Source organism: Labrus bergylta, chromosome 5, assembly GCF_963930695.1.
Source record: "Labrus bergylta chromosome 5, fLabBer1.1, whole genome shotgun sequence".
Taxonomy (NCBI): domain Eukaryota; kingdom Metazoa; phylum Chordata; class Actinopteri; order Labriformes; family Labridae; genus Labrus; species Labrus bergylta.
This window is the reverse complement of record NC_089199.1, coordinates 30,083,289-30,137,319: the sequence shown is the minus strand read 5'-3', so window position 1 is coordinate 30,137,319 and position 54,031 is coordinate 30,083,289. Positions and strand designations below refer to the sequence as shown.

The 54,031-nt window shown below is 42.3% G+C and overlaps 4 protein-coding genes across 6 annotated transcripts in view; 2 read left to right on the top strand and 2 right to left on the bottom strand.

Annotated features, from left to right (window-relative positions):
• Nucleotides 1-492: 492 nt before the first annotated feature.
• LOC109994907 (G0/G1 switch protein 2-like) lies at nucleotides 493-2,061 on the top strand. Its single transcript, XM_020648416.3, has 2 exons — nucleotides 493-557; nucleotides 852-2,061. The coding sequence occupies exon 2, from the start codon at nucleotides 901-903 to the stop codon at nucleotides 1,270-1,272; it is 372 nt and encodes a 123-aa protein (XP_020504072.2). The 5' UTR covers nucleotides 493-557; nucleotides 852-900; the 3' UTR covers nucleotides 1,273-2,061.
• A 6,535-nt stretch (nucleotides 2,062-8,596) lies between these two features.
• On the bottom strand, nucleotides 8,597-18,796 carry ldlrad2 (low density lipoprotein receptor class A domain containing 2). The gene is made up of 5 exons (XM_020648409.3): nucleotides 18,642-18,796; nucleotides 14,841-15,326; nucleotides 14,509-14,658; nucleotides 13,891-14,031; nucleotides 8,597-11,303 (listed from the first exon to the last, which is right to left on the bottom strand). Exons 1-5 carry the CDS (start codon nucleotides 18,670-18,672, stop codon nucleotides 10,999-11,001), a joined length of 1,113 nt encoding a protein of 370 aa, XP_020504065.2. The 5' UTR covers nucleotides 18,673-18,796; the 3' UTR covers nucleotides 8,597-10,998.
• A 2,417-nt stretch (nucleotides 18,797-21,213) lies between these two features.
• nampt2 (nicotinamide phosphoribosyltransferase 2) lies at nucleotides 21,214-39,629 on the bottom strand. Its single transcript, XM_065955388.1, has 11 exons — nucleotides 39,384-39,629; nucleotides 32,028-32,163; nucleotides 29,966-30,069; nucleotides 29,736-29,864; nucleotides 29,444-29,602; nucleotides 27,854-27,984; nucleotides 27,077-27,302; nucleotides 26,685-26,804; nucleotides 25,687-25,827; nucleotides 24,591-24,716; nucleotides 21,214-23,672 (listed from the first exon to the last, which is right to left on the bottom strand). The coding sequence occupies exons 1-11, from the start codon at nucleotides 39,429-39,431 to the stop codon at nucleotides 23,511-23,513; spliced, it is 1,482 nt and encodes a 493-aa protein (XP_065811460.1). The 5' UTR covers nucleotides 39,432-39,629; the 3' UTR covers nucleotides 21,214-23,510.
• A 5,936-nt stretch (nucleotides 39,630-45,565) lies between these two features.
• The window catches only part of cadpsa (Ca2+-dependent activator protein for secretion a), a 160,498-nt gene continuing 152,032 nt past the window's right edge, over nucleotides 45,566-54,031 (top strand). For 2 of the 3 annotated variants that reach the window (XM_065955387.1, XM_065955386.1), the window contains exon 1: nucleotides 45,568-46,257. In XM_065955387.1, coding sequence (XP_065811459.1) covers nucleotides 45,880-46,257 — 378 coding nt within the window. In that variant the 5' untranslated portion in view covers nucleotides 45,568-45,879. Of the gene's footprint in view, nucleotides 46,258-54,031 lie in introns of all 3 variants that reach the window. The other variant, XM_065955385.1, reaches the window with a different exon arrangement.

Sequence of the window (54,031 nt, the reverse complement as noted above, 5' to 3'; positions counted from 1 at the left end):
GCTTCATTTTTCAACACTGGAGGTTGCTGCTTGTGATTAAGTGACATGAGGAAGGAATGAGAGAAAAAAATAAAGATGAAAACAAATCTAAACACTGAAAAATCCTCAAACATGTCAGTTAATGATTAGTTCTGTGTTTTGCGCGCCTTCAGTGTCATCGTGCTCTGAGTCTTATCGACCTGATTCGTCTTCTCTAAAGGTTTTAATTCAGTCAGTAAATACAGAAAGTGAACATTCAGACTCACAATAATCATCAGCCATCGGTACAAACTGACTTTTGATTGCTACACATCCCTGAATGGAGTTTCACTAAGAACATCAGCGACAGAGTTGACTGTGCAACGAGCACGAACACAACTGGGTGAAAGTTTCTGGCTCCCAGCCGGATGTTCTTGGGTGCTTCCAAAGACTGGCCTCCGTGCTGCATGAATATTCAACGTGTGGGAGGAGAGAGTGGGTATATAAGTGACCACCACAGCTCCCAGTAAGAGTGTGATCTGCCACATACAGGAACATATGAGTAAAGAGAACCTTTGAAAGGAACAAACTACTTCACAGTAAGTTATTTTTATACTTTTTCAAATGCTGACATTTCAAACTACGCTAGTTCTTTAAAGTGTTTTTTTTAGTAGCCGTAAGTTGCATATAGCCGAGTATAACACCAGACAATTCTCAGAGCTGATTGGCCGAATAGTCAAACAGCTGCAACTTCAATAACCAGAATGTAAAACCTATAGTCATGACTTAAATTAACATCTGTTGTTTGCACCTTTTAAATGATTTCTTCCTGAAATGTCTCTTTTTCTTTTAAGACTTATTTCTAATTTATGTGTTTTTTTTTCTTTCTAAAGGTCTTTCTAGGCCACCATAGCGTCTGAGCTGAAGCAGAGCTGTGTGGAAATGGACAACCTGCAGGAGTTGATCCCCTTTGCCAAAGAGATGCTGAGTCAGAAACCCAGCCGGGGTCTGCTGAAGGTCTACCTGGTGGGCTCTGTGTTTGCCGTGCTGGGGACGGCCATCGGCCTGGTGGAGACCGTGTGTCACCCTTTCTGCTCTGACGAGCCGCTGGACGCTGAGATGCTCCTCATGTTAGCCAAGGAGAGGAGAACTGTTGAGGCCGATGTGCAGCACAAAGTGGAGGGAAAGAAGGAGGAGGAGGAGGAGGAGGAGGAGAAGGAGCAGACTTTGGAAAACGGTGCAACAACCCTGACTTTCTCCAAGACTCACAAAGTCAGCCAAAGGAGCATCTCCAACAGACTGCACGCCTCCTAAAGCCAGCGGGGTCGACCCCCCCGAAAGACTCCATATATTTATTAGGGAACTGCTGCTGGGGAATGCCTTCTATGATGCACAATTCACAGTGCACATTGTTCCTCAGGTTAAAAAAAACAGATGTCTTTAGAGCACTGAAATCACTCAGACAACATCTAATATGTTAGAACTGTGTTGTTCTTTTTACTCAAAATGTTTTTGCAGCTGCACAAAGATCCTACAAATGAGTCCTGAGCACACAGTCCGATTGGAAAATGGAAAAATTAAAGTCTTGGACGTTGTGTAGCTGTAGACATATTTAAAAAAAAAAAGGCAACAGACAAATGTGTCCCATATTCATCCATGGAGAAGACTTTCCATTTAACAAACATTGCTGTATGTTTGATATGACAGAAGAAACCTTAAATCAGCCCTAAAACAGATCGACCGCACATTATTTATCAAAATAAAACCAACTTTTTTTTTTCTTTCTGCTGCTCGACAGAAAAGTGGGAAACAGCAGAGAGCCACACTGACCGTCCACAGGGTCAAGTTTATTTACATTTTCTGTTAAGTTTGGACTTGAAACCTTTAAGTCTGGAGTTATTGAGGGGTACCTGAAAGTAGCAGGGTGTTAAAGAGTCTGCCAGGTGGAGGGTAGCTGCTGTGTAGCGCCCCCTTGTGTCTGCAGTATGAATCTGACGTGTGAAAGCAGAGGAAGGTTGTTGTAAATATATTATGTTGTTTATGATGAGCAGATGTTGTAAATATTCACTTTTTCATACCAATAAAGATCCATTTATGTATAAAGTGTGGTTTCCACGTTGATTGACGTAAATGAGCTGCAAAGTTTTATATAAAATAATACACAATAAGCAAACGTTATATTCAAGTAGTTGTCTTCGTAAAATCTTATTTGGAGACAGGACAGTCGATAGAGTCACAAATTAGGCACAGAGAGAGGGGGGGGGGGGGGGGGGGGGTGACAGAGGGAAAGGAGCCACAGGTCGGATTCGACCCCAGAATGCTCTAAGAGGACTATAACCACTAGGCCCGTGTAGGTTTTTTATTGTGTGGTAAAAAATAACTTTTGGGGGTCTTTATGATGCACAGGGGCACACACATCATTCAGACTAAGATGTCCAAAAAGATCCAGCCACTCTCAGCTGATTGGATTGTGTGTTTGCCTGAATTACAATAGTTTTGGGATTTTTCATTAGTTTTAATTTGTATTTCTTTTTGACTTTTTCAATTTCAGTTTAAAGAGTTTATTGCTGTCAAGATATTTTAAGATTCTCCTTCTAAGGGCACAGATGGCCTAGTGGTTAGGATGCGCCCCAGGAACAGAGACCAAAGTCCTTAAAGCGAATGGCCCGTGGTTCTTTTCCTGCATGTCATAACCCTCTCTCTCTCTCCTGATTTCCTACTCTGTCCACTCTCCTATCCAATAAAGGCACACTAAAAAGATTTCCCAGATGAGTGTTGTATAGTTTCTTTATTTATAAATTCATACCTTTATGAATATTTTACTCCACTTGTTCCCAATGACTCCATGCCACACTATTTTTAATTTTTTTTTGCTTTGGATCCTGATTTAAAGAATCACACAGGGGGCGGGTTCATGGCTCAGTGGAAGAGGGGTTGTTCACCGACTGGATCCCCGACTCCTGCAGTCAACATGCTTTAGAAAAGATACTGAATCCTTTTTTTATTTGATCCCAACACGTGCATGTGTGTGTGAGCGACCTGGTCAGAAGACTAGAAAATATATAAGTACAGTCCAATAACATGATCAGAGGGGGGAGGGGGCGGGCATGTTAAATCCTCCCTGAGTGTTAAATATGTTGATTGGAGGAGGCTTATATCTTCACATTGTTCTCTAGTCATTGTAAAAGATGCTTTGTCTTGCATGTAGGAACACTAAATTGCAATCTGTACACTGCAAGAGAGCACTTCTGCCCCCTAGTGGAGATTGATGTGAATTTTTCCCCCTCAATCTATCATTTGGATTGTTAAATCAGCTGTAGTGAGAATGCACTTTCAAATACATTATACTTCCTTGAGTAAACAGTGAAGTTTGCACAGTTTACCTGACATCCTCCTAAGACACTCTTTGCCCGGAGCCTCCTGGTGTTTTGATGGATAACTGCAGGATTTATGGAGTTCAGCTGAGTCACCCACAGATCCTGCAGCATGGCTCAGTGAGATAGTGACAGTGGGACAATGCAGCCAGACGTGTGAACACCAATATAACCCTGAGTCAACATGATACTTTTTGGTCTAATAATAGTTTGATAGATGGGCTATGTGAAGGCTGAATTGTTTAACCCTTATCCGTATCGACACTGATGCCCCCGACTGGCCGAGGTAACTATGAGTGATCCAGCAGGAGAATTAAACCGTGACCCTTCAGCTGGTCAAATCATGACTCACAGATCCTTGCAGGAATCTGGACCTGGTCCTATCTGAGAGGCATGTTCTTTTTTATTAATGTTTTTTGTTTGTTATACTGGAATTACTTGTTATATCAATGAAGCAGATCTTATATATCATATATCACTAAAACACATAAAAAAGAATCCGCCGTCATTCACACAACTGAAGGGTCGCCTTTTGACGAAACTTCGACAAAATTATGAACCCTCCAGGCTTCACTCGGGTCAAAAAGTCACTAACAGAACGAAAAACCAAGAGTGACAAAAGGCCTGGCAAAGTGTTTTTCTCTCTCAAAGAAACTGGGATTTGACTTGAAAGGTTGCTAGTGGAGACTAGAGGCAACACACACAGTGTGAAGCTACGGACTCTCTGCCAAATCCTCCACAGAGTCAACCAACCATCCAGTGCAGCCGGCTTTAGAACAACAGGCTGCACTGAGCTGCAGACATGGATGTGATTACATCCTGGTCTGAGCTGTGAGCTTTAGAAGCAACATGTGTCACTAAAGAGACATTTAGTTGTTTTTTCAGCCAGTAAAAGCACGAGAAACTGATGTGAGAAACGTTTTGATCAAGCTTCATAAACTTTACAATAAAGTGTTATAAGTGTAAATATTCTGGTAACAATTTAAATTAAAGACACATTTTCATAGACTATGGTGCATTATATTTATTTTCATCCATGATTAACAAATACTACCAGTCCAGGGTGTGCTCCACCTCTTGACCAATGACAGCGGAGATTGGCTCCAATTCCCCTGTGACCCTGGAGAGGATGGATGGATGAATGGATGGATAGATGGATGGATGAAGGGATGGATAGATGGATGGATGAAGGGATGGATAGATGGAAGGATGGAAGGATGGATGGATGAAGGGATGGATGGATGGAAGGAGGGACGGAGGGACGGATGGATGGATGGCTAGATGGATGAAGGGATGATGGATGGATAGATGGAAGGATAGATGGATGGATGAAGGGATGGATAGATGGAAGGATGGAAGGAAGGAGGGGTGGATGAAGGGATGGATGGATGGAAGGAGGGACGGAGGGACGGATGGATGGAAGGAGGGGTGCATGAATAGATGGATGAAGGGATGATGGATGGATAGATGGAAGGATCGATGGATGGATGGATGGATGGAAGATGGAAGGAGGGGTGGATGGATGGAAGATGGAAGGAGGGGTGGATGGATGGAAGGAGGGTTGCATGAATAGATGGATGAAGGGATGATAGATGAAGGGATGGATGGATGGAAGGAGGGACGGAGGGACGGATGGATGGAAGGAGGGGTGCATGAATAGATGGATGAAGGGATGATGGATGGATAGATGGAAGGATCGATGGATGGATGGATGGATGGAAGATGGAAGGAGGGGTGGATGGATGGAAGATGGAAGGAGGGGTGGATGGATGGAAGGAGGGGTGCATGAATAGATGGATGAAGGGATGATAGATGAAGGGATGGATGGATGGAAGGATGGATGGATGGATGGATGGAAGGATGGATGATAGATGGAAGGATGGATAGATGGATAGATGGAAGGATGGAAGGATGGATAGATGGATGGATGGATGGATGGAAGGACAGAAGGAAGGATGGAGGAATGGATGGAAGATGGAAGGAGGGGCGGATGGATGGAAGGAGGGGTGCATGAATAGATGGGTGAAGGGATGGATAGATGGATAGATGGATAGATGGATGAAGGGATGGATAGATTTTTATTAAATACCCATCCAAACAGTGAGACTCATCAAAATGTTCATCATATGTAAGCTAACAGTTAAACGTCTAGCTGGCAGGAGCATCTGACCTTCTCCACACATTGACGCACATGCCTGTCTCCGTGCGTGTAGGTTGATTAAACGTATACAGACATGCTGTGTGTGTGTGATGGGTGTTCAGCTGCACGCGTATTCCTGTACAGTCCGGGGCAGGAAGCAGGACAGATTAAGTAGTCTGCATGCTTTTAAAGCGCTGCAGCCTGGCAACCTGCCGGTCAGAAACACATGGTTTGTTTAAGCATATGGCCTTGTTTCCTATCAAAGACACAGACTGGGGAAAGGTTATATAGCTACTTCATCCAGATGATGTCAAAAAGAAAGTTTGCCTGGTGGACACATGGAACACAGGTTGCCCCTCACATCGAGCATCAATCTGAGTGAAAGAAGAAGACAGGGGGATTGAATCTACTGTACTGTCTGTATGAAGCCTGGGAAAGCAGGCAGAGGATTCTACTGCAAAGATGAAAAATACTTGATTCATGGCAGAGATTTGCAATAATTCCATCACAGTTAGTCCATCCTTGTCTAAAATATATTTTTGCATAAACAATAATATTAATCCCAACAAATATATGTGTGCAGACCCACCTTCAAATATGAGTAGGCAATTTATTTTGCATGCATTTTTTGTTCTATTATTTGAAAGTATCTTAACATCTTGCAAGAAATCAATAAATCGATGGCTTTGAGATTTAAAAATCAATACCTGGATGTCAAACAATTTCCTTAAACCTCAGGAAGGTTGGAGATCTGTCCTACTGGATGTAGACGGTGGCTCCATCTGTCCATCCTCCGAGGTCCACAACCTAGGCGTCATCATAGCCTCAAACATCTCATTCCACTCCCAAATCAAATCTGTAGCTCCTTAATTAAAAAAAAATAACATTCTCGACTCTGTGGCAGAAATCCCAACTCACGCCTTCATAACCTCCTGTCTTCATTACTGCAATGGAGTCCTGTCTGGGGTACCCAGCAAAGCCCTGGACAGGCTCTAGTACGTACAAAATTCCAACCCTCATCCATCTCCACTGGCTCCCAATCCAATAAATCCTCTTTGCCCCGCAGTACCTCGAAGCCCTCTTAAACCCGAACACTACTTCCTGGAACCTCCAGTCCTAGGACACCAGCTGCTTTCCATCCCCAACACCAGACTCCTGATGGAGCCTTCAGCATCATAGCCCCCACCCACTAGAAAGCGCTCCCTTTAGTAACTTGCCATGCTCCATCTTTGGACACATTTTAAAAACTCCAGAAGCACCATCTGTTCACCACCGCCTACAACCTCTCATAACTCTGCCTCCCCATTGGACTCCCATCCTTTGTTACTTGTCTTAGCCTTGTTCTTGGTTTTTTGTCCCAGCTGTAAAGCATGCTTGGGTCCCTTGAAAGGAGCTATATAAATTAAATCTATCATTATTGCTGTTATTGTAATTTATTTGGTTTTTATGGCAGTTGCAGGTGGGTTATAAATCTGTCCAATCATTTTATTGGGGTGTATTCAAATGAGAGGAAACCTTCCAAAGAGACAGACTCAAGTTCTAAAACAATCAAACAAAAAGACCCATGTGAAAAAAACAGACTTTACATCCAGTTAACTGGATACGTTGAGCTTTAGAATCAGACAAACTTTACACAGAGATGGTAACCTACAGGTTGCAGTACATTTGAGACTTTAAGAGTTCAGGAGGCAACCACTTCAGTCTGTCTTCTAGTCAAGTTCTCTTTTTCTCCTCTGTTAGAAATGAAAAATTCAGCACAGGAATCTTGCTCTCTAAAGTTTTCTCGGAGGGATATAAAGCTGTTTCTAAGCCAGTCTGATGACGTGAGAATCCCCTGAAACACTTGCTGCTCCTTAGATCCACTGATGTAGACAGGGTTGTGTGACTTTGTTTTTAAAATCAACAATGACTTCCTTTCTTTTTTTAGTGTAAAGCAGTAGGTTACACCTCTCTGCCCACTCTTCAAGATTGTTGATCTACTCCAGATATAAAGTCTCATTATTATTGTATGAAGTTTGGTAGAACAAGGTGTTATCTGCATACATCAATACAAAGCCACACAGTCTTATCAGGGATTGCAGTTGACGGTGTGAAGGGTTAATAAGAAGGGGCCGAGCATGCTGCCCTGCGGTACTCCAATATTCAACACATGAAAGAACATCTGTGACCATGGAAAACTGTCTGGGAAGATTATTATTTAAAAATGACCTTAAAAAGTTATTTATTTGTATATGTATTTTTCTTGTATTGTCTTTTATTTACACACCCAATGTTTTTTGTTTTATTTTGACAGCAAAAAAAGGGCAATTTTTCTGAGTTTTAGTTTTAAAAGCATACCCAGTGCCTGTACATATGAAACATGAAGTGCTCCAGTGTGAAATTGAAAGATATGCAATTTAAAAACTGAAAAGCCATGTTTTAAAGGAGATACTAATGGCTGCCTCGTAAGTCTCTCTATCAGTTCAGTTTCATTTCCAATGTTTTATTTTACTTTAATTTCTTTACCCTCTTTTAAAATTAACTACAAATCATCACTTTAAAGCCCCTTTTATGTATTATTGGTCTGCCAATGTTAAATGGGAAATTTACAGGAATATCTCTTATTTTTGTTTGTTTGAGATTTTTCGGGGGGCCTTTGCCTTTATTTAGACAGCACAGGGGATAGAGTAGGAAATCAGGAGAAGGAGCCACAGGTTGTACTCGAATCCAGGCTGCCTGCTTTGAGGGCAACACATGGGGCGGCGACCTAGCTGCTAGGCTATCAGCGCCACGAACATCTCTAGTAATTTGTTAAATATTAACTTTGTTCAGTTTGATACATGTATAGAGGTCATTACTTTACAGTTTATCTCAATCACTAAGACCTTTTTAGGCTATCTGTCGTCACATTTTTTTTTAACTCTAATCACGTTTGGCAGAAGACCCCTCTGATTTGGACCACTGAGACAATAAATAATGTTTAAGGCAGTCAATAAAGGCAGTCTTACTAATTCACAATGCCAAAACTATGAAACATCTGCATGTCTCCTTTACAAATGCTCGCACACAGCACGCCAAGAATGGAAACTAAATATTTAAATATGGTATAAAGCCTCTACTGCGACAATATCAGCAGCTACAAAGCTGTATTTATACATTGTTTAATGAGCTGTTCATTGAAACATAAAGAAATCGCTGATTTACAATAAACTCTTTGAAAAAATGATAATTATGTATTCCATGGTTACACATTTAGAGAAAAGAATAGTGTTGTAGTCAAAACCACACTAACTGAGACCAAAACACACCCGAGACCAGAGTGCTCCAAGACTGAGACAAGACCAAGACCTTTAGGGATCGAGACCGAATCAAGACCTAGACCTTTAGGGATCGAGACCGAGACAAGACCAAGACCTTTAGGGATCGAGACCGAGACAAGACCAAGACCTTAAGGGATCGAGACCGAGTCAAGACCAAGACCTTTAGGGATCGAGACCGAGACAAGACCAAGACCTTAAGGGATTGAGACCGAGTCAAGACCAAGACCTTTGGGGATCGAGACAGAGACAAGACCAAGACCTTTAGGGATCGAAAACGAGTCAAGACCAAGGCAGGGCGAGACCAAGACAAAACCAAGACCATAAATACCACTGAACAATCATCAACTTGTGTTTAGGGGTGTGTCACTCAATTAGGCCGCAAGACGGGAAGGTTGTGGCCGTAACCGGGGGATACAAATCAAAACACAAATAAATTGAAGTCATTGGTTGTTTTAGAAAGAGGCGTTTTCCTTGTAATCTCAGTAGTGATGTAGCCTACCAGTGGTGGTCTTGAACGGTCTTGATTTAAAATCTGGAGTCTGAGACTGAAACAAGACCGAGTTAAAATGCTTTCAATTCCAGACTGGTCTTTAAACCAAGACCAATCTGAGTACTACAACATCAGCCAAGAACCATATGCTGGGGTGTTTACATCAAATTGGACAAAACACTAGTGAAGGGACGTTCCCACTTGACCTGACTCTGGCTACCCATTAGTCTGAGTTGTGGGGGGATAGGCTAGCTGGCTAAACAGAGCCTGGGTCTGTTGAAGGAGGCCATATTGTTTTGTTGCTGTTGGAACTAAGGGCCATAAGGTTATGTAACTTATCAGTAGGGTGTAGGGGCCTAACAGGGTTGAGGGGTCTTCTTCACTGAGTGCATGACTGTCCTCTGTTTGTTTCAAAAGCAGCAATTATGTCAATCATTACTTCTGTACAATCCTCCTTTTGAACTCAACATTTACAGAAATACAGTGAAAAAACATGCGCTTTGTGTGCATGATGAATTAAAACACAGTTTTTGTAATACTGTTCCTCCTGGACAAATGATCTCATCTTGAGTCTGAACTAGCTAAAGGTAGAAAAAAATGCTTGTGTAATTGAAGGCTTGTAGGCAACTGTAAGGGAAAATAAAGAAAACATAATAAGCACAACGTTTTTAACGAGAAACCTCAAGCCTTTGTGCCTCATCGTCCAAACTTCACATTGGTTTATATTTGGAACAACAGAGACCGCTGAGAGGAGAGTGGACAAGTTGAAGAAGGAATTTCTCACACAGAGAGCAGCTGCTGTCACCAGGTGGGTGACTCTGAGCCCCGTCGGCTCAGCACGTCGCCAAGGAATACTTTTGGTCAAAGCTGAAGACCTGGAGTGTTCTGCACTCGACTGCATGGCTGAACGGTTACTTTTAAGATAGGAAAGTTAAATGATGTTTTACGAACATAAATGATTAAAAACACTTCTCAAACTAACAAATTGTTATTGTTTCTTTTTTAAAACTTGCAGAGTATTAAAGGCTGCACTATTCACACTTGAAGAGCAGTCTCTTTATAGATGTATTGTTGGGCTTTTTATGCCTTTATTCAGAGACAGGACAGTGGATAGAGGCAGAAATCATGGAGAGAGAGAGAGAGAGAGAGAGAGAGAGAGGGTTATGACAGGAGCTACAGGTTGGATTCAGACCCAGGCCGCCCTCACCATGAGCGGTCTCTTTAATCTATAACTGATAGGACTTTCACTGTTGCAGAAAAACTCCTGATATTTGCCGGAGGAGCTGTATGTGTGAACGTAAACAGCCAAATTTTTCGTTCTGACTTCCCCCGGTGTTTCTCCTGCCAGACCCCCTAGTGTTTTTTCCACAGCAAGTCCGAGTGAGCTGATGGGAGAAAGCAGCAGGATATTATCAGGAGAATTAACCTCGGGCCAATGGGAGTAGTTGGTGAGCAGTGCATGTGTGAAAACGGCTTAAATGTGCCGCCATCAGACATCATGAGCTGAACTTCCAATGTGACAATCCATAGTCACATTATACCCTCCTTCTCCTTCAACAAATAAGAAAAGAGCAGTCTTTCTCCTGCGTCATATTTAAAGCAAAGAAAACACCCACACCAAAGGAATTGAAGATTCTTCGTTTAGTCAGCTGTTCCTCTGATCCCAGCTTAGCATCAGTTTGATAAACCCCAAGTCTCTGTGTGCAGAAACAGACCGACCTGTCAGAACTTCCTCCTCTAAACTGGCGCCACGGTAACATTTTCTTCAGCACTGTTGGCGTTTGCTGCCGTGCCAGCCGGGGCCCCGTTGACCGGCGTGTGTGGTGTGACTTTTGCCAGTCGGTGCTCCTTGCCGTGCGTGCAGCTTTGAGCGCAGAGCTGGCAGGAGGAGCAGGGCACGTTGCAGCAGGGTAAGAAGCGACAGATGCTGATACGCCACAGGAACCAGCCGGGCGACCAGCAGCACCAACAGAGCACCACGCAGCCTGCCACCACGCCGAGGAGGATGTAGAGGACCAGCAGGGCCAGCGAGGCAGGAGAGTCTAGGGATATAAAGGGGGCAAAATGCAATTCTCTTAAAACACCTAAGTAACACCAGCTGCTTCATTCAGCCCCCATGAATCTTTGTTTGCAGAATCTATAGACTGATGATCACACTATTTGTGATGTATGAAACATTCTGCTTTTCATTAATAGTCTCTGTTCGTCGGTTTCATGCACAATAATTTGGTGAGCAAAATAGTCCGAACAGATCTGCAGCAGTGCAATAAGGGACCATTTCGGCGACTATTAGCTTCTGTCTTGAAACATGTTTGCATTTAGGATGTGCAGGATTATAAGATTAAAAGATTGAAAGTCAGCTCTAGAATTACTAGTTGGTTAAATTAATTGTAAGTATTTTTTTTATAAATGTCGGCCCACAATGTCCGTTAAATGTTGTGTCTAAGCTGTCATGCAGCCACCAGCCACTAGATGGGGCTGTAGCTTTCAGTTAAAGGGCCTGCTCTCCCCGCTCTACTGCCTGGATGTAAACAAGCACAGTGGAAGGGTGGCATCTCGGAGAAGCTGTGCAGGCAAACTGGCATATAAACCACTCGAACGGAGCAATGTGTAACCACATTCAGAGCAGGCATGCAGATGTTAACCTGCAAGGAGGACCAACGCCTGGTGGAAGTAGCATTGCTAACATTAGCCACACTGTACCAACCAATTTGACATTGTTTACCCTCTTAGTAATGCATATTGCAGAGTGCCATTTACAATATGGTTAATAAATTATTTTTTCATATAACTAAAAGAAGTTTAAAGGCTTTATATGCGACTTTTTGTTCCAGCAGATGTCGCCATGAAACCAAAACAACTTGCGGTATATTGTTGTGTTAGCATGCTAATGCTAGCGATCTTTATTATGCTCGTATCTTCACACTGCATGTAAATTTACCTGAAATGAGCGTGATCTAGAAACACAGTTAAGCAGTGAGTACAGTATGTTATTCTTCTTTTCTATAGTCCCTCAATTAAACAACTTTTATACGTGAGGGGAGGAGTCAGCTGGCCGTCCCGGCGATGTAAACAAAGTGAAGATAGGACTCGGAAAACTTGGAAAGCATCACAGACAGTGGGACTTGGGTGTCACACCCATTGTAGACAGTCATGATTCACAGAGTTATTTTCAGAGGATATACTTGATTTATATTATATTTAAGAGTGAAAAATCACATATAAAGCTTATAAGGGATTAAACTATTTAATTCATCCCCATGACATGTCTCCTACTGGTATAGCTTTGCTGTCCTACCTCCTCCAGTGTGCCTAATCATTAGATTGCAAAGTTATAGTTACAGGTGGATTTCTAAAGATTAGTTCAGAGCAAGTAAGACAGAGTGCATTACTTTCCTATGGATCTGTTTTATGAAATATATGTGCAAAGTCTTAATAACAATTTAAAGCACAAACAAGACACAATATGAATAAAAAATACAGACAGCCTTTGCAAAAAAAGACCTGATAGTTGGTTTTAGCATCCTCAGCCACCTCAGTTTGGGATTTTTGGGCTGGCACCTGGGGTGGCCAACCAGATTTGAAGGGGGGCCCATTCCACCCCTCTGGGCACGCCCCTGGTCTGCCTGATTTTAAATCTTATCGGGACATTGCCTCCGCTTAGTTTGCTTTACCTGGCGCCCTCGCTGCTTTGCCTTTCTACTGTCCAAATAAGAGCAAGTGCTTCACTCGTAATATTTTACAACATCCTACTCTCACGAGCTGTGGCTCTGGTCTGAGTGTGAGCAGGGGTGCTCGTTAACTTCCAACAAAAAGACACAGTCTGGATGATGGAATCCACAAATCTTAAAAAATGAGAGTCCCTCAAAAGTTCCTCTTCAATGTTAACTCTCTCCTGCTTGACTGAGTAGGTGCACAGAGGAAAGGATAAAGATCCACGGTGGTGTTAGTGTCCTTTTACACCACAAAGTGAGAAAGTGAAATTATGATTTATTTGCTTAATGACGCTTGACATATGGTCATGCACTTACTGCATGTGGAAATGCTATTACATATTTACACCTCAAGAAAAAATGTTTCCCTCTGAAGTTGTCGGTTCATCCAGCCTGAGGCGCCTCACTCTCTCCGGACAGATCAGGCGTCATTCAAATTGATCTCTTCTAATAAACATTTGGCACTTTGTACAGCAGATAGATGTGAATCCCCTTCTTCCACTCTGAGCTGAACGGTCAGAACAGAAGAATAGCTGTTTTCTTAGAGGAAAACTTGGCCGGCTGTTAAAAGCAATCAGACTCTGACACTCTGGCTCGGTCAGTCTCTGTTTGCAGCTCTGACACCGGAATAGAGACGGATCACTCAAAGGGCTGAACTCCGCCGTGAGAATCCATCAACTTTTATTGGTTTACGAGTCTTTAGCTGAAATTAACAACTCAATGGTCCCCCCCTCATTTAGTTTTACGTCTGCTCATCAGGACACTCTGAACCCAAAATGGGCACTTAGTTAACCTGTTTAACAAGCGAGCGACTGCAGGGTGAGAGCGCCGTGTTTCACACATGGATGGATGGATTCCTGCAGCTGCTTTCACACAAGCTGCATCAGAACAGTTTGATTTCAAAGCGAGGACTCACCTGTTACCGACTCGTGACTCGGAGCGCTGTCTGGCATGCCGCAGTTCATATGCGACGCAATCGGCACCGTGGGCGGAGTCACGACAGGTGGGTGAGGGGTCGCTACCGCTGGTGGAGGTTCAGGAGGTAGAAGCTGACCTGCTAGATTAAGAACACAAATTTGGGTCAAATGATAGGAGATTAAACTTCACTCCACTTAGAGGACTTTTTTTCCCATCCAGGTTTTCCTTCTAAGTTTGAACAAAGATTCAAACTTTAGGAAAACTAGAGAGAGCCGGTATGAACTAAGGGGAACAGGTATGTATAAAAAAAACAAAGGTAAGGACAAACATAAAGAACAGGTGTATTTGGGTAAAAGGGGTTGTTTGTTTCATTTGTTTTTTTTTTTAAAGAAATTCTTGGAACAAATTCTGATTCTGATATGTTTTGTTTTTGTAACCAAACTAGTGAGTGTCTTAAATAATAAGATTTGTAACAAGGGTAGGTGTAATAAGCTGAAGCTTCAGCCAACACCTTTTCGGTCAAAATGTTTTAGTTTTTTTCTTGTGACCGAAATAAATGATTACTACTCCTACTAAAAGGAACACATCTTTATATCAGCATTGAAACCTAACTGACCTTTACAGCCCGTCGTTAGGTTCTCCTCCAGGTCACTTCCATCCCCGCAGTTGTCGATGCCTTTTTCATCACACACCAGGCCGAGAGGGATACACTTCCCGTTCCTGCAAGTGAAATAAGGCTCACTGCTGCACTCTGATTGGTTGAAACCTGCAAAGAATCACAAATGAATTATGGGACAGCAGAATAAGAAGACTGTAGGTCAGCTGTTAAAACTTTTTCAGAGTTTTCTGTACACAAAAGCATAAAAAAGTATTGTACTCCAATAATCTGTTACACATTATATCCATCACATTCTTACAGTTGTTGTTACATGTTAATATTTTTCTTACCCAGTCTGAAGGAGGTAAAGTCCCCCACAAAGTCCACTCTGGGCTGAGTCCCCCGGGTAACCAGTCTCAGGGTCAGGTAGTTTCCTGTGGACAGGACGGGTCGGGGCGGGCTCTTCCCGCACAGAGGAGGCCCGAGGGGGGGCGAGTTCCTGTCCCGTCCGTCGTAGAACTGAACATACGAGCCGGCGTGACACGGATCCCCCGAGCTCTCCCCCGAGGTGGGCTCAAGTCTGGGGTTTAAAGGGGCGGAGCCACGGGGGGACTCTGGGAAGACGGGGGCGGGGCTCATAGGGGCGACGCGTAGCAAGCTGTAGACCAGGAAGAAGCGGAAGTGGAACTGGACCTTGTCTTTGGGCGAGCTGGCCTGCATGGTGAGGTGACAGTCGGTCCCCATGGTAACAAAGTAGTACTTCTTAGACTCCTGGTGCGAGTTGACGATCATGCCGTCACCTCGGATCGTCTGACCACAGAAGTCCACCACGTTCACTGATAAGGGGAAAACACATCAGAGACAGAATCCTCAGAGACAAACTGATGTTGGAGAACATCTGTATGAAAACAGTTGAACTGTATATGACAGGATTTTTGAGGGGACCCACTGCCCTGCATGTTATATATCCTCCACTTTCCAACACGCCTGATTCAAACGATCAGCTCATCAGGAAGCCTGATAATGACTAAATAATTTCAATCACGTCTGGTGTGTTGAAAGAGGGACACATCTAAGACATGCGGGGCAGTGGGTCACCCAGGACCAGGATTAAGAAACACTTCTTTAGGGAACGGGCTGAAGGATTTCTGATAACACTTTAAATCAAGATACCAATATGTACCATGAACTAGCTGCGTATTAGCATGCTAATTAGTAGCATTCTGGCTTCTTATTAGTCATTATTAAAGGCAGGGTTTGGTAATTTTTAAAAACTAGCATGATTTTGAAAGTAGCATTCCCTCAGTGCTCCGTCTGCACCCACCCCCCCCTCCCCTCTGTGCTCCCGCAAAAGCCCCGCCCCCTCACTTACATGCACAAGCTTCATTGGTCCAGAAGCGGACCTCAGCTCATGCTTTGAGTGCAGGCTAGTGCACGCAAGAGGCAGCGAGCGAGCAGGGAGACAGGGAGGCGTGTGATTGGTTCATCAGATTGGTACCTCGTGGCAGACATTGGTCGAAGTTTTTACAGGTTTACAAACTGATCCAGATGACGGATTTTCTTTGTTCCTTTTTCAGAGAACATGAGTTATTAATTTCTGTCAGGACCTAAAGACAATTTACACCAAAATCTTAAAAAGTCTAAAATCCTACAAATGACACCACGAGGCACAAAAACCCTCGTTTTAAAAATCGATGATTCGTGTGATTTCAACTCCACCAGAAACTTTCTCTGCGTGTTTCCTAATGACCTGGGTCACATCTGTGTAAACCTGCACTGCCCAAACCAGCCGCGATGAGCACGATGAATGTTTGAGAAGGAGCCGAAACCCGTCCACAGCAGGATCCCGGACAGATGGGTGGGCAGATCCGGCATTAGCATCCCCCCGCTCGGGCCGCCCACCAAACCCCCTGCCTCCGGGCCGCAGGCCAAATAATGAGAAAATTTATGACCACCCCTGGGGTTTATTAGCTCGGTTTCCATGGGAGACAACCAGATCCTCCCGCTCTGACCTCCAGGAATGTCCTTAAGCCCCGGAGCCCCTGTTGGTGGGAAACTGGTTCGGCCCCTCTGCACCGAGTCAGAAGATACAAAAAACCTCAGGGGACACCATCCAAAACACGGGTGACCAGAGGACACCGAGTCCCCCTGTAAAGATTACTGCAGGCCGAGAAGTCAACTCCTTTTAAACAGGATCGCTGTAAAAGAGGAGTTTTATATGAAAGAGGAGAGTCAGAGAGGAGTGAGGGTGAGGGTCCGGGGGTGACACACTGCAGTGAGAGATGTCTGTGAGACGGTATTGTGTGGAAAAGGGCGGCAGCCTCACTGTACATCCATATGTTCTCCTCACACGCTTCCATTATATCACTGTACACCTCAGCTGTGCAGACATGCTTTATGTGCTGTATCAACACAACAGATAACTCCTGCAGGACGGCTGCCTCAGAGCCGGGACATGAGGGAGGAATGTTGTATCAGACTCAAACGCTAAATGGACTTGTCTTCTCGTCTTCTGACTACTCAAAGAACTTTGACACCGCAGGTCACACCTACTCATTCACTCACTGATGGAAGCGTCTGCTGTGTAAAGAGTCCATCAGAAATAACTAATCCCATTTATACGTCGCCGCCGAAGCAGTGGGAACAGCTTTGAGCCCAAAAACACATCGTACATGTGGCTACAGGAACCGGGGATGTAACACTACCTTCGGATTGAGAGACGTCGAAATATATCCTCTGAAAATAACTCTGTGAGTCATGACTGTCTACAATGGGTGTAACACCCGAGTCCCACTGTCTGTGATGTTTTCAGAGTTTTCAGAGTCCTATCTTCACTTTGTTTACATCGCCCGGACGGCCGGCTGACTCCTCCCCTCGTGTATAAAAGTTGTTTAATTGAGGGACTAGAGAAAAGAAGAATAACATACTGTACTCACTGCTTAACTGTGTTTCTAGATCACGCTCATTTCAGGTAAATTTACATGCAGTGTGAAGATACCAGCATAATAAAGATCGCTAGCATTAGCATGCTAACACAACAATGCAGCACGAGTTGTTTTGGTTTCATGCTGGTGCTCAAGGGCGACATCTGCTGGATCAAAAAATCACATATAAAGCCTTTAAAATAGACGTCTTGTTCTTTTCTGTATAGCTTTGTTTAACTCTTTACAAAAACAACAACAACAAAACAAAACAAAAACAACAACAACAGCAGCTAGCTAAGTTTTGGCAGATGAAATGTCCTCCACTTTCATCTCCTAACATTTTACACAAGTTGATGATGTCATTAAAGATAGAGTTAGTCCTAAATAAATAAATACAGACTGATGCAAATGTAAAGCTGCTGAGTCATCACTTCTGGGCCTCCTTCCACGGTGCTGACAGTGTCTGCAGAGACCCTGTCCTCTGCTCCTCCTTTGGTTTGTCTCCATGGACTCTGGATGTTTTTTTGGGGTTGGGAGTTGGTGTATTTCCCCAGTTATGACAGCACGCAGGTGAGTTTGGGAGAGGAAAAGAATTCAGCGATTTGGCGCTATTTTATGATATAGCTGCTGCTGTTGTTTTAAGAAAGACTTAAAGAAACCTACACTACAACAACAAAAAGAAATCTGTTTTAATGCTTTAAAGCTGCTGCATCAATGAGGACGTTTGTCAACTTTTGGTTTTTCAACTTTGATTGAGGGTTTGTTTGTGTTCATATGAGGGCATCTGTGGCTCAGTGGTAGAGTCGGCCAACTGTAAGGTCTAGGGTTCGATCCCCAGCTCCTGCAGCCACATGTCCGCTGTATCTTCGGGTAAGACGCTTAACCTCAAGTTGCTCCCGCTGCTTCAGGACAATCATTTTATTTCATTTTCACAGCCCAAAACAGTTTGTACTGTCATGATTATTAACTCGTTATTTAACTTCAGAAGGGTAAGAAATGAGTTGAATACCAACCAGCATGTAGATGTAGTTACACAGCTCGTCTAATTAATGAGGCTTAACTGACTTCTTTCAAACACTGGGTGCAATTATTCTACAACATGCTGCAGCTTCATCTGAAAAAATACAACTCAGACTGAGAATTGTTTCCAGTGTGTGTGTGTGTGTGTGTGTGTGTGTGTGTGTGTGTGTGTGTGTGTGTGTGTGTGTGTGTGGGGGGGGGTCTTACCAGTATCAATGGCCGAGCTGTGGAGAATCATGAAGCAGAGCAGGAGAAGCAGCACCTCCACTCCATCATCCAGACTGAGAGGCACGCGCTCGGGACAGAGAGAGAGAGAGAGAGAGAGAGGGAGTGAGAGAGAGAGGAGAGAGAGAGAGAGAGAGAGAGGGAGAAAGAGAGTGAGAGGGAGAGAGAGAGAGAGAGAGAGAGTGAGAGAGAGAGAAGAGAGAAGAGAGAGAGAGATGAGAGAGAGAGAGAGAGAGAGAGAAAGAGAGAGAGAGAGAGAGAGAGTGAGAGAAAGAGAGAGCGAGAGAGAGAGAGAGAGAGAGAGAGAGAGAGAGAGAGAGAAAGAGAGAGAGAGAGAGAGGGAGAGAGAGAGAGAGAGAGAGTGAGAGAGAGAGAGAAAGAGAGAGCGAGAGAGAGAGAGAGAAGGAGAGAGAGAGAGAGAGAGTGAGAGAAAGAGAGAGAGAGAGAGAGAGAGAGAGAGAGAGAGAGAGAGAGAGTCCGGTCCAGCTCACAGAGGAGACATCAGAGTGTTTCTAAAGTCACAACGAGGAATCATTTCTTGTCATGAAAGTAGAGAAAAGTGGAGCACAGAGTCATGAAGGAGAGTGAGCGCAGCCGCTCTGCTCTCCATCATAAAAAAACACACTCTCTTTCTTCTTCTCTACTCCTCTCCGTCCCCGTCCGTTCACGTGTCCTGTCGTCTCCATGGCAACACCCAACCAATCAGCGAGGGGGAAAAAAAAGAAGAAGAAAGAAAAGAAACACAAAGCTTCCTCAGCTGATTTTCACTTTCTGATGCTGAAACTGGTTAAAGTGTATAACAAAAAGGTAATCGATCACAGATGAAATATGATGTCTTTTCATTTCCCTCTGACATGAGAAAGTAAAAAAAAGTCTTAATATGCTTAATTTGTCATTAAATATAAAATAACGTTATAAAAAACATCTAATAAAACTTTGTTCTATTTCTTCTATTCGTTTTTGAATCTCTATTCTGAAGTGGTTAAATATTATTTTTCTAAAAGGGGAAAAGTTCATCCAAAACATGTCGTAACTTCCTACTTTTTTTGTTTGTTTATGATCTCAAAGCTTTATTTCCTCTCGGAGTGTCTCACTAAATCTCTACGAGGAAACATTTCCTGATCTGAAGGCTTGATGTCGAAACGCCTGTAAGTGTGTTTTTCTTTTAATGTCCGAATGACCATGCCGTTGAAAAAAAGGCATTTCAATCGTTTAAAGAGAGAGAGAGAGAGAGAGAGAGAGAGAGAGAGACAAGAGAGAGAGAGAGAGTGAGAGAGAGAGAGCCCTGGAGTTGTCCTTGGGTTTTTTTCTAGGACTGCTTGCATTCATAAAGAGCTCCTCAAACCTTCGTCCCTTTTGAGTCCGTGTTTCACTCCTCTCTACATTTTTTAGGACCAATTTTTGTCCAATTTGCTGATTTATCTTTTGCTCATTTTTTTCAAGTTGTGTATTCTGTTTTTTGTTTCTTCCTCGTGTGTCTGTCCCCCTCTTGTGGCTGTTGTAGAAATTGCCCGTGTTTTTGTTGTTGGTTCAACAGGTGATAATGATTGTTTGCTGATTGCCTCACTTTAGAAAAGACTGTTTGACTCCTCCCACATTTACCTGAAGAAGATCCTTTGGATGGAAACGTTTCTCACTGGGACCTGAACATCTCTCTCTCTCTCTCTCTCTCTCTCTCTTTCCTGCAGTTCATTCTTCTTCTGCCCTGTCATGTATTTCTGCATCTTGATGTGCACACACTAGTTTCTTTCTCTAAAAAATATTTCCAGACTTATGAGTCATGCAACATTGTGCAGCAGAGTAAAAGTTAAATCAGTATTGCAATGCATTGTGGTCTAACAGTGTGACAGAACTGCCTTTCAGATCAAATGAATACTTTCAGTTTGATTCCCACAGCCAGATTCAACCGATCCATCCATCCTGTAGTTCGAGCAGTGACCGGCTCCTCTTCCTCTTTTGTACCTCCAACACGTTTCTGGAAACATTACACTCAGCTTGTCCTGAAAGCTCTGCTTCACAATGTTTTATACTTTAGTCTCTGTGCTCTCCATATGACTCGAGCTGTTTGCTGCTGCCCTCTTTTGGCTGAATTAAGAATTGCAGCTGTAATGTACTATAGTCCCTGAACTTAACATTCTGCTTTTACTCCATTACTTCTTTAAACACTTCAAGACAAATAAAAAGGTCACAGTACAACAAAACTGTTGAGAAAAGGAAGGATACCAGGGGGTCTCAGTGGCAGGTTACTGAACTCCAGAGAGAGAATCTCCCCGGAAAGAAAAGACTAGATCCTGGTGAAGAGCAAAGTTATTTATGAAGCGTGTTTGCTCTTAAGGGAGCACCTGAGGTGAGAAGCTGCTGAGGAGGAGTTCTAACAAGAAGAGTTTCTCAAGTTGTGGAAAAAACACTGAATGAAGAATATTTCTTCAAACTAAGGCACGCATGGGGAGACCCTCTGAATCTGTTTCCTGGTCACTTGGGGTTTGAACCTCAGTGTCTTAATGTATTTAGATGTTCACCTAAAAAAAATAAAAAAATCACCCAGTACAAAATGTTCAAAGCTTTTTTTTTTTTTTAATCTTACAAAAAGTCTGTTTTTGAAAACAAATCAAAGTCAGAGAACATTTAAAGGATACAGATCGGTTAGAAGCAGAATCACTCTGAGAGGAATATGTACAAATATAGTTACATACATGATTAGTGCCTGTACTGTACAGAAGGAGGACCAGGTGGTCTAGTGTTGATGGGGTACTACAATCATCTGTACAAATACTGCTCATCAGCATTCATGTCAACGCAGACAGGATGCAAACAACGGGCATGAAAAACATTAACACTGAAACTGAACCAAAACAAAATCAGCAGCTTTGGAGTCATTCCATCGAAAACAAACAAAAAAAACAGTCGAGTATGTACGTAGAAGGTGAGCGTGTTCTTTGAATATTAAAAACCCCTTTAAAACCAGCTGCTGTTTCATTCATCAGATTAAATGTGGTCGTCTGCATCGATTGGGATCAACAGACCTGAATCTGCAGCGCGTCCTGTTATATTTAACACACCGCCAAAATAAAAGAAAGACTAAAATATTTAACATTTTGTGAAAGGTTTGAAGTCAGATAATGGTGCGTTCCATTTAATCTCGGAAGTCGGACATCCTGAGTTACCCGTCTGATACGTCATCAGGTTGGAGGGGACTCTAGGTACCCAGGTGTTAGCTAACAAAACAAAAGGTCCTCCTGGAGGCGTCCATGTTGCTTGTCCGACCTGCAACTGGAACGCAGTTAACTCCGGTGTGACGTCATTTCTAACTCAGAGATCCGAGGTTAATTAAACGCACCACACGCCTACACACACACGCTACTTCAGTGTTCAAGAGGTGTAGAGGTTGTTGAAAGGCATTCTGGGAGATTAAATCCTTCAAACTGAAGTGAACAAAGGCAGGTTGAGGGAATATTTGTGCATAAAGAAATTAAAAAAAAACAATCCCAAACTTCCAGATAACCCGCTCTCACTTCCTGCATCTGTCTGTTATATTCCATGAACCCGATGGAACCATCCGGCTTCCTCACCACAAAACACATCGAGCACCAACGTCAAAATGAAAGGCAGTATCATGTCCAGTCTGTCTTCTCAGGGTCATCTGTTCAGACACACGAGTCATGAATGAAATATAAATATTACGTCTAACTGAAAGCAATACAAACGGAAAAATCGAAGTGACAATGAAACACCTTTAAAGTCGTTCTTCAGGCGTTTCCTCGACCTTACTTTAGAAATTCATCACTACATTCCTGCAGTTCTGAACAAGCATCTTAATCACATCAACAATTTGTTAAATGAATGATAACAACTGGATATTTTGTTATCAATAAAATAATTTAAAATTAAATATTCTCCTAAAGTGTTTTGTTAAAATCCAAGAAACGGGGCGTTGCGTCGTATGATGTAACACTTCTACTACAGCTGATAATGCTGTTTCTATTTGTATGTTGTTGTGATAAATGTCGGCTGCTTTTCTTCACTAATTGAGGCACCAACTGTGGTTTGGTCCTTTTGAGTCTGACACTGTTCCACTGCTGGAGATAAGCAGCTAGGAAAACATCCTGAAAGATAATACAGAGTGATTTTAACGAGGTCTGGACACACTTTGAGTTCAAAAGTTGTATCTTCAGCCGCTCACTCCTCAAAGTGTCTCTAAATGTTCAGAGCGGGCTGCATGTGTGAACGCAACAGTCAAAATGTTCACCACGACTTCATCTGGACTTTTCCCGCAAAGTGTCCCGGTAAGATTCCTGCAAGAAGTCGGGGTGAACCGGTGTGTGGACGCAGCAGCAGGCGGGCAGAAGGTGAGGGAACGTCTAATCGGTGAGGATGTGTCATGCTCTTTTCTGTTATGTTTTTTCCCCCACTAATTGGTTGATACTGTGAATATGTTTAATAACAGGTAGAACTGACTAAGACAAAAAGATCTGCTATCTTAAAAATGCAAGACAGATCAAATCCAGCTGTGAAGGACGTGTTTGAAAAGGGAGAAGCTTTATGGAAATGTTGAGATGTGAATGTATAAAGGGGGCTTTAAGTGCTTTTAGGTGATCATATTGGACCCTGGTCCTTTGGAGCTGGTCTTGACCCTGACAGGGCGGGCGTGCTGGCTAAGTGTTTAGTGAGAGATGAAGCTGATTGGCTGTAATCCGGCCTCTCCTCAGGATGATCTGTGGTTGCTTGTGCTTGGTGATAACAGTTTTTCCACTCCCATTCAACATGTAGAGTTGAAACGCCCGCAGATTTCCCCTCAGTTAAAAACAAACATTTATCATCTGCATTGTGAGAGGCGTCGGGTTTGTGATTCTTCTAATGACTGCCGTTCATGATGTGGTTGTGCAGCAGGTCCTGTTGGTGGTTGTGCAGGGTGGGGTTCAAGTCCTCGTCCCGCAGCCGAGCGTTCTTCCTGATCTCCTCCAGGGAGTAGTCCTTCACCAGGCTGCCGTTCTCGAACACGGTCACCAGCAGGTCCTGGGGAACCCAGAGCGACACACAGATGAACCATCAAACGCAGACAAACGTTTAAAGCAAATTCAACACTGAGCTCTTGCATGGCACCTCATTTAGCCAATCACAAGCTTCTATTCACTGCTCCATAACAGCCAATGGAAGCCTGAAGTGAAAGGATGTGTCGGCCCCCTAAACTAAACTTTACCTTTGTTATAATGAGCCAAAAACAAAAAAGGACTTTTTTATTTTTCTGTATTATTTGCCAGAAACACAAGTCTCCCACAGAGTGATGCAATACCTGGGCGGTAAAGTTCGGGTGTGTGTGTGTGTGTGTGTGTGTGTGTGTGCTGCAGTCTGCAGAGAGACGAGTCTACCTCATGTTAGTTTGAATCTCCTGAATCACACCCCCGCTGCTTTTGCCACAACACAACCGTCTTCATTTACAGGTCAAGAAGAGTGCATGAAATGGTCTAGTCACGTTGAGAGCGCCCTCTGCTGGATCAAACTGCACACTGCTTCAGACAGCCGGATGTGCTGACAGACTGAACGTTTTAAATTTGAACGCCTCGTTACAGTTAAAATCTAAACTTTCTCCCCGCAGGTTTGAATGACTGTTTGAACTTGGAATAAAAAAACAACAGCCCTGACACCGACATCTCTACACCTGGCCTATTGCTGGGGACTGTGCTGATGACTGACGTTTCTTACAGCCAATGAGAATCTGGGAATGTGCTGCTTCAATCAACACCTCGCATTCTGAAAGCAGGAAGAGAGCAGGAAGGGATCTGTGATGAAAGCCCTCATTATATCAGCTGCAGTTTAAACATTTTGATGCTTTATGGAATCATTTCAACACCTTCTGAAACTACAATTTGTTACTTTTCAAAGGAGGCCTTATACAATGTGAGCAGGATGTAAAAGTGAGCTGCGGGTACTGACCTCCTCCGGCTTGCCCGCTCCTTTCTCGATGGTCTCCAAGAAGCCGTCAGAGTTTCTCCTCAGAGATAAGCGACCCCTCTTTGAACCCTTGGACGGGTCGGTCACTGGCTGCTTGTACACGTCCGTCTGGAACAACACAAACACGTTTACTGATGACTTCATGTTGGACTGAAGTCATGTTTGGGGACTTTTATGTTGTTTGTAGTTTAGTTTGTGTGTCGTGCTCTGGGCCGTGGTTGTATTAGTCGTGTTTTTTGACTGATGAAATAAAATGCATGGTACAGTAGATACCGCAGGTCCTAACCCTGCAGTATCGCACAGAAACAAAAACTCACCAGCTGGAAACTATTCACTCCAACCACTCGAGCAATATTCAGAAATAATAACAATATCTATCTTATTATTATAATACATTTATCCTCTGATACCTGTCACTCCATTGGCTCCCTGCACAATAACAGAATCACTTTGATTAGTCCATAAAGCTCTCAGTGGTTCAGCCCCTGAAGGACACTTCTGACCTGCTCACAGACTGTAACCCGACCCCTCAGGTCATCAGGTGGAGGTCTTTAGTCGTACCCAGAATTAGATCAAAGTCCAGAGAGGGGACTTCAGATCCTGCTGACCTGAGGTCCATCACTACTGTCTCTACTTTTAACTACTGTCTCTTTTCTCTGAAGCAGACCAATGGTTACATTGTGTGTGTGTGTGTGTGTGTGTGTGTGTGTGTGTTTCAAGGTGCAACAACATGTTCAACGTTTATCTGTGTTTTTCAACACGTGCATCAGCTGCAGCTCTTGGCTCTGCGTGCTCTCTTTAATGTCTATCCTCACTCTCTGCTGTTACACGGGACATTTCCCCGTTGAGGGATCAAAGAAAAGTTTATCTAATCTTCAAATCAAATCAGATCAGGTGACATCATTTTCTTCTGATGCTCCAGAGAACATTGAAACCTCTCTTTATTTAATTGACTTTATCTGCGCTGTAGAAAAAGCCTCTGTGGTCTTTTCATCTGAAGAATCTTTTGTCATGTTTTGGATTAAACTTTAGAAGAGCAGAACAGCGGTTCAAGAGAATCCAGAGAGCGTCCACTCACCCCTTTGCCGTTGCTCTCCACGTAGCTGCACTTGAAGGCACAGCTGAGCGTGTCTCTGTTGAGCTTCTGGAGCAGAGCGCTGCCGCAGCCAAAGAAGACGTTCTCAGCGCTCCAACCTTCATCACTCAGCTTCTCCAGAATCTATGAAGACAAAACAGAAAACAAACATGACATGACGTACACGATGTATGATTCACTTTGAAACGGAATGACAAGCTTTGCTCTCTGTCGCTTAACGGACATGCTGAAGTGAACGTCTGGCACTGCTGACAAAAAGAAAAAGGAATAATCTGCAGACGGATTGTTTACCTGAAAAAATGAAAAGGTGTTAAGGCAAGAGACGGGCATGAAGTATAAAAAAAACCAGCAACAGCATAACTGTAGGTCATTTAAAAGACACCTCAGTTCTTCATTGTCTTGTGTTTGTCGTCATCCTCCTGAGCTACATTTTATCTACCATCTAGTTTGATGATTCAAAGATACAGCATGCTCCTTTTCCTTTCTACAAACATGGAGCGTTCCATTTGATTTCGCTGTATAATTAAAATCCAACATGGCTGCTTCGTGCATCAACAGAAACGTTTAAGCTGTACGCTGTCTGTGGACACGTAGCAGTGTTTCCCCTACCATTATATTAGGGATTTATTTTTGGGCTTTTTGTGCCTTTATTGTAGAGATAGGATAGTGGATAGAGTCAGAAATCAGGGAAGAAGTCATTTAAGGATACCTTTCTGATAGAAAAAGGACAGCTTTCATTAAAAGTAACACCTGAACACCAAGATGTCGGCTTGTCCCCCCCCCATTCCCAGCTCTGAGATCTGAGCTACATGGAACGCACCAACAAACAGAGACTACAGAGCTGCAGCAGATCCAGCAGAGAAAAGGATAGGAGGGGGGGGGGGGGGGGGGTAATTTATCTGCAACAGGAGGAATAATTAACATGATATACAAAGTAAGATCCAGAGAAGAAGAATCAACGCAGACCTCAGTTTACTCACCTCATCCACCGAGCGGAGGTCGATCCCGTCTCCTTGAATTATCCGGAGGTAAGACGGCAGCACCTTGAATCCCACTGAGTTCAGAGAGCTGCCGAAACACTCCTCCAAAATCTTCAGGACCTACAAGTGGAAGAGAAATGATTTAGACTCAAACATGTAGATACCAGGGGTGTAGAGTCGGGTCAGTCTGAACCTTTTTAAAACCTCAGTTCATTCACATTTCATTATTTATTACTTAAAGAGCCTCAAGCTTCAAAGGTCTGGTGAAAGGTATTTTTTAAAGAGCTTCATTATGAAAGAGATATTTCCAGGACGGACCGTCTAAAATCACTAACCTATGATCACTCTTATATACCTGGATTTAAAAACAGTCATACACCGCCCAGTTGTACCTCAATAAGAGTCTCTGCAGGGTCTCCAGAGTCCGGCCTGATGACCAGACATGAGTCCTGGCTGCGCTCCATGACGCGCTCCTTCAGCTTGTCTCCCCAGATGTGTTTGCAGGCGTTGAAGATGTCGTAGCTGTCGCTGACCACCGACACGGGCCCCGAGGTGAACTGGTCCAGGAGCTGTTCAAACGCCTCCTTCTCCCTGTTCCTCCCCCAGGAGATGATGGTGCTGCATGACAGCAAGGACGGTATCACATGATTTGAATAAATACAGATTCTCACATATCTTTTTTCAGGGAACATGAGTTATTCATTTCTGTCAGGACCTAAAGACAACTTGGAGAAGAAAAAATGGATGTGGAGGAAATTACCAACCCTGACTTTAACTCCAGAGATGCTACGTTAGTTCCTCTGTGTCTCTTGTTGTGTCACCAGACACCAATACTTTCTTCTTCTTTTGTCATTTAACGGCGGTCAGAATAGGAATTAGATTTAGGTTTTTATTGCCAAGGACATTTACCCATAACAGGAAGCTGACTTTGGTGCAAATCAATTATCAAGGAGATAAAGCTAAACTAGTAAGACGCTTTAAAACTCTGAAACACATAAGAGTGTGAATGTCTGAGGGGAGTATCGCTTTACAATGCAGTCCATTCGTCCTCTCACATTCAGCCCATCTGGACTATTCTTGGAAATTACGGAGTGCAGTGCATGTGAGGAGGGATTGAAGAGGTTTAAGAGTGAGTGATTGGTGTGTGTGTGTGTGTGTGTGTGTGGTACCTGTGCTCCGCTGCTGGGATGGAAAAGCCGGCCATCGGGCAGCTGTAGTACCGCTGAGCCATCAGCAGCCCAGCGACGGTGTCTGTACTGCAGAAATTAACCAGGTGAGCTGCTCCACCTAAAGCTGCAGACTGCAGATAAGAGGAGAGGAATCAGGAGTCACTTTGCTGCTGACGCAAATACTTCTCTCTAAGTTCAGAGGAAAAAAAAAATCTATCAGGTTACAAAACAGCTTTTTTCTGAGTATTTTTAGCATAAGATGTGCAAGACGCTCGACTTAAAGAGCCGGTACAGTCCATACTCTTTGTTGCAGAGACTTTAATCCACCATGAGCGAAGCACTTGGCAACAAGGAGCAGAAACAGGATTTAGTCTGACAGGAGGGTTTGACTCCCTCAGGCAACAGGAACCCCCTCCTCATCATTCTTGGAGTCATTCCCACTAACTCAGAGAGACTGTTTTGTTGTTTTTGGTACTGGCACGGCTCGTTATGGCTCCTAAGTGACTGGCGCAGGGGATCGTTTTCAATACAGTTATCGTCATTAAATTCTGTTGGCAAACATTTTCTGAACAGTTCTGACAAACAATTGAAACATTTGGCTTCCCCTGATCGTCCATCGGGGCTGAGCTGAGCTGATAATGAGGCTCTCGGTTACCAGCGAGAGGAGCTGGAGATTCTGTCAGTGACAGAAGATGATTCACTAGCTTCTCTTCAGTTTCATGATTGAGTGTTAAAGACGTGTTTTTGTAAGCACTGAAAAACTCTGATACAAAGACAGACATTAACTCTGCTTTGAAACCGGTCTCTCTTAACCTTTACGAGCTGCTGCTGCTCCACTGTTCAATAAAATGTTCTCTGTGGCAAAAGTCAGACTATGAAACTCACTTTGATGGAATCAGAGCTGCTAGAAAGATGGACATCATCATTAACCTTTTAGCCTCTAATTAGAGTGAATAAATCTGATTTAGTTTCCTTAAAGGGACACTTCACCCGTTGAAACATGAATCTCTCTTGACATTGGGTCATATGTGTCGTAGAAATGTGAAATACATTTTGAAGTTGGAGCCTTCTTGGCCGTGAAAATGCAGAAAGTGTCTTTCTGGCTCATGTGGATGAAAGACACCAAATCCCAGAATGCACAGCACCAGTAGGTCTATGTAGACTGCCGTTTGAAGGCGTGATGTTTACGTCCCTGTGACGTTTGGCCTTCAATATGATCTGATATGATATGATGAGGTAGTAGTATAGCTGTTACAGAGGAGAGACGCTTTCAGCTGAAGCAGCGGGGGAGCGCAGCACTGTCATGTCTGACTGTGTGTGTGTGTGTGTGTGTGTGTGTGTGTGTGGAGCTCCCGCTGTGCCGTGCTTCCACAACACTGAAATGAAATGTGATTTGAAAGACTGGAATCAATATGAACGAGCAAAGACGTGATGATGGCTGAGCTGAGTTACGGCGCTTTTGGGGAAACTCAGTCAGAAAAGGAAGAGACATTTAATTTATAGAATTTTCTCTGTTATAGTTCAGACTGAGTCTATAGTCACCACACACACACGCACGCACGCACGCACGGGAGAGAAAAGTGTTCCTACCTCCTGTGAGGAGACTCCTCTGTAGCCAAAGTCGTGCAGTTTCAGGTCCAGACCCTCCAGGCTCCCTGATGTGGCCTTCAGGTGCTTGGCTAAGATCTTCTTAAACTCCCGGGATATGGTGGCTACTGTAATGGGATACCACATCTGGACCAGCATAGTCTGCAGCCCGAAGAAAGAGGGGGGGGGGGGGGTCGTTACAATCACTACACCCCAAAAACTTCAGGAGTTTTGTTTAAGTGAAGAAGCGCTATAAGTCTGAATGCTCGTTAAATCAAAACAGTCCTGGCTTTACCTCGATATAGTTGGTGAGCCAGTAGAAGTTTGGATCTGTGTTTTCAACAGTGAAGAGTACGTTCCCTGTCGGTATGATCCTTCCCTCGGGGACAGCTTTGATCCGCACAGGCAGACGGCCATCGTGTTTCTGTCACGGTTACAAACACATCCAGGTCATGTATATTATAATGAATGAGTCTCTCCATCTGAATATGTCAGGGACGGAGTAAAGATGAGCTGCACGCTTACCTCCAGCACTTTCCTCCAGCCTTCTTCATCAAACACAGACTGTTTGAAGTGCATCTGGTAGAAGAGCTTGGCTTCCTGAATCTTCTCCTCAGTCACCACCTGGCCTTTAACGGGACACAGCGAGTTACTACGACCGCAGTCACACGAGGAAAACACAAAATACTAACACATCATTCAGTAACTAAGGGAAGCCTTAAGGGCCTTTAGGATAGGATGCAGAGTAGGGTGCAGAGCAGAAGGGGAGCGCACACAAACAAAAGGCGACCGAAACAACAGTCTGGATATAGCTACTATTTGGATTCACAGTATGTTTGTATCTGTCTTCTGTTCAGTAGAAAGCCCTGATCGTTCTACTGCTGAGGAGAAGAAAACAAGCATCTCATGAAAACAACATAAATAAGTGGAGATGTCGAGGAAATGAGTCGTTAACCAGGTAAGAGAGAGTACAATCAAATGTGTGGATGCAGGTCCAATCAGGGCTTCTGTAGAAACCGCCTCCTTCGCACTGCCATCCAATAATCATCAAGAAATAGTAAAGCGTCCGAGTGCCTTGTTTCCTCTTGGTTTCGGATTGATCAAACTGCTTTTATATCACAAATCTGATGATTAAGGTTTTCACAGTACAGCGTGCTTCTGGCTGCGGTTTCAAGGAACGATTTTGCAGCTTTCCCTCGTAGTAAATCAAGGGAAGTTTTTCTGCCTGTGGCCTTTTGAAGTTTCTACTTACACTGTAATTTCTAAGCTTCTCCACCAATCTCTAAAGCTGAGCCCAGCCACCCTTCAGAGGAAACTTATTTCAGCCGCTTGTATTCGCTATCTTATTCTTTAAGTCACTACCACATAATCATGACCACAGGTGAAGGTTGGAACGAAGATCCATTCGGTAAATAAGATTTTTTTTCAAAAGAGAGTTTTGCCTTCAGGCTCAGCTCCCTCTTCACCGATGATCTCACGGTCCACCTTAACCTCACTGGTGAACAAGACCAGGGCTGGAAATTATCCATTTCGCCTTCCTGCCACTGTGACTGCTGGAAAGACTTTCATTTAGAAAGTTGCTAGCGCTGAAAACACCCCACTACCTGATATCGCTGTTTCACAATAAAAGGTCTGTCAACATTTAAATCTGGAACTTTTAATGTGAAGCTCTTGTCGGATATAGAATGTCTTTATGGAAGAAGTTGAAGATGTTTTAGCGGAGCTAGGGCTGGGGAATTAATCGAAACAGACATCAGAACCTCTAAGCGACGTAATCTTGCCCGTGGCGAGTCATGTGACGACGCGTCCGATCTACGACATTGAAGCAATGTCTGTCGTTTGGAGACATTTTGTCTTTAAGGAAGACGACCCCGAACAAAAAGAAGTCGTATGTAAACACTGAAGAAAAACTGTTTGCAAGAAATGCAAGTTATTTATTTTCTACTGTTTTTGAGAAATTCATTTCTACTTTAAAAAACTAAAATGTGTCGTTTTCATCTAAAGAGATGCTTTGATTTCAGTTTGAAATATTCAATAAATAACCACAAACTAGTTCATCAGATGAACTCTTTCTTTAGAAAACATCTCCCAGCTTTGATAGTTGAGGGTATTTACAGCAGAGAGCATGTCAGTGAAGTATGAGGGCAAAAAACTAAAAGTAAATAATCGTTCATTCATCGTAATCAAGGTTAAATGTTCGATTAATCCTGATATTGATCTGAGGTCGCCCAGCCCTGAGCGGAGCTACGATTAGCGATAAGGCCGTCAGGAGTGAAAGTATTGACAGCTGCTCTTTTGACCACCGCCACGGCCCGCTTCTTTTAACCATCTTTGACTTAAGACAGCGAGGCGTTTAAACACACCTTCAGCTGAAATGGAGACGCTAATCCGGGCTGTGCTTTGCTAAAGAGACACAGAGTCAGCGTATCACTGTGAACACTGATACAAGGAGGAGGTGGAGCCATGTGGGCCTGACTCTCCTCTCAAACAGCCGTGTGCTAATGAGCGCTCTTTTTTTAATTCCTGCTCGTGTTGTACGTTCATGTGAGTGTGACGATGGGGGGGGGGGGGGGGGGGGGGGGGGTACCTGTGAGATACTTCTTCAGCAGATACTGCAGACCAAAGAAGACCACCTCGCTGAACTGGGAGCCTTTCTTGCGCCGGCATTCGAAGTAGGAGTAGATCTTGTTGACATTTGGAGGGTACTGTTTGTAGTGTGTGATCTGAAAAGAGAAGAAACAGCAGTGCAGCGTATGTCGTCAGTGTGCAAAGTCATAAAGAGTTCAACTAATTTCAACATGTTATAATAAAAGAATGATTTAATCAACTTCAGCGGGGGCAATGTTTACTCGTCGATTTCTAATCTCCCCCTCAGTCCGGCTGATTTGTACTTTGTGTTTGCACAGCATGAAATAAAACCCCGGTAAGCACACTGATGATAAGCTCTGGAGGACTGTCTCAACGTGATGTGTGTGTGTGTACAGTAAACACGTTTCCTGGATCCATGTGGGGAGGGATGATGACAGCTTAAAGCACAAGACCCTTCTTTGTGTTTCCAGCAGCGGGTAATTGAATAATCAACAGCAACAACCGGCCAGCCGCTGGGAGAAATGTCTTAATGAGGTATTCAGTCGACATTCTTCTGCCTCGTCCTGTCGTCTATTTTAAGTTCTCTCTTTCTCTCGCTCTGTTTTTCTAACTTCAGGAGAACAAACTCAGATTTACTTCACACACCAAACACGGAACACTTTGCATAACGGCTAACATAAGGGGAACATTTAAGAATTAAGTAATCAGTGAATTCCACTTATGAACAGGCTTATAGCTTATTCAACACATACTGATACTTAAAGCCACATATTGTTGCTAATGTGTGTGTGTGTGTGTGTGTGTGTGTGTGTTCCAACGAGGCAACAAGCACTTAGCTTGGATTACACTTAAAGGTGGTTCAGTTTACGGTCTAACACAGCTCAAGTCAGCTCTCTAGACCATCCACATGACGGTTAAAATGTTTTACATTTGTGGCTCCAAATGAAAATTACTAGACAGAAAAGTGCGGCGGATACGTCGAGCAGCTAAGTAGAAACTTAAGTTGACGACTTTGAACCCAGCACACGTGCAAGTGGTGACGCTTCGGCACCCGCTAGCAACACTCGACTGAAAACCGTATGAAAATATGAAGGAGTTACATCGAGTCTTTCATTCATTTGTGAGTGGCACGGAGAACGAGCCGAGGCTGCATCGTGTGGTGTGAGGTCACTGGTCAACAATACAGAAAATGCATATCAGGAATAAACTAGCAAACTAAAAGTTTGAGAACCACCAAACAGGCCTCTCACGCTGGCTCTGCCTTCACCGTCCTCTTTCTAATCGCTCTCAACTGACTCTTGTCTATTTTGTTTCTTTTTTTGAGAGCTAACATCGAGGGAGGTGTTCACACGATGTCAGAGCGACCTGTTCCGACCCCGTGATGTGTCTCGGGACTAACTTGATGAAGCAGCTGGAGGGGAGGTGCCCACTTAGGCCTTGTCCACACATACTGTAGGCGCGGAAAACGAGTGTTGGTCTTGTAACATCACACTGCGCGCCGCGTTCTCCTCCGTTTGACATCATTGTGCGACGCTGTCACTTTTGTTTTCTACACTACAAAACAATAGTTAAAGTAACCAGACTAGTGCTGGTGCTAATGTTGCTAACTGGACTTTTTACACGATCAGTGTAAGTGTGACCACTATATCCCTATGACCTATGACCCTCTATAGCGTTATTGCGCATTGTCTTCACTGTTTTTGCAAACTTACATTTCTTACCTCCTGAAGAAATGTTTTATTTCATTTTTTTTTTAAACCAGTAGGAATGTTAAGTTAAATCCTTAATGTATAAATCTCTTCCTATTCTTATTTTTTTATATTTTAAGTGCTTATTTATGTATCTCTTCTTAGATTGTTTTATTTGCTTTGATAACCTGCTGCTGTAACACCACAATGTCCCAGTTTGGGATCAATAAAGTAATTTTATTCTATGTTGACGAGCAGAGACGCCTGAGTGGAGTGTGGAGGTCACTGTGGCCTCATGACTCAAACCCTGCTACCAACGTCAGCTGTTTTGAACTTTGAAGAACCCGCCTACATGTGGACTAAGCCTTGGACTAACCCTGGTGATGGTTGGACAGTAGGGGCCACAGGGCCTTGTGGTAGGTGACAGGTACTTAATCAAGTATCTTTTATCATGACTCTTCCCAAGTCACCACATGAGCATGGATCATAAAATGTTCTTTCTGAGGATCATGGCTAGTTTGTGATAAGTTATAAATCCTGACCCTTCTACAGTTTAATTAAAATCATCGACTTCATATCTCTTCTGTTGTTTATCTCTTCATTCATTACTTTATTCTTTAAACTCATATGAACCGGGGGAAGCAATCAAAAGGTAATTATGTTGAGCGACGCGCCTCGTGTTCAAAGTTCATTCCAGTGCAATCAAGACACTGACGTGCCTCGCTCAACAACGGGAGCTATGTGCAGACTTTCACTCCTCTCTTTCCTCCACAGGCTCATCTGCTGGGTTCATTATTTAGTTAAACACAAAGCTTCCACTGGCAGTGTTTAGAAACTGTGTTAAAAATAGTAAATCCTCGCTCTGAAAATTAACAAAATCCAAAGTGCTTAGAAAATCCAACATCACTGGATGTGTGAGCGTGTTGTCGAGGTGCTCTGATTCACACAACACAAGTAAATTAAGAACTTCTTTTGGTCTCATAACAACACAGTGTGACTTTTCCCCTTTGCCTTCCATGTAAAGCTAACAACAAACATTTACTGTATGGCAGAGAGTGCTCACAAACATGGCACCTGTGGGTCGGCGTTAAGTCTCAAATAAGGGAGTATAATGTGACTCCTGACCACGAGGAAAGTCATAAGGCTCGACAGATGTTTTGAATGTCTCCACTGAAAGGTTAATGAAATAAAAAGCAACAGAAAAAGCTCATGTAAAGAACAGGAAAGGAAAGCATCATGAATTGCATTCATTTATCCGATTGGCGACATCACTGATAACTAATCCGTTCTAGCATTGAGCTACTGAAGCTTAAATCTTCTCAAGGGTTCATTGCACTTTACTTAACTCCTTTAACTTTCAGGATCCTACGTCAAAGCTGACCCTGAACGCGCCACACAAAGCTCAGGAATTTAAAAAAAAAAAAAAAAAAAACGTGAAACAAGCAAAGTGGTGTGTGTGTGCAAACAAACACGGGCCTGGTTGTGGTTTAAGCATGCTGCCAACTGAACAAATCCAGGACGTGGTGATGTAATGATGAGAGAGGTGAAGGTAACAAAGCACGGGGCCCGGGGACGAATCAAATCTCAGCAAATTCCTCAGAAACTTTGCAAGCTATACGGCTCGAGCTCACGCAGGTGTACGTGCACACTGGATGTTAATTATTACACCAGTTACGCAACCGAGGATTTCCGCAGAAAACAAAAACACACAGCTGAGGAAGACGCAGGCCGTAATCAGCAGCTACTTTTTCAACACTATCAATCATTAACGTAAAGGAGATTGTGTTGTTTCAAAACACATGGAGTCAAAAAGTGTCAAAGCTTTAGAGACCGGTCTGACAGACGCAATCATCTCATGGAGGCATAAAGCAGATCTAATGTACAAATATCACAGACCTGCTACACTAGACTTCTAAGGTCATGTATATAACGAGTATAACGGGTGATTAAACTCGTCGATCAAGGGAAACATTAGCGCGGCAACGCTCCTTTATTGGGGTCGTTAATAATGTCTGCAAAACCAATTTGCTTTTGGAAGTAGACGTGAGCGTGAGGGATGCAAAGAACCAGATTATAGCTGCACAGCTTCAAGGACTGTGGGACTGAATTTTTGGCCTCGCTCAAAAAACGAGTAGCGCCCGACTGACACGGGATGTTTGAGACCGGGATGTCACATACTGATATATGGGCCGATATCATTTTTAGATCTATGTTCGATCTTCAGAGATAGATGGATAAAGACACATTTATTGCGTATCAAACACTCATGGATGAGATTTATAATAAAGACAGGATGGTCACTCAACTGGAAAGTAACTGTGCGTGTACGTGCACCACTGCTTGACACTGTGGAGGGTGATCGTGCTTGTTGTAATCCATATAGCGCCCTCTGCTGGTGAAAGAAATGCTACTATAATACAATGACACTCTAATTAAATTAGATTTGACTGGTGAATAAATCGAGTAATATCGGCGCATATTTGCGATAAGATTAGGCGATACTGATAGTCACTGGATATGCTGATATCGGCTGACCGATGAATCGGCCGGGCTCTAAATGAGGTAATGAAAAACTCTGAAGCATCTCTCATGTCTGTAACTGACAGAGGTGTCAAGTAACAAAGTACAAATACTTTGTTACCTTACTTAAGTAGAAATTTGGGGTATCTATACTTTACTGGAGTAATTATTTTTCAGCCGACTTTTTACTTCTACTTCTTACATTTTCACGCAATTATCTGTACTTTCTACTCTAAAAACAGCCTCGTTACTCCTATTTCATTCCAGCTTGTTATCGTTAAAAAAAAACCCCACAAAAACCTATTCAGATAAATCGCGCCATCCGGATAGAGTGAATCTGACCATACAAGAGTAATTGTTACTAAGCCTGCCCTGGGGTACACCAATTTTCTTGTCCAGTTTTGTTATCTTACATCCGTTGCCCTCACAGATTCCTGCAGCTGGATGTACATTTACATTCCAATAAAGGCTCTTGATAACATGCCTCTGAAGACTTTTTGCACCATTACAATACTTAGACAACTAGTCATCATATCTTCCGCTCCATGAAACACATGTTAATGCTCAGTGGTACGTATAGTTCTTTAATGTATTTGCATTGTACTGGTTCATTTCCAATGGGCATAAATGCGGCTGAAACAGGTGCATCCCAAATGTTTCAACATAAACATTTTAATATAACATTATAGTCATTATGGCCTTTAGAAAAATGTTTTTTTGGGGGAGGTGGGGCAGTGCACTATCGGCCCCTGTGACGCGGCCTACGCATTCGTCCTTAATGGCATTTTTTTCTCCTTACATTACTTTTATACTTTAAGTAGTTTTGAAACCAGTACTTTTACACTTTCACTGGAGTAAAAAGCTTGAGTTGATACTTCAACTTCTACAGAAGTCTTTTTAAACCCTAGTATCTATACTTCTACCTGAGTAATGAATGTGAATACTTCTGACACCTCTGGTAACTGAAATGCAGAAAAATCTAAAAAAAACAAGATGACAGAGGTGGTAAATGAGCGGTACGTTATCATACTTTAAGACACTTTCACAGTACTTTTTTTTTTTTAAATCTATCTAAAGAGCTGTGCTTTAAACCCAATAACCCCAGTGTGCACGTTCAGATGAGCTCATCAAAATGCACAAAATCAGTTTCCATTATGTGAATGTGATGACAGACACATTGGAGGAATCCCCTTGGCCGTGCTTCTGCTTTGGACCTGTTTTTTAGGGAGGGGGGGGGTCGTTGGAGCTACTAGAAAGGCCGCTCGTCGTCATCCTGCAGACCTTTGCCATTTGGCTGTAAACCTTTGAATGACATCTGACATTTAGCCCTACTCAGCTTTCCCCATGCAGGCGGCTGACTCACGACTGGATTTAAGTTTCATACTTCCCTGAAATGAAACTGAAAGCTGAAGTCAAGACAAAAGGTTGGGGCCTGTCATAACACATATAACCATTCAAAATGACAAAGAAGGTGTGCACTACATTACAGCTGGAATCTTGGACTCCTGAAAAGGTCCTGGGATTCAATGGCCTCTCCCTTAGATACACCAGAAGCCTTTAACTCAGTTCTTCAAGCTACACTGTTATCTTACTACCACGTAAAGGGAAAACTGTTACTCCAAAGGTGTAATTATTATTTTATTGCCACGCCTGGATTAGGCACGCTGGAAATGACCTTTCTATGGAAAAGTCCCGTAAACGTACTGAGACACGGCAGCTGGGAAGACGGCCAACATGCCGTTCAGGTTTTTCTGGTATTTGGAGGATATTTATGTTTTACATTTACAGCCAATGTTGCAATGCAATCAAATCTGTGCTGAAAGTTTGCCCCATAGCTTTTCCAATAATGGCAAATATGTAGAGATGAGTACGAGGCGAGGAGTAAGAACAACGTCAGAAGAGTAAGATTCCTATCAAGACTGGAGTCAAAATGTGAAGAATAAAGTCAAACTTGTAGTATACTTACAAGGGAAATTATACAAATAATTCTTAAGGAGAATAATTTGTATTCGGGGAAAAGTTTAAGTGTTAGTTAGTCAAGAATAAAGTTGAAATATCAGGAATAATAATGTAAAAACAAGGTAGAAATGCTGTGGTTGATTAAAATAAAAAGTTAAGTTTAAATGCAAGAAACAGGATCAGAGAAAACAAATCCTGATGTTTGCATTTTGAATAGTAAGTCAAAAAACCAGGATAAAGTTTGACATTGAGAAGACAATCAAATTCTTTTTTTTCCTCCTATCATTGGGAGGCCGTAGCTCAGCCTGTAGGGTCCTACATCCTGAGCACTGCCGAGGTGCCCTTGAGCAAGGCATCGAACCCCAAAACTGCTCTGGAGCACTCGGACAATATGTGTGTGTCGATGTTCATTAAAACAGAGTGTAAAACCGATTGTCTTCTCTGTCGATTAATAAAGCATAAATTATTATTACAGATTGTTACTGTACTGTTGGCAGCCTCTGACATCTCTATAGGCACCTGTACAACAAAGTGTAACATTTAATTTCCCCTTGCAGAAATAATATGGGTTTATCTTCTTCTATATGTTGTTTACATTTTAATTTTAGTCTCAAATGTTCTCTTTCTTCTTCCTGTTTATGCCTGCCTTTAATTCCCCTCTGTAAACATTACCTAATCAGATATAGGCCTACTCTTTGGTTGCCTTTTTAACCCTTTCTAAGCTTTAATATAAAGCTTAGAAATGTTGATTTAATCCTTTAAAAAATGCCTCATCAATGCGTAGGGTTTGGTGAAATCGAAACTTAAGTTTTCCACATTACATCAGCAAAAGTTTCCACAGATACCAACACATTTCCCTCCTGAGATTTGGTTAAAGTTGAATTAAATCAATTAACTCTACTTAAAATGACCTCTTCTTCTTCTTCTGTGTTTTTTTAGGGTGCACTCTTTTAAGCAAGGTTAAACACACAATTCACCGTAATCAGCTGGACGGTGTCCTACTTTCAGTTTCTACAACAAGGTTGAAGCAGTCACAACATTGTGACCTTAAACGCAACATAACGTTGTCTCTGTTGTTACGAGTGGAAGATAACCTGTGTGACGTTATCCACATTAAATAAAAGTCTTTTATTTATTTATTTATTAATATATATTTTGAAGGGAAACGAAAGCGGAAGGACACTCACCTTGTAGGAATCCGTAGCAAGCAAAATGTTAAAATCCTGCGCTGCCATTGTTGATGTGGATGAATGAATTAACGCCGTGTGTCACTTCAGGCTCCGTCTCCTCGTTTCACTTAAAAAAACAAATCTAAGACAGCCGGAAGTAAATCAACCCTCAGCGTCCAATCTCAATGTTTTAACCTCTTTAATCTCCAGAGGACTCAAATTCAGCGGTTACAACACACACACACACACTGGTGAAATACCCACAGTCACAGTCACTTTGTAGGTTGGGGGGGGGGTTGTTGTAAAAGGGGCGGGGTTTGTTTCAGCCGCGCATGGCCACGGGCACGTCCTCACACAGCCCTTTTCGTACGTCATGCTGCATTCACGGACATACAGGAGTTTTTCATATCCAGCGGTAAAAACAGTTTTTTTTTTTTCACTTATTTTACTTACTTATTTTACTTGTTTTAAACTAGACTACTTCATCGATGTTGTTATCCCACAATAAAAAAAAAAGACATTTATTTTACCTGTTCGTTTTGCAGACTTGTTCGCGAAACATCCAGACATCTGTTTAGGAGCTGTTCCTCCTACTACTGTTATTTATTAGGATCAAAAATGTGTTAATTATATTCGTTGATTCGTTGTCAGCCTTTCGTACGTCATGCTGCATTCATGGACATACAGGAGTTTTTCATATCCAGCGTTAAAAAAAAAGAAGTTTGGACCGTATTTTAAATATTTTTACTTATTTTTACAGTCTATGTTTTAAACTGGACTACTTCATCGATGTTATTATTCCACAATAAAAAAAAATAAATAAAAAATGACATTTATTTTACCTGTTCGTTTTGCGGACTTGTTCCAGACATCTGTTTAGGAGCTGTTCCTCCTACTACTGTTATTTATTTAGATACAAATGTGTTAATTATATTCGTTGTAAAATACTTAAAAACGTATTTATTTTACATGGATGTAATTTTGGTTGTATGAATTCTGCAACTCGCAACTAAAACAATACCTCATTATTCAGCTTTTGATTATTTTAACTAAATTTCACATCCATATTTGCGAGTAACTTTATTTTAATAAGCTGTAGCAAAATATAACCATTCGACACTCTGAAAGCCTCAGCTGTAGGGTGTGATTGTAGGCCTCTAAACTGATGATCCCTGTTTTATTTTGTCCTGGCACGTTTGTTTGTTCGTAAACCTACCATTGTAACATTGCCCATGTTTACAATAAAGTTTATTAAAAACAAGTTCTGTTTAAGAACAATATCCTATTTGTATCAATAAAGTTTCAAACGTTTTTGGATCGAGGTCAAAGGAACATAAAGGTCAGCACACTTGGACTGACATATGTCTTTTTTTTTAACTTCTTTCACCTTATTTTACTTTATTATTAACTCTAGATTTCTTACCAATACGTTTTCCTTTGTACATATTTGTTTGACTCATTTGGATTTGATTGTTTAGCTCATCTCCAAATGTAGTGTGTCGGAGAAAGTGGTCACCACCCAGACGCATGACGACTCTAAGAAGACCAAAGACTCAAGTCGGACACACTTTCTCATCAAGTCATTTTAGATGATTGCATAAACAGTGGGTAGGCTTTATCCTGCAGGCTCACGTTTGCACGAGTTTTCCACGATCCATCCTGCACCTGTTGGAAAATGTCAACTATGGAGCAGAAACACATTTTGACATATATACACATATTGTTAGCGTTTCCTGTGGTGTCTGATGCTGCAATCATGAGTGTTTTCTTCTCCTAAGACTGAGTTCATTTAGCTCTAATCCAAAACGGAGGAAAGACTTGGATTTGATACTAAAAAACTGTGTTGTAAACATAGACAGCCTTTGAAAGATCAATTCCATAAAGCTTTTGTGTGGTGGAAGGCACTACCAAAAGACAGAGATTATCTCACCTTGTACTGTAGGCTAGGCCTACTTGATTGACATAGTTATAAAAGTCTAAATATCAAACCTCTAGCCCTTCAGCTGGATCATTTTAACGAGTAAAGTCCAGTAAAGAGACGGGACACAGAGAGACACAAGCTGTGTTGAGTTTATAAATACCCATTCCCCCTCTCTGATAGACAAAGGGAGCTAAGATAATCCATTGACATACTGATATATTGAGTTTATTTGGCAAGTTACACACTTTTGTCTGTCTTTTAGCACCGAACTGTCTAGTTTGTTGACATTTTTTTTCATCCTCCAGTTGCCATGGTGTGAGCTCTGTCATGCTTCAAAGTGGGACCAAAGCTAGCAGATGCTAGGCTAACAAACTGAGTTCAAGTGAGTCCAAATATTACATCAAATTGTGTAAGGACAAGCTGAAAACAGACATCATTGTAAACATGGCGAGCGCTAACTATCCACCTGGTTTTACCTGCAGATCCCGGTTATGAACCTTATCCCTGTTTTGATCGTATTCTTATATAACATTTACATGCAGAGAAACCTTGTTATACATATCCCTGTTTGCATGATCAATCAATCCATCTTTATTTCTACAGCACATTTAAAACAACCTTTATTGACCAAAGTGCTGTACAAGCGTAAAAAAACACAATATAAAAACAACAAGTAAAATAACTTATAGAATGAAACTCAATAAAAACACAATAAATAGGAGCATGACTAAAATTTTCAAAATGTCAAGCTCAGATTGTATTTAGATAAATACTAGTATCCTGGTTTCTGATTGTGCATCTTATCTTTGTAGGCGCCTGTGATTTATTTTTTTAAAACACAAACTGCGTCAATTTTGAAATCTCAGAAAAATGAGACCACTGTAGCTTTTTGTTTTTCAGTTCTTTCTCTCATCTAAACTTTCACTCTCATTAAATTATTTCAATATCGAAATACGAAACTCAGTTTCTGTGTTGTTCCAGAAGTAAAACGCTCTCATAGCTGCCGCCATGTTTGTCTTGCTGATACGTCACTTGGGTGAGGTCGCTCCTGCACAGGTCGTCGACAGCTGTCAGAAAGTGGGGTAAGGCGTTTAGGCCCCTACATGCCACAGTATCCCGCTTTCTTTTGTTCAGAATCAGGCTTCTCAAACTCTGGATACGGGCTTATCCTGGTGTCTGAACTAATCGGGATATGATGTTTACAACATAGACTGTAAATGATAATTCTTTTTACCGTCCATCTATGATTTACACGCACTAACATAAAAACGGAATACTTAACAAAACAGGGTCAAGTTTAAACATCCAAGGTCTCCTTTTTTGTACTTCCTGGTCATCTGATGGTTCAACAACCTACTTTTTCATCTGCACTGTAAACCCAAATAAGTTAGGAAAACTTAAAAAAATTAAGGCAACTGATTGTTTTACTTTTTTTAAGTTTATGAACTCAAAAGTTACAAGTTTTCAGAGCTTAAATATTCAGAGTTAGTGTTACATTTACCTTTTGATTACAGGTAGATCAAATAACTTGTTAAGTCAACTCAAATATTTTCAGTTAATGCAACTTAGAATATTCATTTATCGCTCTCATTGCATTAAGTTAACACAGCTGAATACTTTCAAGTAGACAAACTTGAGATGTCCAATAAACTCAATATTTATTAGTTGTTTTTTAAAAATCTTTTGCTTACACGCAACTCAAAACAATTGAGTTCTCCAAACTTAAAATCATTTGCCTTGAAACTTAAAAAAATTGTGGCAACTGATTGCCTTAGTTACATTAACATGAAAAAAATACATATACACCACATTTTCAGTGCATGGAACTCAAAACTTTGTCAAGGGTAAACACTTTCAAAAGTTGAGAATAGAAACTTTACATGTCACCCTCTCCCTTTTAACACAGTAATACAAATATTTGAAAGACAAATAACTAACTATAAAAAAAGAGAAATATATAATCTATATAAATAAAGAATATACAAAAAAATAAATACAATTTGTTCAGAAAAGCAAAGAATCAGAAAACCTGTAGGACGGCAACTTTTAGGAACAATATAACATAAATGTCACTAATAGCTTATAAACTGTAAATCTATCACTCTTCACTTTAACGGTTCAAATGTTTAACTACCGGTATTACATTAACAAGTATAAAGGCACAGTGTGTACATCAGGGCCATCCGGTTGATAACCTCGTTCAGCAACTTTTAATCTTCATAAATGTCATGAATAGTTTACAAACTCCTTGAAAAACTCTACATATAACAAGCAATGTTAAAAGGTAAATCTTACATTAACAAGTACAAAGGCACAATGTGTACTTTAGGACACCTGGTTGAAAATTGTAGCAGTAAGTAAATAACTTTGAACTAGGTACATGGCCTAGCATAAAATAGAATAAATCTAGAATTATAAATTCTGGTTACTTAATCCGTGAAAAAAGTTCAAATTAATCGAAAATTATCAGTTTAATTAACTCAAAAGTCAGAAAATGCTACAAGCACTCAAAATGTTTGAGTCAGTAGAATGTTTTAACATAATTTAAGTTTTCACAACTTAATTCAATTAATTATTTTGAGCATTCGGGTTTACAGTGTGTTTGTCCTTTGCGAGCTCAGAGAACAGATAACACTGGGGTCAATGACTTAAAATAGCACCATTCAAATTCAAATTCAAAAAACTTTATTTGTCCCCGGGGGAGCAATTCAAAGGCACACAGAGCAGTAAATTAACAACAGTGCAAGTAAACGAAACATTACATGAGGGACAACGCTTTGTTTTGCAAAGTGTCACATGGGATTGTTGGTTCTTCATGTCTGCGGCTGATTTCACAAGAGCAGGCTGCAGCGCATCATCCGCTCTGCAGAGAAGCTGCCATCTCTCCACGACCTGTACACCTCCAGGACCCTGAGGCGTGCAGGTAAGATTGTGGCCGACCCCCTCTCACCCTGCACATGGACTGTTTGAGACCCTCCCCTCGGGTAAGAGGCTGCGATCCATCAGGACCAAAACCTCTCGCCACAAGAACAGTTTCTTCCCCTCTGCTGTCAGCCTCATGAACAATGTTCCTGCCCTACCCCCTCCTCCCCACATAACCCAGCAGTGGCGGTTCTAGACCACTTTTACTGAGGGGGCCAAACTGGGGCCAGTTGTTTTGTCAGAGGGAAACATTAAACCCAGGTGAAAAATAGACAAAGATGATCGCTTTAAAAATATATATTTATGCTAAATAATAGTCATCATTAAATACCACAACATAAAATACCATGATTTATATTTGTTTCAGTAACAGTATTTAATTCTAGAGAGCTGAGAGTTCAGTTCCTGAGGGGTGGCCACAGGGGGGACCAAGACCAGTGTTACAGGGGCACTGGCCCCTGTTGGCCCCTGCCTAGAACCGCCCATGTAACCCAGACTCTCATCAGCCCCACAGTCAGAAAACTCAAACAGATTGTATGCGCTACATTAACGCTCACTGGACTTTTAATACGGCACCTTTTGGACATTTTGTGTTTTTATAGTACTTATAATCTATTGAAAATATTTGTAATTACTTCCCTTTTTTTTTTGCTTTATTTCATTAAACTGTTTTTGCACCAATAAACCAAGACAAATTCCTTGTATGTGTAAATGTACTTGAAAATAAAATAAACCATTCTGATTCTGATTAAAAACTCCTTAAAAGCACTTTTATGTTCAGCATGCGTTTTACAATTGGAGTAGAAATAACCTCATATGAGCTGCAGGTGCAAAAAACAACACATACCTTGTTATCTGAAACAATGGGCCTGTGAATACAGGATGTCATGATGGGTGTTATCTGTATCTTTTTCTTGCTTGAATTGTGACTCATACCTGTATCAGGTGTGCGCTGTTTAAACAATGTAACCATGGATGGAAGCCCCGCCTTTTGCAAATGTTTGTGCGCAGTTATTAAGGTGTGAAACACAAACGGCATGGTAGACCTTTAAACTGCAGAAATGAGCACACAGTTAGATGATAGATTTGATTTCATTCATTCATTTTATCATGACAGTGGTAAGGCTTTTATTGTGAAAGCTGTGTTTCCGGTATAAGCTGTCTTTATGTGACTCAGTGTGATCATCAGGTGGCCGTTTCACTCACTGTGTTCAAACTGATCTGAGAGCAGCCGGAGGTCTGGTTTTCAGCGCCTCCTCCTCCTCCTCTTCCTCCAGGCAGCAGAGCATCAACACATCAACGCTTCCTCCTGTTTACTCCCCCCCTGCGACCCCTCCCCCTTTTTATATCTGCTCTCCTCACAAATCCCTCCTGTGTGCCACTGACTGGCTTGGAAAACACGCAACCATCCAGAGACTCTTCATCACTTTCTTTTTTTTTTTTTTTTTACTCTGATATTGACTCGTCTGTCGGCAGGTTTTTTTTTTCTCCCTGGAAAGCAACAGTCTGCTCCACTCATCAGTCCGGTTTCAGCGTCTCCCCCCCCCCCCCCCTCCCCCGGATCTCTCCCTTTTGAAGCTTACCGGCATCTTCTTCTACTTTTTATTTTATTTTTATTTTTTACATTTTGCATTAACAGCAGCTGCAGCCTCTCATCCGCGCCTCGGCAGCATGTTGGACCCGTCTTCCAGCGAGGAGGAAGGGGATGAGATCCTGGAGGTGGAGCGCAAAGAGGTGGCGGCCCCGAAGAGCGTCGCAGGAGCCCGGCCATCACCGGGCCGCGCCGCCGCCGCCGCCTCCGCCGCCTCCGACGGCCACAGCAGCGGCGCAGGGCTCCAGCCCCGGGGGGGCCGCGGGAGTGGCGCCGGTCGACCCTCCAGCCCCAGCCCTTCGGTCGGCAGTGACAAGGAGAAAGAGGACCTGGAGAAGATGCAGAGAGAGGAAGAGGAGAAGAAAAAGAGACTCCAGCTGTATGTGTTTGTCATGCGCTGCATCGCGTATCCGTTTAACGCAAAGCAACCTACTGACATGGCCAGGAGGCAGCAGAAGGTAAGATCAGAGTGTAGAAAGAGGGGGAAACTTGAAACAAAAACTAGGTTTTAGATCCTTATTTCCTCTTGCAAAGCATCACTACGATACATGACACCAACTGTTGCTTCCACAGCCGCATCATGGAGTCCGTCTGGCCGTATTTTCAAGAATGAAAAAAAGAAAATCACTCAGACTACTAAAGGCTGTGTTTGTGACATACACTCATATCCAATTTATTTCAAATCATATGAGGATTAAACTTTTAAGGTTACAAGCAGCGGACCGTCTGTGATGGTTCAGGCACAGTCTGTGAGATATGGCACAACACCAGCGAGCAGGAAATTAACATTTCTTTATGAATGAAAATGTTTTCATTCCAGTTGGCTACAAGGGGGATTATGATGACAAAGCTTTTTTCGGTTGTAGAAATGGTTGACACGGTTTTAGAGACAATGAGACAGACAGGTTGGCAACACAAGGAGAGGCTAAGGGATGGAGAGAGAGAGAGAGAGAGATAGAGAGAGAGAGAGAGAGTGTGTGTTCTTCTTGTTTCCACCCATTGTAGTAGCTCTTGCATTTGAGAATTGCCTCTGTGTGTAGAAGCATCGGTGGTCCCCTCTCCTCCTGCTCTTCTCAAGCTGAGCTCTTATTAGAACAATCTATATCGCATAGGAGAGAGAGAGAGAGAGAGAGAGAGAGAGAGAGAGAGAGATCCTCCCCACCAACACGCTATCAGTGCCATGAGTTACATCCTCTGTCCTCTACATATCAGATTTGATGCATTATGAAGAAAATAATGCCAGGAATACCACTATAACCAACTCAAGATATATAAGATCAATGTATTGATTTTGGTATGAAACATTACATATTTTATGAGGTACTTAAGTACTCACTAACCCCTATTGATCAGTATTCACGGACAGCATGTTCCTTAAAGGCAGGGCAGGTGATTCTGATTTTCTTTTAAATGTTTGTCACATGTTCGTGATTGTAGTCATGATCAGGGACGGCTGGTATAAACGGCCTTGTAGGGCTAAGCTCTTTCTTTATCAAACTGTTTTCACACATGCTGCACTCCTGGAAAATTCTAGAGAATTCCAGAAGGACTGCACCTGAAATCCTCTTGATCTGGTTGTTCACACATGCACACACATGGAGGGGTGGTGGGGGTCTCAGGAGGCAAGACATGACATTGAAAAAGAAAGACACAGAAGTGGCAGAAGAAGCAACAGAGTCCGCCTTTATGAAGCTGTAATGAGAATATTTCTCTTTATATTAGTGCTATCTGTAGGTCGACAGAATCACAATATCAACAAAAGAGTAGAGGCTGGTGTCAGCGTGACTCCATTTAATTATTTTTCACGACTTTTCAGTCATTCATGACGAAGGCAAAGTAGCAAGCAATCATCAGCCTCTTTCACACATGCACTCCTGACATTTAAAAAAAAAGGCGGGACATTTTCCAATCGCACGCTGCATGTGTAAAATCATATCACTTGTTTTTACACACATATAGTGATAGTTGCATTCCTTTAAAGAATGAAAAAAGAGAACTTGCACTTGTTGCTTAGTGAAGCATCATGTCAGTGCAACAGCTGCATGTGTACACCTAATACCTGCTTCATAGAACGCAGCCTACAGATAAAAAACAAGTTTTAGAAGTGAATCTCATTCACTGGATTTGTCGGGTTGGCCTTTTGTTTTTAATACTTGTCAATTAGTTTAATAGTGTTGTCCTTTAGCTTACCTTATCTTTGATTGTTTAGCCCTTTCATCAGCTGTTGTATGACGTATGTAAAGAGTCATCACCATCATGTTTTACATAAAGAACTACTACATACTTGCAAATGGATCATGGTGCACATATTTCTGTACAGGCAGAAAGTAGGAACATCAGAGTGTGAAAACATGCCGAGAAGAAAAAGGAAAAACTGGCTTGTCCCATGCCAAACATTTTTGGTACATAATCCTGATGTTTTTTTACTTTAGAGACACGATAGAGTCAGAAATCGGGGAGAGAGAGAGTGGGGAATGATGGTGCATTCATGTGGTGTCGGACACATCGGAAAAACGAGTTTCCGAGTTGTAAAATACACATGAACACCTGCTCAAGTCGGAGCAACGACGCAGAAACTCGAAAGAGAATTAGGTGCCCGACATGCCGTCAGAATCGTCATCACATAGGGGGCAACATATGTTTTGTTAAAAACATATTTTTATAATAATTCATGTATTGCCACATCAACTTTTAACTTTTAACAGTTGAATTTCACTGATCTTCTTCGTAGCATCAACGCTTTTTTGTGTGCAGTTACAATATTCAAACTTTCCGAACTTAAATCACATTGAACTTAAACACACTGAAGTCAGAAGAGCTACCTCCCGCCTCGAACACTTGGCCCCCCCGTGTACATACTGTTTATAACTGATATCGTAGTGATTTGCAGTGGACGTACATTTGTGAATGACTTCACATATAAACATATTTCTTAACAGCTGAATTAGGAGCAAAACATCACAGTGTAGATTGTCGGCCAGAGCTCAGCCTCATGTTTTCATTTTCACACAAAGGGCACCTGTGGGAGAAGATCAACAGTGCAGCGCTCAGTAAAGCTCTTGTTATTTTCTGTCTGTGTCAACATGTTATTCAAATCTCATCAGGTTACACTTTCTCCACACAGCTCATTGTCCCCATGAGATCCTCCTTTTACTCTGGGGCGTGCATGATGAAAGTCACTCTGCTTTCACGAGGGCCTTCATACAAGAAGTGTCACATTTCTATTTTTCTCTCATTTATTAAGAAAACACAGTAGAGTGAAAGTTACAGTTAGATCCATCTTGTGTTATATTGAAGTTCCTGTGATAGTTGGTACAGGCGGTAGTGTCTTAAAGGTGACATATTATACAAAATACACTTCACCATGTTGTTGTTACACTAATATGTGTCTCTAGTCTGTCTACAAATGATGAGAAAAGTCCATCCTCTCCGTCTTCTGCCTGCTCCACTTTTCAGAAAATGTGTGCTCAAACAGGCCGTTTAGAGATTTTCCCTTCATGACATCACAAATGGCAGAAGCCCCTCCCCCAGGTGGGTGACATTCCCACAGCTAGGTGTTTGTCCTGCCCTCTGAGTCTGCCTTCTCACCGTAAACAATAGGACATGGAGAGAGAAAGACCGAGTACACCCAAGCCCTTCAAGAGAGGGGGCGTGGTCAGACACAGCTCATTTACATATTTAAAGGTACAGACACAGAAACAGCCTGTTCTGAGAAGGGCTGAAATAGAGGGGAAAGAGAGAAGTATAAAACAAAACATCTGTACCTTTAGGATGGATGTTGGATTATGGACGACCAAAAAGCAATGGCGCCTGTTGCTAGGTGACCGACACAGCACTCTTGAAAGTAGCTACTTTTTGGATGCGCAGTAAGTTTGTTTCTGTCCGCTATTCACTAGCCCATTTGTAGTTATTTATTCTTACATTTATTTTTCATGAAGTGTGCTGTCACATAGTCGTTACTGTTATTGGTGATAAATCATCTCTTGTGTACAAAAGTATTTATGTATCTTTTTAGGCTTTGTTAGACCATAACTTGGACAAATACTTTCCACTTGTTTGCACGGTTGTTGTTATTTTCCTCACAAAAAAGTCAAAGTCTTTGACATTTCTTAGTTGTAATATGTTTCCATTTTCATTATAAGCTAACAAATAGTAAGATAGTGCTCTTATATCCTGACCCACCAAAAATGTTTTGTCAGACGCTAACTCTACCAGAGTCCAATGTGACCTCCATGAACCGTTTACAGCCATGTCCCACATTTCATGAATAAAATAGACATTTAAAAAAACGCATGTTTAATATGCATGAAAGGCAGAACAGTGCGTGATTGGTTTCATGTGTCGTTGTGTAAAAACTGAGTCACAGAAAAACACCTCGCTGTGAACATTTCTTCAAACACTGATCACGTGAGGCCTCTTTTTTTTTATGTTTGCGCAAAAACAACAGTTCAGGAATAGAATTAATGACGAGGATGTTTTGTTTGTTACCTTTCAGTGTGAATGTCACAAGAATATTTTATACAGAACCTAACAGGATTTCTGAATGAAGCGAGAGTCAGTAACAGGAAGTGTCAGGGCGCTGTATCTGCGTGGCGTGGGCTTGTTGCTACAGGTGTTGTTGAAGAATTAAAAGAAGATCCAGGAGAACACTTTGATTAATATATTCATGAGTTTTAAGGTTCATCAGATCAAACCTCACAGCAGTTTATAATGGTATGACGGCACGATGACATCAGGGGACAGCTCAGCGGTGGCTGAAAGGTTGAAAATTGGACCTGAGAGCTCTCAGTGATGTTGTTACACTCATCACATGTACCAGGTGTGTGTGCTTCCAGGTTTATGAGTTGTATTTTGCAGCACTAGATGAGCTGGGTTCAGCTTGTTAAACAAATGTTTTTCATCTTATTCCTTTTGCATCAATGGGGATGCAATGGGGACAACTTTTCAAAAAGAGAGGATTTTATTTTAGTGCATCCAACAGCAGCATTAAAAATAATTATCAGTGTTGAGTGGATTTAGATTATGAGGATTGGAACTGCCAATAATGATATTTCTTAACTAACAAGGCTGGTATGAGGAGGCGTTCAGGTGCTGTGGAAGAAATACGTAGACTATTACCCGAAATAAACGTTCTTAAACAAATTATTTAAAATATATTTCACCAAAAAATGTGAGCTCAATCAGGAGAGACGAGTGAATAAAGAAAATTATTTATCACAATGGATAACATGGAAATGTGACTTGACAGAAGGTCTTTGGTGTTTGGACTCCATGGGGCGGGTGATGTGTTTGGAGTATGTCAATTCTGAGCGTCGACAAAATAACCTCCCCTCCCCCCCATGGAGTCCAGACCCTGGTGGTGGTGAAGCTGATGACTTGTTGAGACCGAGTGCACAAATGAAGGATGATGAGTCTGGTTTGCATGCTCCCCGTGCAGAGGCTGCAGTCCTCACGGTGGGAAGCCCAGGCTCCCAACTCTTCCTCCTTGGATTCCCACTCTATCCACAGTCCTGTCTTAATGGAGGCTTAAAAGCCCAAAAATAAAATAACGTTTCAACCGCTGAAAAGTCTCCTTCCTGCTGCATACTCTGTCGCTTCAGTTACTAAATCACTTTTTATTTCAGGATTGATGTTTTCACAAAAAGCTGTCTCTTACGTTACACCCATACTCGTCTCACTGTGATGCTCGTCTCAAAAGCAGCCGTCTGCTAAGTACCACTTTCATACAAGTGTGCTCGAGACATAACAACTATCTTCATGGTTCATTTATCTAACCGGCAGAGACTGACTGATCCTGATATGAGAAGGAAGCAAGAGATGAAGGGACAAACACGTTTTTCTCACATCAGCTCAAACACCTGCTGAAGTCTCAGAGAAGAAGAACGCATCAGCCTCCGTGTTTTTTAGACGATATCGACAGAGAATACAAGTCTAATTTGACACTCTGTGTTTAGATCACACTCTGGAGCTCGTACGGCGTCTTCAAACACATTCGCCCGTCAGCTGGGAGGTGGGTGGTACTGCTCCGGGCTGGAGATGCTGTGGGCTGTAAAGAGATGAAGGATTCTTTAATCTTCAAACCTGTCTTGTGAGGATTTTAGTACATTTTGTTTTGAAGGTTTTTTGAAGCATGTATTGCCGTCAGGTCATGATATGAACCAGGCACTGAAAAGAATCATAAATCAGTCAGATGGCACGATTACCTCACTCTGAAGAAACACAACATACTGAGTTTGGACAGATTCCTGATTTTGCAAATGTGTAAACAACCTCGCTCCAGAAACGATCTGCTGTGTTATCGTTCTTATGAGAGAAGTTGATAACTCACTGTTTTGTTCTAGTCGTTTAACTCGAGCAGGGGGAAAAGATGTCGGCTTTTCCAAGACAGGAAGCTCACACCTGAATGATCCCCATACTTATGTTTGTTTACAGCGTGCTGCGTTCTTTCTCCCAGGATGCTGCTGTGCTAACGTTAGCGTACCCTCGCCTGCTTGTTGTCAGCTTTTTTACAAAAATTAGATAACAAGCTTTAAATGTCAGTCATTGTAAAGGTGTTATTGAATCTCGAAAGTAACTAAGCCTACCATGAAATCCGGAATATAACTCGCACATTTTTGAAAGTCTCTCAGAGAGAAGACAAGTTTAAACTGTCTTCCTGCGTGACGATTTCTTTCCGCCAGCTCCTACGCCGGCTCCTGCTAATGAAGGTTACAGGGACAGAGCCACCACACCCCCCCCTCAGGTGGGTCATCAGTACTGACCCTGCTTCTCCTCCTACCAACCACGCCTACCGCTAAAGACACTGAAGTGAATCCTCCTAACGCATTATCGTAACAAGTAACGTCAACAACGTGCAGTTTCTGTGCAGCTCTGTCGCTCTCTAAATTCTGTCAGATTTCACTTTGTGGAGTTTGCCCTCCTGCTAGCTACAGTACGGAAGCACAGACCTCTAGCTAGCAAGCTCTCTGAAGGCGCATGTGTTAGCATTTTATACTGGTATATTGGTCGCACTGGTGTATAAGACACACAGTCAACATTTAAGCTGTAAAAATTGGTATTCAAAGTGCGTCTTATATTTACGGTAATTCCTTAGTTACCGGAAATAGTGGAGTTACAGTCCCAACACTGGTCGTCAACAACATACTGGTCTATCAGTCTGTTGAGTCCAGGCTCACAGATGGTGAAGCTTAGCTAGCTCTCTGACAGCTAGCTAAGCAGAAGTGTATTGTTTAGCTCGGCGCCTTTTGAGATTAGAGTCACTAAATGTTCCTTCCTGCACAACGACTCAAACTCGCTGATATCCTGTCGTTTAACTCGAGCAGGGGAAAACAATGTTGGTATATCCTGGTAGGAAGCTCACACCTGAATGATCACCTGTGTGTGTGTTTACTGCATGTGGATGCTGCTGTGCTAACGTTAGCGTATCCTCGCCCGCTTGTTGTCGGCTGTTTCACTTAAAGTAACGAGTGCTTTTAAATGTCAGTAACTGTAGAATCGATATTGAATCTGCAAAGTTTCTGGATACGTTATCAGCTAGCACGTGGCTTTTTATTAATAAGGCAGGACTTTTTTCAGTACGTAGTGCAGAATAAAAAGGGACTTTTCTGAGCTCACACTTCTCACTCTCACCTTCTTGTCTCTCTCGTCTGTCAGAGGAGCGATAGCGGTTCTTAATTAGACGAGCAAAGATCCATCGTTCAATGCCTCCTTGTTCCCTTTTGTTTTTAATTACGTTGCTTTTTCCTCTCCTAATCAGGCCGGGGGGATAAGTAAGCCCAGGTGAGACCCTCCACGCAGTAACACAATCAGACCATCTGCCTGCTTGTTTTTTCTGCACCACCGTATGAGCTGTGTTGAGTCTCTTCCTATCTCCCTCTGCTGAACAAACTCTCTTCCCTCTCGTCTCACTATGCTATTGTCATTCTTCCAAATGAGCAGGAAACGTGTCTGAACATGAACATCACAGTTTTCTTATTTCCACGAGTTGGAGAAAAGTAGATCATATGGTGTGTTTTTAAAAATAAAAGCAGAAAGGATTTTATGCTCCAGAGGGAGATGTGTGAAATCTTATTACTGGCCTCTTGTGATGTCACTTGAGTCAGATGGCCCTATCGTACGCCCGGCCCATTGTCTCATTGTAACGCCCAGAGCTCACATTGTTTAGATAACTTATTAACTCGTGCTTAGCACCCAGGGGTGTGTTTGTCTTAAAGGGAGGTGTGGTCAGGCGCG

Excerpts from the sequence above, each read along its gene's own strand:
- nampt2 (XM_065955388.1), bottom strand. The coding sequence starts at position 39,431 with ATGGCAGCGCAGGATTTTAACATTTTGCTTGCTACGGATTCCTACAAG. Across the intron at positions 32,164-39,383 it reads TTGCTACGGATTCCTACAAG|ATCACACACTACAAACAGTA; the intron begins GTGAGTGTCCTT and ends TTCTCTTTTCAG. Across the intron at positions 27,303-27,853 it reads ATCCCAGCAGCGGAGCACAG|CACCATCATCTCCTGGGGGA; the intron begins GTACCACACACA and ends GCTGTCATGCAG.
- ldlrad2 (XM_020648409.3), bottom strand. The coding sequence starts at position 18,672 with ATGATTCTCCACAGCTCGGCCATTGATACTG. Across the intron at positions 14,659-14,840 it reads CTTTACCTCCTTCAGACTGG|GTTTCAACCAATCAGAGTGC; the intron begins GTAAGAAAAATA and ends GATTCTTTGCAG. Across the intron at positions 14,032-14,508 it reads CCTAACGACGGGCTGTAAAG|CAGGTCAGCTTCTACCTCCT; the intron begins GTCAGTTAGGTT and ends TTCTTAATCTAG.
- LOC109994907 (XM_020648416.3), top strand. The coding sequence starts at position 901 with ATGGACAACCTGCAGGAGTTGATCCCCTTTGCCAAAGAGATGCTGAGT.